We start from the raw sequence: 72,089 nt of genomic DNA on the forward strand, positions 1-72,089 counted from the left end.
ATTTTGTGTATATCAATATTTTTAACTTTATTTTTATAGAAAAAAGGAATAGTACTTAATACAAAACTTCCATACATTTACAACTTAAACAATAAATAATGTATTATAATAATAAGTATTCCTATGCTATTGCATGTTTATTTTAACATTATTTTATTTTAAACCTATAACCTTAAGCTGTGGTTAAAACCGCGAACAAAACCTTCTCATCGCTCTAATTTATTGCTATAATTCCCAGTGTTATGGTCAAGGATTCATTACCATCATGCTTTCAAGATGTTTATTTAGATAGCAAAAGGTTTCAATGTGACAATCAACGGATGAATGAAAGTTGGCGACCTCCGAGATGCCGTGGGCGGACCATTCACAAATTCAATACGTGGGTGTCCTGCGCTCATTATTTTACAAACTATGGTCTATGGTATGGTTAATAATAGATTTTTGGGTACACTTTGAAATTAGCCTAAGTCTAGTTTATCGTTTAGTTATGTAAAAATAAGGTATCTACACCATAAGTATTCCGGGACTAATTGCCGAATATTGACGTTCGAATAAAGATCGTTTTTTTATTATTTTTGTCGATCTTTTTTTTAAGGTAATTAATTATAAGAATGAAGATAAATGCCTTTTATATTACACTAGCTGTGCCACGCGGTTTCACCCGCATTGCTCCGCTCCTGTTGGTCTTAGCGTGATGATATATAGCCTATAGCCTTCCTCGATAAATGGGCTATCTAACACCGAACGAATTTTTGAAATCGGACCAGTAGTTCCTGAGATTAGCGCATTCAAACAAACAAACTCTTCAGCTTTATAATATTAGTATTAGATATATCATAGACATAGATCTAAGTACTTACGCATTTTATTTATACGACAAAGTTGTAACATTTTGAGCATTATTTAACCCCTAGCTTTAACCCCTAGAGACAATTCTTGGCAATAATAACCTAAGGCAATATTTCATACATAACGTCATATCAATTGATATATAAGTGTCAAGGGTCAGTCGATTTGTTAGTAAGAGCTCAATTACCACGCGCTCTGTAATTTGACTCCGCCAAAGGTTACGAGACTAGACAAAAGATTTATTGATAACATTTAACTGGACGGTAATTGTTACATTACTAATGATCACTTTTCAGTCCACGTGGTGAGATAAACAAGATTGTTAAACATTAAAGAGCAAAGGTTTTAAAGGGACAAACGCATAGGCTTCCGCGAAGGGCTTTTTGTCGGAGTCAGGCTATCTAGAAAACAGTTGACAGTCTCTTTCTGGATAAACTATGGACTATACTGCATTGTGTTCTATTTGTTATTCACTACAAAGAAATATAATGTATCGTATATTAAAATATGATGTGCTGTTTTCGTCTCTAGAACATAAGAAGATAAAACAATTTTGAACCAAAAACAACATCAACTAAGTAGAGATGCAGAAACGTTCTTTATATGTAACTCAAAAACTGCTGATCTGGATAAATTTATAAACGTGGAAGATAAATTCTACAATCATGGAATGCTAATTTGTTTAAATATTAATATCATCTTGTATTTACAATTTAACATAACGATACGACATTTGCAACACGACGATAATTATTTATTGATATGTAGAATCGTTGGATTGAAATTAACAAGATCTGTCGTGTGTAATAAATGGAACAGATATGAGATAGCTAACAATATATAGCAAAGTACGGTGCTTCAATATATTTACAGTTTACTGATAGCCATCCTAAAGGTTAGGGTTGCCACGTGAATTATTATTAATAAGATATGATTACTTTTAGGTATATGCTGTTAAGAAGTTGTCATTATAATCAATTATGTGGGAAGGAATTTCAGCCCTGAAATATTTGAATTCCGTATTTTTTAATATCATACATAATTTGCCAAACCAACATAACACTGAACAAGTAGGTACCTGGGTAATTTAAAACTGAATTTTTCAACAGAATTCAAGGAAGATGAAAGGTTATGAGCAGATATCACATAGATAAAAATTACGAATTAAATGAGAATAAATTGAGTCGTTGTAAATATGTAATTATAAAAACGGTATATAATAATTCAAATACAAAAAGTTATAGTAACTGATATAGTTAAGCATAATATGAAATAAAGTTTTTGTGTATTTTAAAGTTGTAATTTTATTTTATAACTAATCAATTTCTACAGCCCCTTAGGTACTAATATTTAGTATGTAAACAACTAGAGATTAGATTTAACAGCGGATAATCTAGATTTATTTATTAGTATTCCTAGATCTTATCTGCTGTATTCAATGAAATAACTTGTGTTTGCTCCATATTTCTTTATTAATATTACTTTTACTTCTATGGGTGTGGACGTTGGACTTACATAAATACGTCATATCTGTATGTATACATAATGATTATGTAATAAAACAAGCCATCATGAATATTAATGAAAATAAGAAATAAATAATATATTTTTAACATTATGATTGCAAAATAACCAAAACATTGAAGAAATAACTGCTTTCCACACAGGTGATAAATGGTTTATTTTTATGATTTTTCTGTATTTTGACGATTCAAAGGTGCTTCTAAACGAAGGTCCAGTTGAATTAATAAATGTTTAATTATGAGTTTTGTTATAGTCAAGTTATCGTTTACTTTTTTATGTATACCACACATTCTTAGTACTCCAGCCTCATCCATTTTCCAAACAAAAATTATCTATTAGCAACAATGTAACCGTACTTTGATCCTCATAAAGTGAGATTATATCCCGGATAGCATACGCTAGCCACACTTCAGGGACATAATCTCAAGTTAATGTATCCAATGGTTATTTTCAAACATATTTGGAGATATAAACTGGCCATATCCATTGATTGCCAAGTTGGTACACTGACGTTGAGGGCTTATGAATAATAAATAATAATTATTCAGTATCAGAGCCCTTTCTTTTCCTTGTAAAGTGAAGCTTGAAGTAAAGGTTATTATAGCCTGATTGCCTGGTTAACACGGATTGTGATCGCGTTGGTGTTACAATCAACGCTCTGTTCGGTGCTAGTAACATATTATATCTGTATGAAACTATGAACTACAAATTGAAAATCTCAACTAGAAAAGGTAGAAGAAGGCCTTTTAGATTTCTGAATCTTCTGGTCGATCACACGTGGACGCAGACACAGTTCAAACTTCGCTTCGTGAATGTTATTTGTTATTGTTTATTTATTTATAGAAAAGGAGAAGACGACATAATTTACTACCGTTATTGGAAAATTATAAAAAAAAAATCTGTTGTCAAGTCCAGTTACCTAAAATGTGTTTGATTTTATTATTTTTTCTTATTTGTTTTTATACACCATAACTATACCAATATACGTCATTAATAATTATTAAATTCAAAGCTCAAATTCATTCACAATCACCATGTTGTTAAGATGCGCAAGAGTGAATCAACCGCCCGCGCACGCGCACATTATTTGCCAATCGTATTGTTTCGTTGCCTTCGTTACCGCTCACTTCCTGCCTTTATATTATTATTTTAATGAATGAGAAGTTGTTTATTTTCAACTGCGCTATGTCTATTATAGTTATGTTTGGTTATAGGGAAGTTTGTACGATATTTATTGGAACGTGAAGTTTAAGGATAAATTGTATTGAATTTATAGGTATATTTCGACCACAAGTCGTAACCTAATGCACAAGATAACCTTCTAAATCTCTTATAGTACCTACTATAAGACTTTCTGTGCTTGAACTTCCATATTACATATTAGTTCAGGTAGAGTTAAAAGCTAAATATTGCAGCTATCATTAATTTAATAATTTAAAACAAGATGCTTACATTTGGCTCCGCCAACGTCCACCTTAGAGTTTATATCTTATTTCTCTTTCTACATCTTTTGACTTTTGATTCCAAATTAATAAAATGTATATTCTATTTCGAAGTTTATTGTGTATTATTAGGTTTTATAGTACCTCAAACATACATTACGTGCATGCCTACTCAGAAGAATTTAACGTCCATAATTATTTAATCATCTGGCTGCTAAAGGCCCATTAATATTTATTGGAACAAGAACAATAACATGAGCAATCGAATCGAAAATCTCATTACTTCAACGGTAGTATTTCGTAAAATGAGGGCTTACAGCAGTCGCTTAATTAAGTCATAAGTAAAGTTAACAAAGGTAATACGTAATTTGTGTTTATCGTGAAATTTTAAATGAAAGGCTTGCTACAATATCTAAGGATCGTTTCGCATGAGCGTCTGGCTACATTTAAATGTTCCAATGATTTGCAAAGTGACCTAGTGTTAAAAGGATCATAGATTAAAGTTGCTGCTTAATGTTACAAGTTAAAAAAATAATATAATGTCAATTCCATGTCAAATACAAAAATTAACATTTAACATTTATATCAAATCAATTCACGATGAGTCATGAGACATTTTTGACGATAACACTATTCTGACCATGGTAATTAGGTAAACATTAGCAAAGAATCAAAAGCAATTCTTCAATCAAATACACGTTACATCATATGTTAAGCGAAGAACAAAACCTCGCCTTGACATTTGTAAGTGAATAGTGACAAGATTGCATCGTCAATAAACAAACTGCTTTACGATAATGGACTAACCGAATTGTAATTTTCATTCAGTTTTTAATTATACATGTCCGCAGTAAAGTATACAGGCTAAAGGGAATGCATTTATATACACCTACATCTTGTTTATTCTTAACAATATTGTTCATTTCCTTATTCCATTCATTTTGTTCTTTTGTAAAACAGCTTCGTGTGTCACGTTGGTCACGTACGAGTTTAGAAAGAAAGAAAGAAACCATTTATTCCAAACACACAACGCACATGTAAAATAGCATTGTAAATTTTAAATAATAGATATGTAATAGAAAACATAAATATACAGGGTGTACCAAAAAGTAGTGATGAACGGAAGCTGAGAGGTAGAAGACCTAGAGGGCTATCCGAATCACCCCCATGTATGTTATGCGATTTTTCGTATTTTCGGAGTTATGACGATTTTTTCAATTTTTCACCTATCGCCGAGTACGATGATATTTTCACTCATGCTGACGTCAATGATTGCGAAAGATGCTTGATTTTTTTTTGTGTGCTAAGCTGAAAGATAGGCCAATTCAGTATGGTAACATTTACTATCGTTAGATCTTTGAATGGAATAAAAAAAAGAATTAAATGGCAAGAAAGATAAAATTACCCAGTATGTTCACCACTTCAAGGGCCCGTAAAAAAATAAAATCACATAAAAAAAGTTTTCCGTTTGACTTTTAAAAACTTGCTCTATCTGTCAGATAGCTACCCTGGAAATTTCATTTTATTATTCAGAAGGCTTCAATCGAAAAATTTAAATCTAAATGTGGTAAGTGCAAAAATTGAATTAACATGATGATCATTAAAACCAATAAATAGGTGTTTAATTACCAGAAATTTTTAAAATAACCCCGCTGTTGCTCAATGCAAGTGCGACATCACCGTAAAAACTTGTCTTTTAAATGTCTGAATGCCCTTTTATCATTTTTAATGGTTTCTTCTACTACTATGAATTTCCGGGTTATTTCGTCCAAATTGTGGCATTCTCTCAAGTAGCCGAGGTCTTTTTAATATTCCCATTGAAACAAATCAATGGGGTTTAGGTCGAGGGACCGTGGAGGCCAGGCTTTAAGGCAGGCTTCACCGGCGCATGCGCAGGCTGCAACGACCAATCCATCTTTCAGGGTATCTTTGCCCTTTAGCCTGGCCTGCACGGTCCCCGGACATAAACCCTATTGATTTTTATCCGTGGGGATACTATAAAGACGAGAGACTGCCACAATTTGGACGAAATAACCCGGAAATTCATAGTAGCAGAAGAAACCATTAAAAATGATAAAAGGGCATTCAGACATTTAAAAGACAACTTTTTACGGTGATGTCGCACTTGCATTGAGCAACAGCGGGGTTATTTTACAATTTCTGGTAATTAAACACCTATTTATTGGTTTTAATGATCCTCATGTTAATTCAATTTTTGCACTTACCACATTTAGATTTAAATTTTTCGATTGAAGCCTTCTGAATAATAAAATGAAATTTCCAGGGTAGCTATCTGACAGATAGAGCAAGTTTTTAAAAGTCAAACGGAAAACTTTTTTTATGTGATTTTATTTTTTTACGGGGCCTTGAAGTGGTGAACATACTGGGTAATTTTATCTTTCTTGCCATTTAATTCTTTTTTTTATTCCATTCAAAGATCTAACGATAGTAAATGTTACCATACTGAATTGGCCTATCTTTCAGCTTAGCACACAAAAAAAATCAAGCATCTTCCGCAATTATTGACGTCAGCATGAGTGAAAATATCATCGTACTCGGCGATAGGTGAAAAATTTAAAAAATCGTCATAACTCCGAAAATACGAAAAATCGCATAACATACATGGGGGTGATTCGGATAGCCCTCTAGGTCCTCTACCTCTCAGCTTCCGTTCATCACTACTTTTTGGTACACCCTGTATGTGTGGTTGCATGCGCTAAAAAAGGAAGCCACTCAGGATACCTGAGGCATAATGCCTCAGCACTGATTTTCAGTGACCCCTTATGACATCCAGAATGTCAGCTGCTTTTCTGGATAATAATTATAGATAAGGACAAAGTGATAAATAAATATAATTCGTGGAGTACACAAATAAGATACCATAATGCTTGAATACATACAAATACATAGTTTACATAGAGATAGCTCCATCTTTTCGATAAATATTAAACTTCATCAAATTATTTATCCTTATATCATTTGGCACACAATCCAATATCCATTAATGTCTGAAAAACAAAATTTGTAAGGTGAAAAGAGGAACAGAGACATTTGTCCATAAAAGGCCAGCAAAGCACCTGCAACACTTCTAGTGTTACAAGTGTTTATGGGCGGTGGTGACCACTTAACATCAGGCCCACCTGCCCCTTTGCTTGCTCTGACATAAAAAAAAGTTTCGTGTGCTCTATGTACCTATCTCTATCACATTTGAGTAAGCACCCTGCACCTATAGAATAAAAAGACTGAACTTACTTTTGGGGATCTAACTTTGCACGTTTCCTTTTTTTTTTTTTTTTTTTTTTTTTTTTAGTGGGGAAATCTTGCATAGATACCCACGGCCTCCGGGGAAGAGGCCGTGGGTTATGTCGGATTCCTACCGACCAAAACCCCACTGTAACTTTGCACGTTTCCTACATTATGGTTATCTCTGAGTTAATTTTAATTTAATATTTTGTAAGTACTCTCTATAATTCTAACAAATGTATTGGTTAAGTTCATTGATTGTTATTCTTATTCCCCTCTTGAATATTGTTTTAAGAGCTTCGTAATTTTGAACCCATCTTTCCTTAAAGCTATTTACGAATAAGATAAATTCTATGATGCGCGCAAATTTTCGCATTTATTACGCGCTATGAATATTTTATTACAACTTACGTGTTATTAAGTAAATCTAAAGCCATTTATAATAATGTTATAGTTTTAGCAATAACGAAAATGAGATAACGTTTTGAAAGTGGTTATCAATAAAAATAAAATATGATTAAATAATATTTAGCAATATTTCGCATTAGGCTTTCTAGAGCTGTATCTTAATAGCACTTAAACGTTTATGCATTTTGGTTTAGGGCGTTTATACACTTGCGTTTTTTGAATTCTAAAGTGCTTTATGTCTTTAAGTATCTATTGCTTGGCAAGTGAAGAATGTTACCATTAAACAATGTTCTTTTCCCTAATTACTTAGGTATTTACAGTAAGTACATTTCGAAGTCATCTATATAAGCACGACGGTCAATATAATTCATTATTTTACAATTCATATTTTACAATTCATATAAATGTTTTTTTAATAAATTTTACACATTTTTAATAAATTAACCCATAACACTTGTCTATAGAAATTAAATTAGTACCTAATGTATAATAGGTTTTAGCAAGAGAAAGACCAATGTTGAATGTACAACTAACGGAACTTTATAAAATTAGTATAATGGCATAATTTCTCAACTTCACTCTATTCGCTTGAAGCCCACGCTGGCTTGGAATAGGGAAATTTATTTGATTTTCGATACCAGTGTACTATAAATAATTAAAAACTATTTATTTATTTATAACACTTTATTGTAGTACAATTACTAAAAAAGGACAAATAAAATTAAACAATAATATGACAATGTCAAATTGACTACGTCAAGTGCCATTTATATGTCAATCTAATTGTAATTTGTAAATTGTAATAAAAAATATGATATTGTGAGGGGCCAGAAAAATGAAGCACAATTGGCGGCCTTATCATTAGTAGTCATGTCTGCCAGGCAACCACGGGGAGAAAGGTAATAAAAGTAGGATATTTACTCAGAAAACTATTCATCTATTGCAGTTACGACATGGTTTTTAATCCAGATAATAAGTACTTGCATGTAAACTGGTGTCGCCGGCTTTCGTCTCGGTTTTAACGATTTTTAATGAATTTAAATGTGTTCTTAATTATAAACTGGTTTCAGTCCGTTCACCCGACTTCGGCTAACCTATTTACGTTATTCGTTTGGAGACACTGATGTATTACAGGTCTTGATTGAAGGTTTTCTTTCGCAATTAATTATTATGAATAGAACCATTCAATATGCTTTGTATTGGGATTTATGAAACAGCTATTAATTTGACATGACCGCCTCCGTGGTATATTAATAGCAAAAGAGGTCCTTGCTTCGAATGTTGGTGGAAAATAATTAGGAATTAAAGTGACGTTGTTTCTTTTCTGTCGCTATCTGCTTTTACGAACAATCTACTGAAAAATAAAATATAATTTGGAAAATCCAAAAGTGCACGCCTCATAATTTTTTTTAATAAATATTTATTAATTATTATTTTTGTTTATTTAATAACAATTAAACCACATCGAATCAGACCCTGAAAAATGAAAGGGTTCTATTCCTGAGCATACTCAAGCGTAAGAGAAAAAAAAAGACTCGATTAGTAAAGTATTTCGGTCGCTATCGTGTTAACAAGAAAAAGGATCCGCACATACAGACACACGGACGTCCAAGACAGAACTTTTTTAAACTGTTTTTTAACTAGTTTAAATAACAAAAATGACATCAAAAATATCATGAACGTTAAAAATAGTGTTTTTTCTTAATATGTGTGTGTATGTATTATCTTACAAGTGCAATGTATGATACATAAAGACATTTTAAGTTTGAAAAATCAGATGTTTTGCGCGAAGTGACAGTAGTACCCACCTCAACGCTTCGCTTATGAGGCGTGCAATATAGAGCGACGTTAGGAGATCTCCAATTAATCATCTAGTCTAGACCATACATACTTCAGAAAAAACATTCACGGTAACATTTTGAACAATACCAATAAATATTGAGTACAAATAACTTCCCACAATCTCAAGTAAGTGTTCTAAGCCTTTGACCATTAAACCCAGTACTTACCATCTTATTACAGAGTAAGTAATAACAACGTTAGAACATCAACGATGTCCGTGTGTCATCATGAGCATTAACCTCTTTTCAAACTATTAATTTTTTTGCTTACTAATGTGAATAATGTGCCGGTAATAGTGCAACGGTTTATGTGTTTTATGGATATGCCATTAAACCTCTTAGGTCCACAGATTAAATAGGAAAACGAAATACCTTTCTACAAGATATTTCTTTAAAATTAGAATTTGAAAAATATTAGAAAGTTTACAACTTTTGATGCGACTGTTCAAAGCTCTATAATTTGTCTTTTCTACATATTTTACAATACCTAAATATAGGCTTAAATTTATCTAGTAATTCATAATTGTAATGCCTTATATACGCCGATACAGAAAATGTTAGTAAAAACTTATAATTTTTTACCTTTTTTTACATTAAATAAAGTTCAAGCCTTTTAAAAAACAATAACATAAGTCACGAATAATAAATTAAGCATCACTTATTTAAGAATTATAATTTGACCTCAGGTTCAGACTTCAGGCCTTGACATGTTTGCATTTTAAATATTTTGCACCTATTACCTTTTCGAGGAATTCATTAATTTAAATGCTAAAAAAGGACGCATCGATTTATATGGATTATTATTTATTACAATACTCATATAAATGATTTATTTCACGATAAATCCATAAACACATAACATGATAATTCATTTAAAAAGGTTTCTTTTCTCCACAGTAAAAAAATCAACAACAGCCTCGTAAAAAACATTTGTAATCAAAATTGAATTCATAGGCTCTACATAGAAACGCAATAAACTGTAAACAAATTTATACATTTAAAACTATTGAAACATTTTATAATTACCATAACAAATTACAAAATTAACTAGTCAAACACAATCTAGACACATAATATTTACAACAGATAAAACACATATAAAATAAGAATAATACATAACAATTTAAAGACAATAAAACTTTTGCCTTTTAGCACAGATAATATATTAATATTTTTAGCATTTATTTTAATCCCGTTTTTAGTACATGAAACGACGTGTAATCCGAGCAGAAGATGTATTTATTACAAATATTATTACCAGATGTTAATTGTGGCTATTTCATGGCACAATAAAATAGATTAAATTACGCATCAATTAATACTTCTCGCGATATTCCTGAACATAAAGTGATTGCGAATCTTATATCTATGTATTATATTTTAATACACATCGATAAAATGTTTATTGCTTTCCCTTAGTTTATAGTTTCGAGAAATTTTTGCTTTTGTTTGCTATATAAGAGATGTTTTTTTTTTGTGTTTATCAATTTTATTAGATAAGAATCTATTTTTTAATGGACAATATTTAAGTTTTCGTTCTCATAGTAACTGATTGTAAGGAAATTTAAAACAAAAACAGCTAGCTGTTACCTTTCGTGGCAATTAGTCAAGGCATGTTCAAATGTCTTCAAAGGTCACTTTCTGCAATAATCTTTGCGATCTTAATGTGTCTAATAAATGCATACCAAAAAGTATCCATAGTTCAAATTGCATAGTAACTAAGACGTGATAATGTCATGTGATGAAATGTCATTCACACTGATACTAAAATTGAATTTGGAAACAGAATTGCAATCAGAAGTTGGCACATAGTACTAATGTACAGCCAGCAACGAAAGCTTAGATCGAGATGTTACTTTTCATAGTTAAATTCCACCAGATATACGTAGACAAAATCTGTTCCTATTAATCAGTATTGTAATCAAAGTTACCTTCATTCACACCATAGGAAAAATAATAAATTGTACATCAAAATACAATCTACAAAACAGCCAAAACTAATCTGTTGTCTCTACATTACAAGCATTACCTAACAGTTTTATGAATGAAGTTTCACATTAGCCGTATAAGGCTTGGCCTAGAGGTGACAGATATTACGGAAGGTTTGAAGGCTTGAGCGGGGGGAGGAGGGGAGGGGGGAGGCTTGCGCAAGCACAGGTGAATGGAAACTGTGTGGGCGCATGTTTTTATCAATGAACGGTAGGTTTGTACGCAAGTGTCATGGCCGATGCGACGACGACGAAATCGGCACAGTGACATGATTTTCGGGAAGTTTCTATATGCATTAGTTGTATAGTAGTCTAATTTATATTCGTGGAACTTGTTTGCCTGTTGTAGCAGTAGATGAGTGCTGATTTGTGTTGAGATGGTTTGATTAGAAAATCAGTTAAAGGGCAAATGTTAGAAACTTTACAAATCGGACGTATTATAAAAGATACTTATTTTGATTCGACCTAATCAATTAGCGTATATAGCAGTAAAAAAAGCTTTATCTTTTAAAACAGTTATTGAATTGTTTGCAGTCTGCTTATACCTGTTAACCCTGGTCCCTTTTTCTTTAAAAATACTAAGAGAATGCTTAAAATTTATTCATTAAAATTTAAGGTGCGGGTGTATGTTAGTATAAAATTAAATAGAACACCCCCATATTCCCGAAAGGGTAGACAGTAGACACCCACGTTTCATTTATAAATACATATGTAGGCGAGACTTTGTCAAAATCTGGTCAAAAATTCAGGTTTTTTAGAAGTAATATAAATGCACATAATATTCAGTTATATGTGTATAGTCAAAAATATATTATTAACCAAACACTATCGGGGATTAATTAAAGATTTACTTAGACCTACGTATTATTTAAACCAACAATTGATAATATGAACATTTAATCTACAAATACCTTTGCGAATATCACTAGAAAATTAGAAATAAAACATATAATTAATTACCGACGTCGCGTTTTATAGCTTTGGAACTTATAAATAAAATCGAAAAATATTTTTATAAATACTTGTTTCCGTTAATAAAATAGTTTTATGGCCAAATATCAATATATCTATGGTGATAATACGATTAATCTAAAACGAAGATAAGGTTCTTTTAAAAACAATCTTTTTACGCAGTTACCTATTACCCTAGAATCTCATAAAATCATAGCACATAAACTTATTTGGTTGGAAAAGTTATTGTAATTTTGTTTTTCTAATTAGGTATACAATCTTTGTTAGATACCATTTGTTACAATCTTTGTTACAGATCGTTCCGACGAAAAGTACTCAACGGTGCATCAGGACGGCAAACATTTATGTAGAAATTACCTACAAAAATGATGCTATAAGATTACACGTAAACTGCTGCAGCATTTTATTGTCAAGCATTAATTATTGTTCCTACTGCAAGTAGCATACCTCAAACTATTAAAATGCCACCAACTTACATAAGTGAACTAAATATCAAATTCAACGCTTGTCAAACATGAATTAACTAAGCTAGTTGAAAGCTTGCAATATTATCAATCATGCCAAAATATCGAAAATCCGCAGACATTGTTTAGATCAAACTAATGCGACAATCTATAAATAGGTTTAGTTAATATTCAAGTGTATTTGAAAGGAAATCAATTTATTTAATTGCTACGGCTCTTAACGCCTCCAGTTAGCCTTCGTACGAATTTAACTGTGACGTTGTGATTGGGAAATAGCCCTGTATTTGGCGATGACTGCATTGTTTGTAATCGATATTACATTTATGAATTAAATATTCCTTCTTGGGCATTTCGGTATTGCTAATTGGGACGCGTGAACTTTCTCTCTTTATGGACAAGTGTCATTGAAACATGTCGACATTAAAATGATTGAGAAATTTGGATTATTGTATAACGTAATTTACATAAAAGACTAAAATAGAACGAGAATTCCTTTCAGCTTCTTACGAGAGCAAGTTTTACGACTCATATTATGATGATATACGAGTTAAAAGATATTACTTCTGAGATTAAATATAATGATAATTTTATAGACAACTAAACGGTTAATTTAATACATAACAAATTGAAAATCTCGTGCTTGATTTTACGCGCGTATCATAATCCATAAAATTGTCTATGCCATAAAATTGTTTCACCAATAACCAGTTTGTCTATAAACGTGTCGATTGTGGATAATGTCAGGAAGTTAATAAATTTGTAATAAATTCATTAATTATGTGGAAATAAATATAAAATAGTAATGGTAGTTTATAATTTATATTTGATTGTTTTAATTTTTTTTAGTTTACAATTTAGTTTTACAAAAAGCATTCAGTAAATCACATAAGTATGTAATAATTTTATCTCATAATTTTTACTTATAAAAAGCTCTATCTTTTACTAATGGTAGATAGGGACAAAATAACCTTTCTGTGTGTTTTTATTATTAATACAGGTGAATCAGCGTGATACAGCTAGTCAGGCATAGACACAAAATTGAAAATACACACATAGACACATTGGAATAGCTATAGAGTTCAGCTCAATATCTATGGTTAGGAACGTATCTAATATCTATAATCTATTAGGTATATTGTCTTGAAGAGCCTCGTTACCAATGAAGCGTGCGAGTGCATAAGCAGCTATTAGCAACCAGTATTTTACTGTCTTTTATTGTACAATATCTTAATATAGGTATCGATGTTTTTAATAAGTGTAAAATTTTATATTTATTATCTATATTTTACTGTAAAGTAAAATATGTGGTTCTATGTGATCTATACTACAATCCACTTTTTATACAAATGTTGTTGTTATCAATAGATAAGAAATCTATATACATGTATAAAACTCAAAGATATAGTGATCTATCAACGCACAGCCCAAACCACTGGACGTATATCGGGCTGAAATTTGGCATGCAGGTAGATGTTAGGACGTAGGCATCCGCTAAGAAAGGATTTCCCGAAATTCTTGCGGGAACGGGGAAAAACGGGGATGCACGTACAAAGTCGTGGGCGGAAGCTAGTATCTTATAAGATATTTTGAAACTCACCCACCCAATATTATTCCAGATATTTAAAATATTCACTAGTTTGCGAGAATTTGTGGGTAGGGGTATGTGGAATTATTAAAATCCTTTGGAATTTAGATACACCTACAACCGAAATGAAATAAATCTTCCTGGAGGGAATTGATGGATTAACATTCAAAACCTACGCTAGTTATAATATACATAAATAGCTTATTTAGTAATTTCTGATTATGTAAAATAATATAAATTACACTCGTACTCGTACAGAGTACAGTCAAACAGTCTAAATATTTGTTATTCAAGTTTACTTGAATAAAAAAATATGTTTAGTTTGAATTTGAGTTTATATTTTTTAAATATATTAATTATTAAGTACCTACCTACTTTAGTTGTCTTCTTCCTTAACTGAAAGAATGTTCATGATATATGTTGAGTAGTGCTTCTGTACCCCAAGGTTGCCCAAATAATAATGCCTTTCCTTTAATCACTTTATTACTCTTCACAATATATGTGTTGTTAGAACTAGCCGTTAAGCACTACTAAAAAATAATTCTAATAAAATGTAGAAAGCGTCGGGGAAACAATGTGGACGCACACATATACAAAAGCTCGGTCAGCGAATTGCATATGTGTGTCCCTACATTATTCCCCCCCTTTTTCAAAAAAAATTATACACTCCAAAAAATACAAAGACAAACACAGAAATTACCGTAAAATACAAATGAGATAACAATGCAATACTGAATACACATATGAAATCGTAATATTTCTTAATTCTACATCATTAAAAGATATAACATCTAAACGGCTTAGCCTAATTAAATTTGATCGGATTACGTAGATAGATTACGATATGGTCACACACTCACTATTCACTACACGAATTTATCCTTATGTTACAACTACGTTACGATATTATTTACTTTACGCGTATCCCGCAGTGGGCGGCGCTGGCTGGGTCACTTGTCCTAGCGTCGCGGACGCTCGTCCTTGGTTGGCCTTATCCACCTCGCGACGTAGCCAACTCCTGATCCGGCGATGGCAAAAACCACGCAGGCCCAATAGAACTATGACCGTAACGATCACAGCCAATATGATCATTACGATGACCATGGTGTTGACGTGATCGTCTATACTCCTGGATTCTATTTGCACGTTTGCAACTCCTCCAGTTTTCTCTTTTGTTGCGTAGTTACCCATGTTGTTACAAAAAAAATATTATATAAACTAATTGCTAAGATAGAACTGTCCCCACTGCGAGCTGATTAATAAATGAATGTGATTAAATACTTGCATAAATAAAGTTTAATAAAAATGTTAAATGAGTGACCATATTATTACCTATGTAATCCGATATAACTTACTAATCTAGTACAAAAACAGGAAATACTAAATAGGCATCTTCAATGCGCAAAAACAAAACTATCGCATTACTTCATTCTTTCGCAATAGACATACAAAAATGTAAAATATGCACAATGCAATGTAATGTTAATCATATTTACGTAAAACATAAAATGAAATGATTAACAATATGAAACGATAAAAACGAATTAAGTTACTTTAACGTTGTACAAATATTGAACAATTGTTAATATGTATAAAAATTTGTATAAAACGCAAAAGCTACATGTAAACGAATATAAACTTACATTCTAAAAAAAAGGTATATAACACACAAGTAATAAATTTAATTACAATACACATAATACTAAAGACAATAGCTAAAGTTGTGAAAGTTCTATATCGCGAATCGCACGGGTCGTCGTATTACGCGACCGCTCCTAGTTACGCTTATGGGTGGCGCATGCTGAACCGACTTCGATAAAGAAGTGTTATGTGGAACAATATTATTTTCCACATCAACATCATCTTTTATAATAAAGGCTGGCTTTAACCTGTCAATGGAAACGCGTGCGACTCTATCCGGAAATTGTATTTTAAAAACTTTAGAACTACGTTCTAACACTTGATATGGACCATCATAAGGCGGTTTTAGAGACCTGTGAACTGCATCGTCTCTAACAAAAACGTGACTACAACTTTGTAAATCGGAATAAACGAATATTTTCTTTGCGTTCGTCTTATCTCTCGTCGGGCGATACTGAGATATTGTTTCACGGATTTTTTCTACCAAACTATAAGGATCGTTTACGTCACAGTCATTTGTAGAACTATCGTAGAACTCGCCAGGCAAACGTAAAGTTTTACCGAAGGCCAATTCTGCGGCACTAACATTACTATCAGTTCGTATTGCTGCTCTCAACCCTAACATAACAGTGGGTAATTCGTCTATCCACGTTTTATTACTACTAAGCAGTCTCGCCATAAGGGCTGCCTTCAACGACCTATGCCACCTCTCCACCGCGCCATTACTTTGTGGATGGTAAGGCGTAGTACGAATTTTATGAATACCCAAAAATGACATTAATTTTAAAAATAGACTCGACTCAAACTGACGTCCTTGATCACTAGTAATACGGACGGGACAACCATATCTAACTATCCATCCTTCATAAATATGCTTAGCAACGACGTCTGCAGTAATTTCTTTAACGGGAAATGCTTCAGGCCAACGCGTACATCTATCTATAATTGTTAATAAATATCTAAATCCCTGTGGAGATGTCGGCAATGGACCAACTAAATCCACATGGATATGCTCGAATCGCGAAACTTCCGGGAATTTTCCTATATCTGAAACAACGTGACGCGAAATCTTCGACCTTTGACATGATACACACGCTTTGGTCCATTTCCCTATATCTTTATTCATACTAGGCCAAAAAAATTGTTTAGTGACCATCTTCCGAGTCGTACGTATACCGGGATGACTTAAATTGTGAACACTATCGAAAGCAATTTTTCTAAAATATTCTGTTAAATAAGGTCTAATAATATTATTTGAAACTTCGCAATATACTCCTTTTTTACAAGTCGGTAAATACATTTTCTTAAACTTTACATTATTATCGCTATGCCCACTTCGTGTCATATTAATCAAGTACTCGTCTTTCGCTTGCGAGTCAGCAAGTTCGTCGAAGTCGAGTACAGTCGGGCAAACAATTGTTTCTACGCGCGATAAAGTATCGGCTACAATATTATCTTTACCGCTAATATGCTGTATGTCGACCGTAAATTCACTTATAAAAAGTAATTGTCGCGTCCTTCTAGGCGTTTCTTTACTGTCATTACCTATTTTAGAAAATGCATGACATAAAGGCTTATGATCTGTATATATAGTTAAAGGACGACCTTCAAACAATTTCCTAAAATATTTTATAGCTTGAAAAATCGCTAGCAATTCCCTATCATAAGTAGAATACTTTTGTTCGGTAGGCGAAATTTTTTTGGAAAAATATCCTAGGGGTATCCACTTACCTTTTACTCGCTGTTGCAATACCGCACCCATACAGGTATTGGAAGCGTCGGTCATCAAGGCTAAGGGAACATCTAAAAGGGGATGTGACAATGTGACGGCATTCTGTAAACCTATCTTACATTGCACAAAAGCATTTTCACTAACATTGTTCCAAATAATTTTCGATTTATCATTTTTCTTAGAATTCACTAAATATTTATTAAGTTCGCATTGATGTGACGCTAAATGAGGTAAATGTGGTCTATAAAAATTGATCATTCCTAAAAATCGTCTTAAATCCGATACTGTAACGGGTTTAGGAAAATTAACTATGGCTTCGACTTTATCTTTGAGCGGTTTAATTCCATCTACGCTCACTTCGTGACCTAAGAATTCTATACGCGACTGTCCGAAGCTACACTTGCTTAAGTTTATAGATATGCCGTATGTATTGAAACGTTCGAATACTAACTTCAAATGTTCTTGATGTAAAGTCTCATTTTCGCTGACAATTATTACGTCATCTAAATAACAAAATAAAAAATCGAGACCTTGTAAAACGGTATTGTTCATAAAACGTTGAAACGTTTGTGCGGCGTTCCTTAGGCCAAAACTCATACGGGGAAATTCGAAAAGTCCGAAAGGAGTAATAATAGCAGTTTTTTCTATATCGCATGGGGCAACTTTTATGCAGTGATAGGCTCTATTTATGTCCACTTTTGAATATATTTTCTTATTAGCCAATATAAAAGTAAAGTCGTGTAATCGCGGAACTGGATATCTGTCGGGCTTAGTAATTGCGTTGAGCTGTCGATAATCTCCGCACGGCCTTAACTCGCCATTCTTTTTAACTACAATATGAAGCGGACTAGCCCAAGCACTTTTAGAAGGCCTACAGATACCTAATTCTTGCATAACCCTGAACTCTTCCTTCACCTTTTTGTATCTATCCGGGGGTAACGGTCTAGCTCTAGCATGAATAGGTGGGCCGCTCGTCTCTATATAATGCAAAACGTTATGCGATGTAGTTTCTTTAAACGACATCGGTTTAGTAATGTCAGGAAACATATTTAATAAATCGTAATACGGATGACTTTTGCACACAGAATTTAGCGATTGTTGCGTACACGAAACTAAGGAGGCTAATACATGTAAATCGGTAGTTTGATCAATTAACTTTTTTCGATACAAATCAACTAATAATTTATGATGTGTTAAAAAATCAGCTCCCAATATTGGCTGTTTGACGTCTGCTAAAATGAAATCCCAACGGTACGGTCTTCTTAAATTAAGGTTTAAAACAATTGATTTAATGCCATAAGTTGCAATTTCTGTACCGTTAGCAGCGTATAATTTAAGATCTGACCGACATAATTTATGATATTTAAATGGATTTTTAGATATGGGTAAAACGGAAACATTGGCACCGGTATCTACTAAAAATTTTAAATTAGTGTTTAAATCTATTACCATGAGACGGCTGCACGGCGTGATGGTACAGACCTCCGCCGTAGTCTGCACCTGCCTGTCTAGTTTTCCGGCTGGGCGGCTGCTGCGCTGGGGCTGTGGCTCCTCTTCCACGCGCACGGCTGGATGCACCTGTGAGCGCGCTGCCGGAACCTGAAGTGGTAGCTGCACAACCAGTCGGGTCCGCCGGGACGACGTCGCTTCGAAGATGACCTTGACGACTCTCGAAAATTGCGTGACGGTGTTCTGGGTCGCCGATCTATTGCTCGTGATCGCGAGCGCTCGATGTTAGCAAGGCGCACGTTTATTTTCGCCAATTCCGCTGAAAGGGTGGCTACTTCAACGTCTTCGTGACTGGAACTCCTGTGTCTCACTTCCGCCACCTGATTGGAACGTGTGGCTTCTGCGACGTTATCGGCGATCACTGCTAGGGTGTTAAGGTCTTTCGTTTCAGCGACCACTAGGACGGCCTTAATTGTAGGTGGCAGATGACCCTGCCACAAAACTCGAAGTGTATCATCTGGAATTTTGTCCCTGGCCAGGTCACGCATCCGGTGCAATAGTTGGGAGGGTTTCTGGTCTCCCAATTCCATTTCTCCAATTAGTTTTTCTATTTGACGGTTTTTGGAATCCTCGAATAATGTTAAAAGTTTATTTTTTAATTTTTGGAATTTGTCTGTGTCCGGCGGTTTTTCTAAAAAATCTGTGATTTGTACTATTACGTCTTTCGGTAACTTAGATATGACTAAGTCGAATTTGCTTTCGTCACCTAATTTCTGCGGGGCCAAAATTGCTTCCACACGATAAAACCACACACGCGGCTGGTCCACCCAAAAATCTGGAATCCGGGACGAAACTGTAACGGCGAAAACTTCCGACGACGGCATCGCTCCAAGGTTTGATGTAGGCATCGTCATATTTAAAATTTAAATTCTTCTAATAAATCTTCGTCTTCAAAATAATATTTAATTGTATTAGAATTTCTTGATGTTCTTTGTCGGGGGTCACCAATGTTGAGTAGTGCTTCTGTACCCCAAGGTTGCCCAAATAATAATGCCTTTCCTTTAATCACTTTATTACTCTTCACAATATATGTGTTGTTAGAACTAGCCGTTAAGCACTACTAAAAAATAATTCTAATAAAATGTAGAAAGCGTCGGGGAAACAATGTGGACGCACACATATACAAAAGCTCGGTCAGCGAATTGCATATGTGTGTCCCTACATCACGTCGGGGTCACCAATGTTGAGTAGTGCTTCTGTACCCCAAGGTTGCCCAAATAATAATGCCTTTCCTTTAATCACTTTATTACTCTTCACAATATATGTGTTGTTAGAACTAGCCGTTAAGCACTACTAAATAATAAATCTAATAAAATGTAGAAAGCGTCGGGGAAACAATGTGGACGCACACATATACAAAAGCTCGGTCAGCGAATTGCATATGTGTGTCCCTACACTTACATTCTAAAAAAAAGGTGTATAACACACAAGTATAATAAATTTAATTACAATACAAATAATACTAAAGACAATAGCTAAATACTGTGTGAAAGTTCTATATCGCGAATCGCACGGGTCGTCGTATTACGCGACCGCTCCTAGTTACGCTTATGGGTGGCGCATGCTGAACCGACTTCGATAAAGAAGTGTTATGTGGAACAATATTATTTTCCACATCAACATCATCTTTTATAATAAAGGCTGGCTTTAACCTGTCAATGGAAACGCGTGCGACTCTATCCGGAAATTGTATTTTAAAAACTTTAGAACTACGTTCTAACACTTGATAAGGACCATTATAAGGCGGTTTTAGAGACCTGTGAACTGCATCGTCTCTAACAAAAACGTGACTACAACTTTGTAAATCGGAATAAACGAATATTTTCTTTGCGTTCGTCTTATCTCTCGTCGGGCGATACTGAGATATTGTTTCACGGATTTTTTCTACCAAACTATAAGGATCGTTTACGTCACAGTCATTTGTAGAACTATCGTAGAACTCGCCAGGCAAACGTAAAGTTTTACCGAAGGCCAATTCTGCGGCACTAACATTACTATCAGTTCGTATTGCTGCTCTCAACCCTAACATAACAGTGGGTAATTCGTCTATCCACGTTTTATTACTACTAAGCAGTCTCGCCATAAGGGCTGCCTTCAACGACCTATGCCATCTTTCCACCGCGCCATTACTTTGTGGATGGTAAGGCGTAGTACGAATTTTATGAATACCCAAAAATGACATTAATTTTAAAAATAGACTCGACTCAAATTGACGTCCTTGATCACTAGTAATACGGATGGGACAACCATATCTAACTATCCATCCTTCATAAATATGCTTAGCAACGACGTCTGCAGTAATTTCTTTAACGGGAAATGCTTCAGGCCAACGCGTACATCTATCTATAATTGTTAATAAATATCTAAATCCCTGTGGAGATGTCGGCAATGGACCAACTAAATCCACATGGATATGCTCGAATCGCGAAACTTCCGGGAATTTTCCTATATCTGAAACAACGTGACGCGAAATCTTCGACCTTTGACATGATACACACGCTTTGGTCCATTTCCCTATATCTTTATTCATACTAGGCCAAAAAAATTGTTTAGTGACCATCTTCCGAGTCGTACGTATACCGGGATGACTTAAATTGTGAACACTATCGAAAACAATTTTTCTAAAATATTCTGTTAAATAAGGTCTAATAATATTATTTGAAACTTCGCAATATACTCCTTTTTTACAAGTCGGTAAATACATTTTCTTAAACTTTACATTATTATCGCTATGCCCACTTCGTGTCATATTAATCAAGTACTCGTCTTTCGCTTGCGAGTCAGCAAGTTCGTTGAAGTCGAGTACAGTCGGGCAAACAATTGTTTCTACGCGCGATAAAGTATCGGCTACAATATTATCTTTACCGCTAATATGCTGTATGTCGACCGTAAATTCACTTATAAAAAGTAATTGTCGCGTCCTTCTAGGCGTTTCTTTACTGTCATTACCTATTTTAGAAAATGCATGACATAAAGGCTTATGATCTGTATATATAGTTAAAGGACGACCTTCAAACAATTTCCTAAAATATTTTATAGCTTGAAAAATCGCTAGCAATTCCCTATCATAAGTAGAATACTTTTGTTCGGTAGGCGAAAATTTTTTGGAAAAATATCCTAGGGGTATCCACTTACCTTTTACTCGCTGTTGCAATACCGCACCCATACAGGTATTGGAAGCGTCGGTCATCAAGGCTAAGGGAACATCTAAAAGGGGATGTGACAATGTGACGGCATTCTGTAAACCTATCTTACATTGCACAAAAGCATTTTCACTAACATTGTTCCAAATAATTTTCGATTTATCATTTTTCTTAGAATTCACTAAATATTTATTAAGTTCGCATTGATGTGACGCTAAATGAGGTAAATGTGGTCTATAAAAATTGATCATTCCTAAAAATCGTCTTAAATCCGATACTGTAACGGGTTTAGGAAAATTAACTATGGCTTCGACTTTATCTTTGAGCGGTTTAATTCCATCTACGCTCACTTCGTGACCTAAGAATTCTATACGCGACTGTCCGAAGCTACACTTGCTTAAGTTTATAGATATGCCGTATGTATTGAAACGTTCGAATACTAACTTCAAATGTTCTTGATGTAAAGTCTCATTTTCGCTGGCAATTATTACGTCATCTAAATAACAAAATAAAAAATCGAGACCTTGTAAAACGGTATTGTTCATAAAACGTTGAAACGTTTGTGCGGCGTTCCTTAGGCCAAAACTCATACGGGGAAATTCGAAAAGTCCGAAAGGAGTAATAATAGCAGTTTTTTCTATATCACATGGGGCAACTTTTATGCAGTGATAGGCTCTATTTATGTCCACTTTTGAATATATTTTCTTATTAGCCAATATAAAAGTAAAGTCGTGTAATCGCGGAACTGGATATCTGTCGGGCTTTGTTATTGCGTTGAGCTGTCGATAATCTCCGCACGGCCTTAACTCGCCATTCTTTTTAACTACAATATGAAGCGGACTAGCCCAAGCACTTTTAGAAGGCCTACAGATACCTAATTCTTGCATAACCCTGAACTCTTCCTTCACCTTTTTGTATCTATCCGGGGGTAACGGTCTAGCTCTAGCATGAATAGGTGGGCCGCTCGTCTCTATATAATGTAAAACGTTATGCGATGTAGTTTCTTTAAACGACATCGGTTTAATAATGTCAGGAAACATATTTAATAAATCGTAATACGGATGACTTTTGCACACAGAATTCAGCGATTGTTGCGTACACGAAACTAAGGAGGCTAATACATGTAAATCGGTAGTTTGATCAATTAACTTTTTTCGATACAAATCAACTAATAATTTATGATGTGTTAAAAAATCAGCTCCCAATATTGGCTGTTTGACGTCTGCTAAAATGAAATCCCAACGGTACGGTCTTCTTAAATTAAGGTTTAAAACAATTGATTTAATGCCATAAGTTGCAATTTCTGTACCGTTAGCAGCGTATAATTTAAGATCTGATCGACATAATTTATGATATTTAAATGGATTTTTAGATACGGGCAAAACGGAAACATTGGCACCGGTATCTACTAAAAATTTTAAATTAGTGTTTAAATCTATTACCATGAGACGGCTGCACGGCGTGATGGTACAGACCTCCGCCGTAGTCTGCACCTGCCTGTCTAGTTTTCCGGCTGGGCGGCTGCTGCGCTGGGGCTGGGGCTCCTCTTCCACGCGCACGGCTGGATGCACCTGTGAGCGCGCTGCCGGAACCTGAAGTGGTAGCTGCACAACCAGTCGGGTCCGCCGGGACGACGTCGCTTCGAAGATGACCTTGACGACTCTCGAAGATTGCGTGACGGTGTTCTGGGTCGCCGATGTATTGCTCGTGATCGTGAGCGCTCGATGTTAGCAAGGCGCACGTTTATTTTCGCCAATTCCGCTGAAAGGGTGGCTACTTCAACGTCTTCGTGACTGGAACTCCTGTGTCTCACTTCCGCCACCTGATTGGAACGTGTGGCTTCTGCTACGTTATCGGCGATCACTGCTAGGCTGTTAAGGTCTTTCGTTTCAGCGACCACTAGGACGGCCTTAATTGTAGGTGGCAGATGACCCTGCCACAAAACTCGAAGTGTATCATCTGGAATTTTGTCCCTGGCCAGGTCACGCATCCGGTGCAATAGTTGGGAGGGTTTCTGGTCTCCCAATTCCATTTCTCCAATTAGTTTTTCTATTTGACGGTTTTTGGAATCCTCGAATAATGTTAAAAGTTTATTTTTTAATTTTTGGAATTTGTCTGTGTCCGGCGGTTTTTCTAAAAAATCTGTGATTTGTACTATTACGTCTTTCGGTAACTTAGATATGACTAAGTCGAATTTGCTTTCGTCACCTAATTTCTGCGGGGCCAAAATTGCTCCTATATTACCCCTATATTATATATATATAGAGCCTACAAGAGATATGTAAAATAGTGATTTAAGAACTTTTTCTTTGCTCAAAATGCACCTGTAATGCTCATATAGCCTATAATATTATATGCTAGGTATTCAGAAGATTTGTATTGTACTTTTAAAATTGAAGAATTCTAAACAACTTTAATTTTACTTTTTCAAGTTTTTTCATAATAAGTCAGTCTCCCAAAAAAACACACACACAGACACACACCACATACCTATACCACATATACTACTTCAAATACATGCTTTATACATACCATGGATATTATATTCGTTCATGATACATACTCTATATATATCATGAACCTACCTATACTATCATTACAACCTACCTATAATATAAAATTATAGTCTTTGTATTGAATCTCGCGGGTCACTTTATCAATTTCATTTCATCTAACTCCTTCATTTGCTCAGTATATGAGTGTCATTACGTGTACAATGTTATTGTGGTGCGCGGGCGGCGTAGGCGGGCGGAAGGAAACTCGGCGAAACGTAAATCACAGATTATCTATTATTTGGTCAGATTTAGATAAGAGATTTGGGGTTTAGTGGAAATAGAAATGAGAGAGTAGCTGTGTAAATAAATGATCGGTTTTCAGAACGTAATGAAATAAAAAAATGTTGTGTGGTTTTATGAAACCACGGTAAAAGTGAAACTTACGATAATTATCGTATTTGTACGATAATTTATCGTACGTCACGCGACATGCGCTACACAGACCAAAAAGTTTGAGACGATGTAATAAAAGTTTCACTTTAAAACGTGTCAAAAGTGAAACTTCTTTCAAAGATACAATTCTTGCAGAATTCAAAGATAACAAAATCGTCGCATTACTCCATGAAGCTTTCAGATTAATTAAAAAAAGAGTACGATTTATTTTTATCTCAATATCTATTTAAAGATCCAAAGTACCTATTGTTTGTAAAAAAGCACTAATGATCTGCGTACCTACGCGTTAAAAACATTGGATGGAAATAGAAAACGAATAAATAATTTGTACTAGAAACGTTTGAAAACAATAACACAAATAGAATTAGCAGAACTTATATTATAATGATGAAAACAATAACAAAATTCGCATTCTTCAAACTCATATTGAATTGATTGTGACGTAAAGCCATAATACGTAATATACTATTCTACGAGCTATAGGAAGACATAATATGTAAATTTCTATATTACACAATAGATTTTTCCATTCATCTCACTTAGGTGGGTGTGTTTTACGATTAAACCTCACACACAATCTAATAATTGATAACATTTTATTAAAGATCCATGAATACACAATTATTACATATACCTATCTATCAGTTAAAACAGCAGTTAATAAACCCATAAAAGATTTAATACATAGTTTACAAATAAGAGTCAATAGGTCTATCTGTTTTACCATTAATACCCTTGTCCCTGATATAGCCTATATCTGTTGATAACAATGTAATAGACCTCCCTGTTTATACTTGTACTATATGCCAAGTTTATTAAGAAACACTCCGATAGTGATATAAAAGATAATGCTTTAGAAATAAATATGTTTTTCGGACACAATAATAATTATTAGGCTGGTCTATACAGCCTATCCTGTTGATGTATCGTTACTGTTTCAAAATAAAGAGCATATGGGTAGGCAAAGTATATTATTATTTTATCTGTGGTAAGTACTATGATTATAACTATTCTTCTTATAATAAAATTTATATTTCTTAAGCTGATCATATTCGTTGCTTTGAGCAACTCAAGCAATTTTATTTTATTGTGGTACTTACCTATTTGTCGGTAAAATTCCTATAATTATCCATATCCAATACCATTTACTTTTAAAAGGGATCCTACGATACACTACCTACATCTGTTACTACCTACCTGTATCTTCTAGTAAAATTCCATTGGTAAAAATAACAGGACTATTTGAAAAATTACTAGCTTATAAACTCGTGAGTAGGTAGGTATTTTGTATATTTAAGGCGTTACCCGGCAATTTCGACTATGTTCAACCTCTATAAAGTCTGGTACAACATAAAGCACAATACCGAAAAAAATATATAAAATAGGATGGTCTTTGATCTTTAATTGCTCGCGAGGACTTTTTTCCAAAGTTAATAGATTTCTAGAAAAAAAATGTGCCGTGGTCGTCGATTTTTCCGCAAATACTCTATAAACTTCGTAACCTGCTGACTTAGAGCTCTGAAAATTTTATGTTTAATAAATTATCAGTTACACAACAGTCCCTGACGAGGATATTTTGTTTCACTGATTAGTATCTTTTTAAATACAAAATGCGAGGAAAAAAGAAGGTGCAGCGGGAGAGGTTTGAGATCCGTCAAGTATGCTCAAGGTTATTAGCGCATGTATAAGCCTTAAGAGCATGGTGATGTCTGAAAAAGGTCTTTGTCTATGAAATAAACATAATCTGATGTAAAATGCAGGCCCAATTACCAACACTACATTTTTTAAACTATTTTGACCCACCAAGAAAACCTCATATATCCAAGTTCATTCATGTCCATCGCCACGATATCACTACGCATTGAGCATCCAATTAACGTCATCACATCTACATTATTAAGCCTTAACGTTTCCAAATTCCAGTCTTGTCAATTGGAAACCAGATTTTTTATCACAGGAAGCTAGTGCGCGGTAAATTTATTCTTTTTTTGAGTGTCGGACTGGTTTGGCGCGCGGCGGATCTTGAGCGTGGTGATACAAGAGGAAATAGCAGGTGGAAGAATTTTGTGCACGCACGTGACTTGAGCATAGTATTTAATAAATATAGAACTGATTGGGTGTTTTTATTTTTTACCTATGATATTTTTGAACCTCTATTCAATATCAACCCTGAATCCTGAATTATGACAATTTATGTCGATTTTATTAAAAAATTAAGACAATTTATGTCGATTTTATGAAAAAATTGTTGGTAAACTTTTTGAAAAACCTCGGATGATGTATTTTTTTTAATTGTCGATTGTCGTGATACACAATGCATCGCACAGGTAATAATATTTTTGTGCATTTATGAAATAGGCAGACACCTCGCACTTGATACACTATTTTTTCATAAGATCTAACTTCAAGACAGACCTAGGTATACTAATACTGATACAGTATTTACTAATAAAAGTTCTCGCCTGCATTGTCAAGCAAACCCGCGGGCAAAGCTAGCTCTACCAAAACTAGACATAACGGAATATGCCCTTAACAAGACGGTTATGTTAATTTATAATTGATGGCCGATGTCACTTATCACTTACATCGTTATTAGAACATTCTCGAAACACACATGGTATTAATTGAAATTTGTTTTAAGGAGTACTTTTTTATTTTTTATATTTGACTCTCACTGTGCATAGAAGCAAGAGGCAGAGGCAGATGTCCTCTTATCGTCTTTGGATTCAATCTTTTGTATACAGAATGATTCGTAGTAAGAAATAATTATTATTAATAAATTTATTTGGGTTCAATTAAAGATTTTTATTTATTATTTTATACTTAACTGTGAAATTTGATACAATTTTACGCAAAATACAGTACATATTATAATTTATTGGGGGGCATATCATAAGAGATCGCTGCTAAGATATTATAAGATAACACTTAGCAGCGATCTCTTCCAGGACAAAGTGTCATGAGCTTATTTTTTATTGTTTTAAAAATATAAATGACACGTGATTTTTATGATAAAACCAATTAAAATTCAGATGATTAACGCCGAACTGCGGTTAACCGACTTATTCACAAGAGCACCTTCTCGGAACATTATTTACCATGTTATCAATATTACTCATATTTTGCATTTGTTTACTTCAACTTGGGTTAAATTTATTTTTAATTAAGCATGAGCCATGTTTTAATACAACTGTTAAATTATAAATAGTATATCAACTAATGATATTCCATACAATAACAACGCTGAGGAAGCAACTAGGTAAAGTTTAATATTTTTGCAAGAATTCATTACTAAATTATTAAGAATATATACCTACATTAACATGTGAATATAATATATGCATGTATTATAGTATTTATGGCAAATATTATCACATCAAAAATTAAAACGTAAGTACATAGCTAAAGTACATATATTTCGTATCATAAATATGCAAATTTCAAAAACCCACACCAAATCACAACCTTTGCCATAATCACATAATATCGAAGGGAAAACAAATTCGGTAGCCATATAAAATAAAAATGGATGAAACGTAAATATATTATAAAATTATAAATATAAATGAACGACGCGCGTGGGCGGCGGAGTGTCGCGTGCGCAGCCTACGCGCTTAAATAGGTATTATTTTTCAACTCGACTGTGTCGAAATTGATGCTCGAGCTTTGCTAACTAGCCATTTCTTGGAAATAAAATAATTTAGTGAACTAAGAAAGTTTTGTTTTATTTTGTACCAGCTTTCCGATCGCCACTTCGAAATAGCTCTACATATTTCCATGCAATATTTAACTAGTTTCTAGTTTTCTTTTATTGACAAAAAGCTGCTAATGTAATTTCCCAAAGTCTTTCTATTCCACCAAAATGGGTTCAATAATAATTTAGGTGTGGAAGCGTAACAAACAGGGTTTCGATTATATTATATTGTAGAGACTTTGCGATTATAGATAAGGAAGGAAAAAATTTTAACAGACAAATTTATAACAGAGATTTTTATAACAGAGTGGGAAACCGAGCTCGCAAGTGTATACTACTTTTAAAGAGTATTATTCATCACTTCACGCTAATCTTCTGTGAGGGTGTACCTACATACCTTCATCGCTACGAGCTGGACCAATACGTGGTAATTGGTAAAGCGTCGAAACATAGTGCCTGTTGACTACGTTGATGCGTTTCAGAAACAATAATTAAACAAAGAATATTTAAATGTTTTCATTAATTTATTGATTTCTAAAATGTATGAACTTCAACTTCTTGTATTATTCATTGTTTCCTTTTTATAGAATACAGGATTAGAGCCTTTATAACTTAGTTTTATGACAATAAAAAAATTGTTAATCCTAATTTGTAGGTAGGTACTAGCACAGAATATTTTAGTAGCTAACACTAGTACCGGTAAAACCTGCTAGCTTTGCCAACGGTTGCAGACTTTGCCATAGCCAACTTCTGAGGGAAAAAGTGTAGTCACATCTTAATATCAGTTTTTTGTCATGTATGCATGCCTTTATAGTAAAATTTATGAGTTAAATGGCAACACCGAATGAGATGTGGCAACCCAGCTTGTTTTTGAGATGTCATTTTCGGCGGTTACTTTTTTCGAATGTTGGCGGTATGAAACTTAGTGCTCCGGAACTTTTACAAAAACAAACGGGAAAAGCATTGCCTACGTAAGTATTTTTTTGATATTATGTTAATATAATGTTCTTTAGCTAAATAAAAGCTGATTTACTGTGCTACAAGCTACCTTCACTTCGCAATTGGTATTGGTAAATTCAACAACCCCAATCACAACGTCTGTGATGGTGACTTTGCCATGTTTTGTTGGAGGTTAGGGCTGCCACAAAATGTCTGATGAATATTTTATCAAGTTTAAAATAACAACAATTTTTATATTCAATCAAGATCATATAAATAAGAATTTGTCATTGTTTAAATCTTTTAGGAATGTTGTGTAATGTGTGATATTAAAAAAAAGTTAGTTAGTTTAATGAATACTATTTTTTTTTGTTTTATTATGTAAAACAATTCAAAGTTAAGAAACTAACTAGAAGTAATTAATTGTTTTTTTTTTTACTTTTACTAAATTGTTCCTACTACGAAAACATTTTTATTTGACAACCCTAACCCTAACTTCTTCTTATATAGGAAATATTTGGAAAGGTTGGTGAATTTGCCACCTTCTTAGAGAGTTAAATTACCAGTGCTAAATAATATAAAGTTTTTACTTTATTTTACGGGATATAGGAAGAGTGCAAATATATTACTTTTTAACCTCATAAACTCCAAAAATTTCATTTTTTCTTTCATATGGCAAATTTACCAGAAGTGACAGCTAACTTTGCCATAATTGTTTTTATGCTTAAAATATTATAATTTACAAAAATGAAATAGATATTTAGTAATAATGTAAATTTTCATGAAATTTACTACATCTAGGTGCAGGTTACTCATTACGTTTTCATACAATTATATTTTTTTAAAGCGAATCAAACTTTTTGACACATGAAAAAGTGGCAAAGTAAGCAGGTTTCACGGTACTAGTAAAATTTGATGAAAATGATTTAATATGGATTGATGGATTTACTAAAATAGTTCATAGTATACTTGAAATAAATGCAAATAAAAATATGACGCGTTGTACAGATATTAATACATAAATATGTAATGTATTCATCAAGTTTAGTATTCATAATCACATAATACCACAGGCTGAGGCCACAGATAACCACTTCGACAGAAACATGCTATTTATTACAGCGCCATCTAGTACTGCACTCGGAACTGCGTTGACGCCACAGGTCCGCACAGATTCTTTCCTCTCAACCAGTTTGCTAGTACGAAGCGACTGCGTGAAGATGGCACTGTTGGCAAAAAGTTATTGCCATCCGCTTGTTCGTATAACAGAGCGTTTTCAAAAAAAAGTGTACCCCTCACTTTCGGCCTGTCCCCTGTGTTTCAAGTCGAATAACAAGTAAAATTTATATGATGGCTAATTATATAATGCTTGAAAAGTATTAAATACATCATAATTTGATAAATGCAAACAATTAATGCACGGAAACATTGCGTACTATTTTTTAAATAATCATTTTTAAAACTAAAGCGTCAGTTTTTGGCGTGTCCCCATCCAAGTTCTTCCATGTTAGAGAAGCGATTCTAAAAAGTTTTATACCAAGGTACCATAAGTTTTAGTGTCATCTAAAAGTACATTTATTTGCGAATCGTCGCATGTAGTTCATAATTAAGGCCTTATAATCGTTTAAAAGCAATTTGATTTCCAAAAATATCTTAAAAAGTGGTACCGACCGGACATGTCGGGTTTATCACGGCTAATAATGCCACTTACAAATTTTAGATTACTATTTGAATTTTATAAATGGCAAAATTATCGTTTACTTTCACCGTCCGCTAATTTAAAAAAGCTTATTTTCAAATACAGTTCGAGTAAAACAGAAGTGTTTTGTGAGTGCAACGGCCGTTGCAATTTCTACTGTCTGGTTTGAGACATATTATTACTTGATACAGGGAAGTAAACATCGTTTAAATACTTTCAGAGGATGAGCAATATATTCATTAACCGTTATTTACATTTGATAATCAGTGTAGGCACATTTTTTCGTCAGAATATAATTTTGACTAAAAACTGAAAAGAAAACGTCACGTCAGTTTTGCAACATTTTGCTTCGTGACCTATAGGCTGACAAGAAAAGTCGCAAAACTGCAGCATAAAGCCAAGTCTAGATTGTCATTGTAATATTCTTCATAATTTTTATAATTTTTTTATATTTTTAGGTTTCACTGATCTCGGGACCAAAAAGGACATGTATAATTTGCAAAAAATGGTATTGCAATGAATGCGTTGGTCAGCAGGTATACCCTGAATACATAATATGTGATACATGTATGGAAAGTTAAAAGGTGTAGGTAGTGTAACTCTGAGTTTTACCCTAAAATTGATACTGTGTCAAACTATGTGTTGGTGTATTTTTTTTATGAGACTTAAATAAAATTTTTGTAAACATATTCTCGGTTTTATTTTAACCATGTTAATTGGATTCAATATAAACCTAGCCTTATGAAAAATGGTCTATCGGTTTTGCGACAGTCCCCCGTTTTGCGACAAGAAAAATTTTAGTTTTTACATTTTTTTATTATACGAGACACAAATAATTTGATTTTAATATTTAAAATGGTTTTACTGTTCCGAAATAAAATAACCACTTTGCCGATTTTAATCGAAATGTATTAAGTATCGTAAAAGTAACGGCTACTTTGGCATCAGCTGTGGCAAAACAGAACTTAAAGCTCGTTTAATAGGAATTTTATTAATTTGTCGACTTCAATTTTCTATTTTTTAAATAATGTATGTTATAATCTTCGTAACACAATCAAAATATTTTGCGTCTTTCTTCGTAGTTAATAGTTACATGAGCATTAATGACTGTCGCAAAACTGACACTTTTTTTCACAGTCCCAATTTATTTTGATGATTTCTCGTAAAACAAATTAATCTGCAAGAAATTAAATACAATTTCACTTACTATGATGTATATTTAAAATTTCTAAATCAAAATTTCATTAAAAATGCAACATTTAAAATTTATCCATAAATTCAGGCATGGTACACTTTTTTTTGAAAACGCTCAACAACGACATGTAGCGGTGCGGGCCTGTGCCGCGAGGTGGCGTTGGTGGTTTATAACCTGTAAAGAAAATAATTAATTCAGTTCAAAACTCAATTAACTTTTCGTATTAATTAGGTAATGAAATTATTCATTTGAATATATTAATTAAAGTACTTTAGAGTAATCATATGAATATTTTACCTCTGTAGTCTATTCCAACGGTTTTTATGCTTTCTTTCGCTTTCAAAGCTAGTCCCTGGAAAATAAAAAAAAATGTAACTGATAATAAAAATCAGCGGAAATTGAAGTACCTACATAATTAACTAATTTATTCTTACTTATTATGTTCTTTTACAACAACGAAAAATGTACTGAAATTTTAATTAAAACTATAACTAATAGTTACTTAATTAAAATTTCAATACAAGTTACATGTTTCGTTTAAGTACTAGGTACCTACCCCTAGTTACTTTTCTTCGAATAAGTAAATTTTTTTCTTACTTTTGATACCAACTGAAACTTACCGGAATGTTCGACTTTATCATGTGTAAATAAAATTCACCATCTAACTGTGGTGGCGCATCAGGGTCTACCATTAAAATTGTGTAAAACTTTTTCTGTAAAATAATCATATAAATTCTTTTCATTATAGCGTAAACTGTATTGTGCGATATAAAATCGAATAGATTTCTAGTGGTGTTGAATAAAAGGCCAGTATACCTACATACAATAATTTATGGAATGCATTATGCAACGCTTACCGAGTCCGCCAAAGGGTACTGAAACAAAGGTTCTTCCATAAACACTTGTTTTGGCAGCAGGACATCGCAATTATGATCATTGACGATAGTACCCCCTACACTGGTCACATTCAAGCCAGTCAGTCTCTCACATCCTTCAAGAAGGCTCTTAACATCTACAAGAGTGCATTGCTGCTGTTGCGCTCCGAAAATGGGTTTTATTGTAAAAGCAATAAGGAGCAGAATCATTGTTATAACACCAAGTTCTAATCGCGACTAATTCTAAACCAAAACTAATTGGTTTGGCTTGTTACGTTCCTACATTTTTCCATTATTTCAGTTGTTTGTTATTGGTACACGTTAGTTCAAGTCGTAAACGTAGCATATACTTAACTAGTTACGTAACAAAACAATTTTAAATAGTACATGTTACTTTTTTTGGCTCTGACAAAAAATACCGAACAAGTAAGTGTCGGACTCTCGGACGAGGGGTTCAGTAGTTATCTACCACAAGCTTTTCCCCGCGGTTTCACCCGCATTGCTCCGATCCTGTTGGTCTTAGCGTGATGGTATATAGCTTATAGCCTTCCTCGATAAATGGGCTATCTAACACCGAAATAATTTTTCAAATCGGACCAGTAGTTCCAAATAAACAAACTCTTCAGCTTTATAATATTGGTATAGATTATCAGCTGTTGTATGAATAAAATAAACATAAAAACTTATTGTTCTGTGATTTGACTTTCCTCTAGACTTTGGACTACCTATACCTTATACATTGACTTTGACGTAAATCTAAATAATTGTGCTAGAGTTATCAAAGCTTTACAATCTATCAAAATTCATAAATGATTTGAGTAGGTATTTCAATTCGCTATAAACAAGCAGAAACAACCATACTAAAATGAAATCAGGAAGCAGACATTCACGTGGTATGTACCGCCTAAAAGGGAAACCCATGAAATTGGAAATAGCAAGACGAATTCATTGTGCAAGTGTCTGGTGCCAAGACCACAGAAGTCTCTTGTGCGATCCAAACTTACGAGCTCGTATCAAGTTTGCCATTTATAAAATGTTTATAAGACCTATCATGACATACGGTTGCGAAGTCTGGTCACTATCAAGTAACTGTGCTAGAAAACTATTGCATTTTGAGATTTTCACGTTGCTCAAATTATATAAATCTAGGTGTTGGTATACCGTGAAACAGTCGCAGCGTATCGATTATATTTATCATCAATACAAGGATGTGAATATTGTTGATCATATTCGCAATGAACGCCTGCGATGGAGACAATTATTGAAGTGTGAGGAGACGGTACAGAAGCGTTTGAAAATACGAAAACGTCGAAAAATTCGTTGGTGCGACCAATGTTAGAAAAAGTACTAAATCTTTCAATCAATAAATTATACGACTTATCAGTTATCGCTATTATTTGTTTTTCTTAACGTAAGTATTTAAAATTAAAATATAATATATAGTTACCTATCGTAAAGAAATACAGGAAAATGATACGTGTCAGGTTAGTCATAGCTCATAGGGTACCTAACTACCTAGATGCAATACCTATTATGAAATAGGTACCTAAGTGGTAAATAAATATCTCTTTGGAAATGAATATCCTCCACACGCATTTACTTGATACTGCAAGTCTATATTACTTGCTATGTGCTGCAACTTGCAAGTGAATGGGGTGAAGCAAGATTATGGATTGGCTCGGAGCAATTAACAAGCCTGGAGAAGTAACAATTAATTGAACGTTTCTTATATAGTGGCTCTCTTTTATTCAATACCCTAATTAATGCGATAGAAAGAGATAACACACTGTTATCGGCTTGGCATTCAAATCCACATGTAGCCACTTTTTGTTCTAAAAAGGTAGTGCTTGCCACTTTATCGAATACTAAAATATCGATAAATAAAAAAAATTAAGTTATAAAATTGCTTGAAGATAATTTAAGATTCTTTTAATTTTGAATTATGGATAGGTAATTCCAAATTTTAAGATTCGTTTAATGATCATTTACGATGCGTATTGACTGCCTTGCATTGTATGGTAGTGGTATTTATAAAAAAATATTATTAGGTATTTCGGTTTAGGTTGTTTTTTATGGTTTCGTAAAAAGGTACGTATCTTTTCCTGTTTTCATAGATTCATTCATAGAATTATACGGAACCCTTCGTGCGCGAATCTGACTTCCACCTGGTTGATCTTTTTACAAATCAATAATCGTATCCTACTTATATTATAAAAGCAAAAATATACAAGAATGGACATTTGATATTCTTTCACGAAAAAACTACTGAATGAGTTTATATGGAACTTTATGGTTTTAGTAATTAGTTTGTAAGTACATAGATTGTTAATTTTTAATGTACCTGGCCTGCTTGCTAATAAAGATTTTTATTTATTATTATTTTTTTACAATTATACATATTATAGATTAAACATCAGAATATATATATAGGCTACAATTTACCGCGGGAAATTAACTCATTCCCACAGGAAAAAATGGTAAAAGTTTAAAATAAATTGCTTCAAATAAAACAAATGAAATTTAAAATTTTTTTTTACAACATTTTATTTCGATACTTAATTAACAAATTACAATATTTATTATTTAAAATAGATGCCACCTTAAACTTGTGGCACAGCATCTCTGCAAATCATCACTTTACTTTTCTTCCCGTCTGATTCGAAATGATTTGAATAAGGCTGAGAATGTTTTGAAGCCTTCCAATTTTCCCTGTGCTATAGCTTTAACCCAAACATCTTTTAATTTTTCTCAAGCCAGAAACCTGCAAATAACAATAAAATCCATACTTAAATACCTTTTTTTTTCTCCTAACCTAAAGCAGTCATTATCAATGAAGTACTTCGTAACTACTCAAGTATCGATAATTGCACAACACTATGGAAGTTATATTTTGCATTTTTTCTAAAAACTAAGCTGATTATGATTTCATTTCAATGATTACGGTTAGATAAAACATAGATGATTATGAAAATAACGTATATTAACTTATTTATAATACAATTAACAAAAAAATTGATCAAAACACTAACCTGTGAAAAGACAAATTCCAATCTTCATCCGATTTCCCAGTACTACGGCTTTTACAGCCGTGAACAACACAAGCCATGTAATCTTTAGTAAATTATCTTTTCAGAAAATAACATAAGAAACTGGAAAACACGTTTTTCACTTCAAAAACAATAATTAAAATCACCATGCGTTAGTGACCAGACTGGTCACTAAAACAAATTGTAATGGCTACATGTCATTTCAAACTGTCGAACTGACATATAACTGTCCTCTTTTTTCACATGACATTTTGCCATAAGCCAAAAAGGCCAAACAAGTGCTTTATTGTTCAATTAATTGTTACTTCTCCAGGCTTGATAATTGCTCCGAGTGGATTGGTCTCTCTCACCAATCCTTAATCTAAGGGGTGAAGAATATACCGAAGAGACATATTAATTTTTAATAAGTAAGTAGTTAGGTACGTAACTCTGAACTTACATTACCTATTATGCATGCAATTAAAGCATCAAATAATACTCGTAGTTTTAATAATTAATATATTAAACATATTTTATTTCGCTGATTGTAAGTACGGTCTAAAATAAAAACTGCTGTCTTTACGTGCTTTATTGCTTTTATGAATGATATTACGTAAAAAGCAAGTTGGTGTTCCAGTGGCTCGTTTCCATCTTATTTGCTCTATTCTTGTATATTTACTAATAGTGACATCAGCAAGATTTTCATACCAAAGTTTTCTGTTTCCATTTCCGAATATTCCTTTCAAAGCATAAAGTTCTAGCTTTTCCATATCTCGCGGATTATATTCAAACCAATTAAAAAGTAAAATTGGTCTTAGAAATATTTTGTAAGACAAAATTTTGGCAGCTACTGATTTTTTTGATGATGACAGATTTTTAACTTTCTCACGCCAATATTTTCGAAGATCTCTAGATATCATTTAATTAAAATTTAAAACATTAATTATTATTATAAGATATAAGGTCAGATTGTCAATAATAATTGTAAAAATATACCCGATCTTTCTGTATATTATAAACCTCACGCCAAAATTTTCCTGTCATTCATTTCTCTCATTTCTTGATACTTTGATAGCAAATGTTTGGCGGGTGGCGAAATTCGGAAATAACGCCAGCATCTTGTAAAAACCTTAAAAGACTAGGGTCGATTTGTCGAAACGTGGCCGACCCATTCAAATATGAAAAAAAAATTACTACTGAAATTGAAACTTTAGCATCAGCTTTTATTTATAGAACTTTGTCTCATTCATTTTAATGATGAGACTGCAATAGCAACATTCTGTAGCTCAAGTTATAGGAAATCAAAAGAAGGAAAAGAAATAAATAAGGACGCCCACTTTTATTCTTCAATCTCGTACTCTCTGCGGTGGGATAGCAACGCGAACGGTCGCAGTGCGCAGTGCGTAGTAGGTGGTGCGCACAGCGCACTGCGCAGTGTAACGGAACGTATCGACTCCACAGGTGGTCGATATTTCTGTCAAATTGACAATGTAAATATTTTTGTCTAGTCAAACAGCCACTGCAGTATTTACATCTCTCGCAGAGAGAAAATATTTATTGTAAATTCAGACGTATTATGATAATACACATATAATCATGTCATTCTTACAGTGCATTAAACCAAAAATAGATGGAGAAATGGAAAACCATCCATTAAATTTGGTGAGCACTCTTTTTCCTCATACTACCTACCTACGCATTAACTGAGTATTGATTTTCATAAGGGTTGTCTTTTTTTCAGGCTCATCAGCAGCAAAGGCGAGCTGAAGCCCACTTGAAACATAATAGATACGAGGAAGCATTGCAATGCCATCACAATGCCGCCGAACTTCTGTTGGACGCTATGAAATCTACGTCATCAACTGTTGCTTTAGAATCGATCTCACTCCAGCACAGCTATCACCTCAAACAGAAGGACTTGATTGAAAGCAAGAAGGAACAATATGTTCGTGTTAAGAAGGCAATGGATGCAATAAAAAATATGAGCAAGGATCCAAATATCGACATCACGGATGCTGCGAAGATTCAAGTCGCGATTTATAAAAACATCAACGAATCAGATAATTTGCTCAGCAAATTGTCACTGAACCAAGAGATAGCTGTTGGTGAAACCAGTGATCCCAAAGAGGTTAAAGAGGCTAAGAAAAAAGAGAAATCGCAACAAGTTGTCATTGAAGAATTACAGATTCTCAGTCAGAATCTGCACGCTCTGGTTGAGCAGCTGGTATTGCAAGTGGAAGTTTTAAAGGATGAAAATGCAACTTTCAAGGAAAGGGTCAATTATTTGGAAAAAGAGAGGATCAGATATTTGAACATAATAACTGAAGAGGATCATCATCCTTCGCTGACAATAAAGAACAAATATTTCATCGAGTATCCAAGCAAGGAACCTGGCGCGCACAAGCATATGGATTTCAACGCTTCCGAGGGAAACGAATGAGTCATTATAGTTCATAATATATTGTTGTTGTCTTATGAATGAATGTTGAATGTTGATAAATGTTATTTAATTTAATAAATGTATTTGATGTTGTGACTATGTCTTATTATTGACCCAGATTCAAAACTTGTAGATAATAATTATAATAATTATTAGCCTATATCTGCTTGTTTTTAATATTATTGTAAGTTTTTATTTGTAACTAAGTTGCCATGCGATTGCTAATTTCTTATTTTAAATTTAATAAATTGAATAGCTACTGATATTATAAATGCGAAAGTAATTATGTATGTCTTTACGCCTAATACACTGAGCGGATTTGGATAAAATTTGGTATGAAGATAGTATGAGACCTGAGAAATATGAAAGTTACTATCTCTAAAATCCCACGGGAACAGAAAGTGCTTGATTTATTTAATCATTTATGGTACCACACCATTTTACATTGCAATGTACAGTATATATAGTTGTATAGATGCGAATATAATTAGGCCTCTGTTGATAATAATCTATACTAATATTATAAAGCTGAAGAATTTTTTTTGTTTGTTTGAACACGCTAATCTCAGGGACTACTGGTCTGATTTGAAAAATTCTTTCGGTGTTAGATAGCCCATTTATCAAGGAAGGTTAAAGGCTATAATATCATCACGTTAGGACCAACAAGAGCAATGCGGGTATAACTGCGGGGCACAGCTAGTGGGTAAATTATATTAGTTTCTAGTAGTATAAGAATTTTTAGAATTGGTAGAAGTAGTTTTTCTGTTATTTAGTAAGTAGGTACATGTGTGTAATTTTGAAAAAGGGTATTAAAATAAAAGACAATAATAATTTTTAAATGTATTACATACTGGTTTTACATAAAAATAAAATCTTACTCTTATATGAAATGTAAAAATAATTTTCCAATTGGCTAACTAGTAATAACTAGGTATACTTATTCTAAACAATGTACACATTAACAAATAATGCTATAGTAATGATAACAAGATTATATTTTTGGTAACACAACATATACACCAGAAATTACGACAACATACTTCTATTAAATTTATTTTTAATTTTGAGTTTCAATTTCAGATCACTTTATGAACACTTATTGGATATTTCGCTTATCACTTGAGATTTTTCTTCAGAGAGAACTAACAAATAATTTATTATTTAGAATAACATTAGTTAATTACAGATGAAATTGTTTGAAAATGAAAATCTAATAGAAAATACACGACTAAAATTCGAGTTGAAAATGAAGAGAATTTTGAACCAAACTTTTTATACGATGTTAAAAACCGAAGGCTAAAAAACCCATAGAGTTATACTTAATAAAGTATATGACCCTAAAAAAGTAATTATTTACCAATCCAAGTAACTCAATATACAACAAAATATATACTGCACTGTTATATCGCTTATAACTTAAAAATAATTAAATATAAATTATAATATAATTAGAAACAAACTTGGCAAACTAAGGACTATGTTCAAATGTTTATACCAACTATAGAAGAAATACTTTGAAGGAGATTAAATATTCGGAACTATAATATTATGCTGAATAAAAGCCATAATATTATGTGTAAAACAATATAAATAACCGTAAGGTCATGTACATTACATTTCACTGCCACTTTATTTTTAAAAACCTCTTTAATAAAACATTATTGCAACAGATATGTTATAATAGAGCTGTTGATAAGAGCTGCAAATCTCGTTAAAATTGTGATATTTAAACGAGTTGCTAATAATACTTATCAATTATCAACCCTCAGATTTTTTAAGCAAATACGATTTCAAACGTTACAATTATGTTTTTAGTTTATCTGTGTTCAAATGGCACAAGCTCAAGAAATTTTATAACGCCAATGTAAAATTTTAAACGAGTAATTTCACAACCTTACATAAAAATATTATTACTTTCATAAATATATCTTTAGTATTAATTTAAAACCATACCAGTCGGATATGAGATAGGCAATTGATATGCTTCCGAAGTACATATTAACAAACGAATTTATACAATATTGTAATGTACTGCAATTATAACACATATACATAAGTAAAAAGCAAAAGTTTCATCTTACAGAAGATGCTAGTATCTAGGATTATATCACATATTCTTTGATATACTATATCTATGCTAAAAGGCTTTTTATTGCTTCTCGTTGTAAGTTTAATTAATGTTCTTTAGCAAAAGAAAACATTATATTTTTATATATTTTTTATTAGGCGTTTACCATATAAGCTGATGGTATGGACATTTCTTTATTCAACTGTGAAAGGATATATTCATACCGCTATTCATTGAAAATTTTTCTTTTTATTATTTATTATTTTGTAAATCTCATACTTTCAAACAAATACAGTAAACGCCTTACAATCTAATTATTTTCTGTAAACATAAGTGGAAGATATGTTTGGACTTTATAATTTATAATTACCATAAAATACATTCTTAAACCAAATCAATAGAACATTTTAAGCAAACAACTTTGAAATATTGTAAAAACAATATTTAAATACGAAAATAGAAATTCAAAACCGTACAAATCGTACAGTCACAATTAAAAATTACTAGCATATCTTCCACTCTGTATTAAAGTACGAAATGAACAAAAAACCGCATAGACAAATAGCTTATTGTCGGACCATTATGGGCCCTCTTCACAATGGGCAGTGTTGGCCCAACAAATAATTGTCGATGTTTGCCGCCACGAAAATTGTGATTAGGAAAAAACATCTACAATAGCCCATCATGGATATTTAGATCTACACTATCGTGATTGCCTCTACTGTCCATTGTGAAGAGGGTCCATTATATAATAACTTCTTACGGGGTATAGGGCGGTGGAGGGGGTAAGGCAGAAAGGTCATCGAATGGAAAATACTGTTGAGACCCCAAAACTGGTGGGGCAAAGGGGGGGTGGGAGAAATTGGGACTGGGGTAGTTAGCACTTGGGGTGTAAGGGGGTAGTGTTGGGACTGAGGGTGTGGGCCCAACACTATGGGCTTCATAACCATCCCAATCGTCGATTAAGTTACGTCTTTGTAAATCCTCGTCATTTGAAAGTGGCGCCCCCCATAAGTTAGCGGCTGACGCGAGAAGCGCCATACAACCTAGAATAAAGAAACTTATAAATAAAACATATAGTATAAGCAAATGTCTATTGAATATCACATGACTTGAAATTAGAAAGTAAGTCAGTCAATTTTATTTACATTGTTGTGGTTAGACTTAACTGATTGTGATCAAACGTATTATGAAGGTAGTTTGAAAGTTGTTTTGATTTTATTTACCAAATTTAATATTAAGTAACTTTTTACCCGACTGCCAAAGAAGGAGGGTAATGTTTTTCGAGTGTATGTAAGTATGTATGTATGTCTTTTCGTTTGTGACCACCTGTAGCCTAAACGGCTTGATGGATTTTGATGTATGAGGTATCGTTAGATTTGTCTTGATTACGGGAGTGTCATAGGATACATTTTATCCTAAAAGTCCCACGGGATAAAGACATAATAATATTTTTTCTAAATTTCCCTTTAAAAAAATATGTATGCGGTATCATTAGATTCATTTCAATCACTCTTTTTTTAGTGTGCAGTCGGGTATTTTGTTTTTTTAATAATTTACTTGTTTGTTATTGTGCTTGTAACCACTGCAAGGAATGCCTTTTGAAAGGCTCAATGCATTATATTTATTTCAATACTAGCGGTCCGCCCCGGCTTCGCCCGTGGTACATGCTTACGTTTTCTCTATATAAGAACGATCCTTGTACTTCAAGGAATATAATAAAAAAAGAATTATCGAAATCGGTTCAGCCGTTCTCGAGTTATGCGCTTACCAACACATTTTGCGATTCATTTTTATATATAAGAAAAGATAGTATAAGTACTATTTTGATTTCAAAGCAATAAACAACATAATGTGTCCTCTTTTATATCTACAGCATGAAATATTTTTCACAAGGTAAAGAATAAAATATTACAATTAATGTAAATTCAAATTTTGCAATATTAAATATCCAGATTTGTGGGGGTAATATACATGGAAGTATTACACACATCCCAATTTAGTAGTTCAAGTTAATTTTCCTCATTAGATTCTTAGTATATGATATTTATAAAGCAATACACAACCCATAATTACTATTAAATAATATTTATTATAAAATTAATCATCACGAATTAATATTGCTTGAGAGGATAAAACAAAGTTGCTTTCTTTGTCCCTATATCCCTATGTATGCTTTAATCTTTAAATTACGCAACGGATTTTAATGCGGTTTTTTTAATAGTAGTTATTGAGGAAGGTTTCAGTATAATTTATAGGGTTTTAAACAGAGCGTGCAAAGACGCGGGAGGAAAGCAAGTTAATTAATAATTTACAAAATAAAACAACTCACCAGCCCCAGTAATAGTATAAAATCCGTATTCATAATCCACTTGTATTGTATTCGGATCACTGCTATTAGCATTCCCGAGTACCACAGTGGTATAATAACACACACCAACTATAGCGATCACCCAGAAGACACATATAATACTCGGCACTGCATTCCTTCTTAACATTTTAATGGCCTTGCTGTTTAAACTTGTTATGTTTATTAAGACTCCAATACAGGAACATAATAACACCATGAAGCATAGCAGAATTAGAATTCGCATTAGCGTGATTATCTCCGGCGTCGTACATGGTGGTAGACCTGAAATGAATAAACAGTGTCGTGTTATAAAAATAACTAGCTGTGCCCCGCGATTTCACCCGCATTGCTCCGCTCCTATTATAGCCTTCCTCGATAAATGGGCTATCTAACACCGAAAGAATTTTTCAAATCGGACCAGAAGTTCTCGAGATAAGCACGTTCAAACAAACAAAAAACAAACAAACTCTTCAGCTTGATAATATTAGTATAGAAGTATAGATTAGTATTATCAACTAGCCGTCCGCCTTGGCTTCCCCGTGGTACATGTTTCATGTCTTCATAAGAACCATTCTCATCAATACTTCAAGGAAAATTATAAAAAAAACTAACAATATTGGTTCAGCTGTTCTCGAGATTTACTTGAAGCATCATATTAAGCATTTAATTTATATATTATACATGCGAAAGTGAGTTTGTTTGTTTATCTTTCTTTTACATTTCAACAGATCAACTTTGGGACATGATTTTTATGTCTGAAGATAGTTAGAAGGCGGATAGTTAGAAGGGTGATATTGGCTATGTTTTAACAAGGTAAAATATTTAATTCACATGGGAATTTCCTATAAACATGTGGGCAAAGCCGCACGCCAAAAGTTAGTTATTACAAGAATTTATTTACAATTTATTGTGCAGTAAAGATAAACAACTATAAATTATACAAGAAACATTGTACAGATGGTGCCTTATCACTTCCAAGCAATCATTTTTATACTTATGCACTACTTTGTAAAATTATTAATAAGGTAAGGTGGGGTAAGACTAACATAGTTTGTTGTTAGAAATGAAAGATCGCTTCATACACTGAAATTTCACATCTTACTGTTAAATGAAAAATAACACTAAATTAAGATTTCTTTACACTTTTATACAAATCTTTTAATTTTCACGCAAGTATACTGGAATCCGATTTATTAAATGAAATCTATAGACTATTTGAACTGCTAGTCTTGCCCCACTAAACGGGGTAAGACTAACACTGTTTTTATTCTTTGATTTATAACATACTTTCTTAACTTCTGTCAAAAAACCGTTACATAACAGTTGTCATTTAGATTTGGAACTTTATGTGTTACAGAATAACGTTTAGTTTTGCACTTATTCAGTTTTTTCTTTATTTGGGGGAAGACTAACATATGACAAAAATTAGGGGTGTAGAACCTTTTTTTCTTTCTTTGGGGGAAGACTAACTTATGACAAAATTCAGTGTAGAACCCGGGAAATCCTGTAATAAAATTATCAAAAAAAGTCAGAATTTTTAAATATCAGACAGAACATAAGTTGACCTCATTAAAAGATTAGATAATAAAGAAATAAAATCAACGTTTTATTACGTCTTTGAATATATTTTTCAAAAAAAATCAATTAAGTACTCAAACTTACACAAAGAAATTAAAGAATAATAACATAAATAATTTTTAAAAACATTCATTAAAAACTTAGAAGTTATTTGCTTCTAATGTAATAAATATTTATGAGGATATTTTTTTAAATTAATTGTATATAATATGCAGAGAGAGCAATATTAGCAACCATCCAAACGTCAAACCAATTTGTTAAAATAAGTCATCATCATCATCAGCCTGTGTCAGTCCACTGCTGGACATAGGCCTAAATAAGTACCTGTACCTACCATAGATAAAAATGTTTACAACATCTGACTTGGGGCAAGACTGCCATATGTTAGTCTAGCCCCAGGTCGAATGATAGTCTTACCCCACCTCGCGATTTAGAGGTCATGTATTCGTTTTGATCAATTTCTCTTTAAATAAATTGGTTTTACGTGGGACCAATACCATTACTTAAAAGCTAGTGTTATTGCAATTATATTCACGTATGTAACGTTCCAAATTCACCACTTTTTCCCTCGAAAATTTTATTCTAATCACTACACGCTGACCTCGTGTTTTGCCTCCTCAAATGTCAACTTAGAAATGTCTCATGTTCACATTTTTTACGTTAAGTAGCGACATCTGTGTTTTGAGCCGAGAACTTCCTGAGTATTTCCTACTTTACCAGCGTATCAAACTAGAGAAAGAAGCTGTGCTTATCGAGTTAATACACTGTGATAGTCTTCCCCCTATGATTGTCTTACCCCACCTTACCTTACTAAAATAATAAATAATTTTACAAGAAGACACAATAGATTTCAATTCCTTGAAAATGATACAATATTTGTTTCATCTATAATAAATCATAGATATATATATATCATATATGCAGCATGCAGCCATGACAAAATAAATTATTATATTTTTAACCTACATTATTCTTATAAGAGCTATAAAACCCATTGGTAAGTAACTGACCTAACTACACAGACAATTATATGGAAACAATCCATGTGTGAGATTCATTATTTTCCCAAAGTATGTCTTACAAGTACATTATACTCATAACATAGACAATGAATATTCATGCAATGTTTAAACAATTACAAATGAATAGTGTAAGCAGGTATGTTCAGTTTCATTACTTAATCAATTGCTTTTCTAATGTATAGTATCAATTCATTCCGTGCATGATCCCTTATTGTGAATAATATTTTTGTCATATTGTTAACGGTTGACTGCAATCTTTGCTATAATGCCAAAAAATATTGTGATAAATTTTCTTTTGGGATTTGACCTGACATACCTATAACTAGACTAAATAAGCCCTAAATCTATAGCAAGTAGATGAGTCATACTTTATATGTAAACCATCCACATACATTAGCGACAATTATTTACAAATTACAATGATAAACCATAAACTTTATTACCCCATATATATATTTAAAACACAACTCACCATTAAAATCTGAGCCGCTCATAACATCAAACTCATTATTCTGATGTATCGCTATCTGTGATTCTTCACCATCATCATCAAAGGTGAAGAACTGTGTAAGTGACAGGCTCTGCGTACAATGCAGTCCCTTAATTCTAAACCAACTCGGCTGCACCAACGCAGCGCACGTCAGCAGGAATGTACAGGTGTTAAAAAATGCAGCAATTTTGTTCAATTCCTTGTCCTTGAAAGGAAACGCAATTTTGAGGCCTGGAATTAGAATAAAATATTGTAGTTTTGGCATGTTTATTTATTTTTTTACTCTTTAAGGTTAAAAGTTGTTTAATTATTGAAAAAAATAATAGTAATAGGAATGTTGTTTTGTGTTTTCAATCTACAAGTAAAGCTATATTTTTTACTTTAGGCTTTAATCACACAAATAGTAGAACATACATAAAGTGAAGATAGAATCACTATCACTACATAGTATAAAACAAAGTCGCTTTCTCTGTCCCTATGTCCCTATTGTATGCTTAAATCTTTAAAACTTCGCAACGGATTTTGATGTGGTTTTTAATAGAATGAGTGATTCAAGAGGAAGGTTTTAGTATATAATTTATTAGGTTTTAGACAAAGCGGGGGAAGCCGCGGGTGGTATGCTAGTAAATAAATAATTGTAAAGTTAATTTATGAGCATTGAACGTTGTGAAATTTCTTCTGATATAATAGCTGTTATGCTGCAAAAGTACATAATAAATAAATTGTTTTCTAAAAACATGGAAGGTATCGTCATACCTCGAATCCAAGTTAAACAACCCATGACGAAAAAACCATGAGAACTGAATCAAGGTAACACTTTTAAATAATGATGAGAAGCATTTACGAACATCGAGAAACAATTCACTGGCTTTAGAAAATATTCTATGAGTTTAATAAAATTATTAAAATTCACAAAATGTCTCAGTTTTACTTTTTGTCACTGTCTTAAAAGTTATAAACAGTCAGTCTCAGAGCAGTCAGTAGACAGATGTCATGTGACAACATTCAACAACATACAAGCGTAGATAATATAAAATATTCAAAAAATGACATTATTATGTGTTATTATAATCAAGGTGTTAATGTTATAAACGCGAAAGTGTGTTTATTTGTTAATTTTTCTTTTTACATTCTCACGGGGAGATGAATTGCGCTTTTGAAGCACTCCGAAATTTATAAATTGCGATAGCCGATAGATGGCGCTATATAAAATATGTGACAACGTGACAAAAACAATACCAATAATTATTATGTATTTTCATAAACCACGCGAGTACGCGAGTAAAGTCCCAGGCGGAAAGCTAGTTGCTTTTTCTGATCACCTATTAAACTCGAACTCAAACATAATAATAATATGTTTTAAACTATGAGTGAAAATTCTTGGTTGTACATATCCACAGAATAATAGGTAACTAGGTACTAGTTGTATACGTAGTATATTATTATTAGTCTGTACTCTGAGGTAAGGCGCTTTTTTAGCGCTCGTCTGAATAATAGTAAGAAGTTTCCTATGCTATGGTCTATTTTATTTAACGCCGAGCGTTGAAAATACAACACTGCGCGATAAAAAAGCGTCGCGCTTTAAAAGCGCTGACGTGTGAACATATACTTGGGAATGCATTTGTTCTATTTGGACGCTTTTTTAACGGACGTTAAAAAAGCTCTCGTGTGAATTAGACCTAATGTTAGCATTTCCGGAATGCTAAGCGCATTATCACGCTGCGTGTTCTATCTCATAAACCAATTGGAATTGTTTGGTTTGCGAACATTTGCTCTTGTGTTTGTTGCAGTTGAGTGAATTAAAAAATTAAAATACATTTAAATGAAAGATGAGATGTAAAATAAAATACATAACTACGAATAGATTTAAACCTAGGAATAAAAATGTTTCAACAAAATGTGTCGGAAAATCAGGTAAAATTTGCATTTTATGTTCTATGCACGTGGATAGCACAGATAATAATATAAAACTATACTAGTGGATAGTATAAAAATATTTTAGGCGTTTTAGAAAGTTATAAATACACAAATGTTCCCGTCTTACCTACATTATAAAGTACCTACAACACAGATATTTAAAACTGAAAATTTTAGACAAAGTGGCGGCTGGTCAACCTCCTAAGTCCTAACCTAGGTATATCTAGCAAAGTTTAATATTAGTCTACAGCACTAACAGCACTTTGCTTTTATAATATCAAACTTTCAAGTTTGTTAGCTAACGTAACATCATAACTATGGCCACTTTAACGCTCACACTGCGTACAACTTTGTGAAATATTACCTACTTGGAAATATCGTAAATAAAGTTGACCATCCACGAGTTACGGTACATTTATGTTGCAATTTGTAAAGCATAGAATTGCAAAATATTCTGTTTAGCTAGTACAAACTTTATGAGAAAATAGCACACCGTGAATAGTCGCTTACCTTCTATACGAACATTGTTATAGGGATTGAAACACAATATTGTAAAAATAGGGTAAAAAATTGGCAACCGGACGGAAAACCTTTTATGAAGAAAATGTACACTTGGGTGTAAGTTATGGCTATAGGTAGGCCTTATTTCAATAGTTAAAGGAGAAATGGACCAAAGCCTAAAATATAAGCATTTTCTGTGGTAGGTATATTATTGTGTTCAAGGATTTTTAGTCTGATACATGTTTACAAATTTAATTGCATTTTCGAACTTTTTAATATCACTATCGTTTGTAAGGAATAATACAAAAATATAAACCTGGAGGAAGGATATCTATAACTTATGAAATGTGTGGAGAGGACAGGCTTTCAAAAGGGTTCTTTTTAACATAATCCATACAAAAGAAGCTCATACGCAACATTTTTTATATAGGTAATATCAATAATACTGCCCGTGAATGGAGTAAAATTTAATTTGAAGTTTGATTTAAAAATAACGGAGAAGAAAAACGAAATAAATAACAACAATTTTAAGTTAAACTTGTTAACTTATAACAAAAAAAATATTTGGTTTATATTATTAAGATACTGAATACAATTTTAAATTTTGTTGTACCTAGGTTGTATCTATCCTAGAAATTTGTTCTGAAATCTGATTTTGTTTATGCAAAGCTTGTTGGTTTTTAGATGTTATTAAATTCTTCTGTAATATTTAAGCAGATGCTCGCTTAGTCGAGAGCGTAAATATATTAAGAGCGCATATTCTATTTAACGCAAGTCAAAAACTCCGCGATCTATTACGATAGATCGCGGCTTGCGCTATCCTTTTACTATGAACAGCATAGGTCCGCAGGAGAGCGCCGAGCAACATGTCCTCTCTCTGGAAAGGCTCGCTGCCGACTGATTTTAATCGGGTCGCGCGCAGTGTTTTATAGTACTTTAAAAAAAATTGTAGAAAAATAATAGAGGTACCTTAGTTGATTTTTTAAATTTAGTAAGACATTCTTTTATTGCAATATGTATAAATTATATTCAATAAAGTCAAATATCTTGGTGAAAATAATAATTTTGTCGACTATAATTTCTAAAAAAATTCACATTTTTCGGATTTTAATTTCGTAAGTTAGGAGTCCAAAATAAAAAAAATCTTTTAACTAACTATTTTAATAAGGATTTTTGCAGTTAGTTAAAAATAATTGTGTGTTAGATCTGTCAGCAATTTCAGATATTTTTAGCTTCGAAATTGACACTAAAAGTGAAATCAAGTAATCATCGGATCAGTTATCTTGATGGTATTCAGAAATACTGTATTAATTGAAAAAAAACTCTTAACTAACTACATAGACAATAAAATTTCCTAAAATTATTAGTAATTCATATGTTTGTAAGATAAGTGGTTGATGGACAATCTGGTTTGAAAAATCACATATTTGAGCCAAACAGCGCACGGACCGCGTACACTAGTCCGTTTTCTTATGGGCATGCTTGTATGGAAAGGTATACATTTTTGAGTAAAGCAATGAAATTTGGTTCGAATGTTGTACTCGTCCACCTAAGCCCAAATCGCCTGGTAGCCAGTGTCTACTCCCCGGCAGAATGGAGGGAGGGGGGGTTATAGAACAGAGCGCCCGGCGCTCGGAAAAAAAATTCTGGCGGATTCATTTGGCCCTTTGAGTCGAGTTTAGTGTCGTTATCAGGTAACTAGATGATGCCCGATTCATTCCCCATACCAGTTTTTTAGGCTTCCGTAGCAAAATATGTCACAATCTTTAAAATAATAAACTTTTGGCAGTGGCAAAATCCAAACAAACCGGTATTTTTTTTTTTATATTTTTGTATGAAACTTGGTTTATAAAAAATACTGTCTGAAAGGCCATTTCATGCAGATTATAAAAACATTAACATGTAACATGTATCTTACCATTTTCAATGTGAAATAAATTATAGAAAGTACAGGAACGTTCGTCAGCGCAGCGTAGGGGACGGCTAATAGACCCGAAAAATAAGCAATAACATATAACAAAAAACAGTCAAGTGCGAGTCTGACTCGCCCATCGAGTGTTTCGTACTTATTAGTGTGATTTTTGATCATCTTTAAATTATAAATGAAGTCAGGTAACATTGTTAAAAATAAAGATATATAATAATAGAACGTTTTTGTATTAATAATAATAACAACCACCTCCACAATTACATAATTCGGTACATTTGAGCTGGCGTATAAAACACTTCAATCTGGAATTGCAAGATTTCATGCAGCGATATCTTATCAATTCAAAGCTTCTCTTTTCTTTTTATTTCAGATGGGCAAGGAATATTTTGATTTTTTTAGGTCCCTAAATATATTATACAGCCTGTAAAACTGCCCTTAAGGTATGTTGTTTAAGGGCAGCTTCTGTGGGAGGTAAATTTTCGATTTGCCTGTCCGTTTTTGTTAAAAATTTGTTTGCGACCCTCATTTACTGTCATAGCGGGGTACAATGTGAAAAATAAACATGTACTTATAATAATTATAAAAAAATATAAGTTCTGGATGAGAGTATCCTTAAAATATCGTGACCGTCCTTACCTATCATGCATTGTAATCACAAACTTTTCAATTTCACTGTCTGCATATTTGCCACTGTAAAGTGCTTCAAATCCTCGTGTGACATTCGGATATGCCTTCCATACCTCAAATGCAGGTGTACCTATAGTTCTTTTAGACCTTCTAGCTTTGGAACACACGATATAGTAGTAGTAGCCAAAATAATGTTAAGAACAGTCGACAGATATGGCTAGTACAGAATATCATGTATTCCAAGCTAGAAGGTCTAAAAGAACTATAGGTACACCTGCATTTGAGGTAAGGAAGGCATATCCGAATGTTACACGAGGATTTGAAGCACTTTACAGTGGCAAATATGCAGACAGTGAAATTGAAAAGTTTGTGATTACAATGCATGATAGGTAAGGACGGTCACGATATTTTAAGGATACTCTCATCCAGAACTTATATTTTTTTATAATTATTATAAGTACATGTTTATTTTTCACATTGTACCCCACTGTGACAGTAAATGAGGGTCGCAAACAAATTTTCAACAAAAACGGACAGGCAAATCGAAAATTTGCCTCCCACAGAAGCTGCCCTTAAACAACATACCTTAAGGGCAGTTTTACAGGCTGTATAATATATTTAGGGACTTAAAAAAATCAAAATATTCCTTGCCCATCTGAAATAAAAAGAAAAGAGAAGCTTTGAATTGATAAGATATCGCTGCATGAAATCTTGCAATTCCAGATTGAAGTGTTTTATACGCCAGCTCAAATGTACCGAATTATGTAATTGTGGAGGTGGTTGTCATTATTATTAATACAAAAACGTTCTATTATTATATATCTTTATTTTTAACAATGTTACCTGACTTCATTTATAATTTAAAGATGATCAAAAATCACACTAATATTATAAAGACGAAAGTGTGTGTGTATCAGTTAACCAGGTAATACCAGACAAGATAACATGGTATAGGACAAATAAGTACGAAACACTCGATGGGCGAGTCAGACTCGCACTTGACTGGTTTTTGTTTTATGTTATTGCTTATTTTTCGGGTCTATCAGCTGTCCCCTACGCTGCGCTGACGAACGTTCCTGTACTTTCTATAATTTATTTCACATTGAAAATGGTAAGATACATGTTACATGTTAATGTTTTTATAATCTGCATGAAATGGCCTTTCAGACAGTATTTTTTTATAAACCAAGTTTCATACAAAAATATAAAAATATACCGGTTTGTTTGGATTTTGCCACTGCCAAAAGTTTATTATTTTAAAGATTGTGACATATTTTGCTACGGAAGCCTAAAAAACTGGTATGGGGAATGAATCGGGCATCATCTAGTTACCTGATAACGACACCAAACTCGACTCAAAGGGCCAAATGAATCCGCCAGAATTTTTTTTCCGAGCGCCGGGCGCTCTGTTCTATAACCCCCCCTCCCTCCATTCTGCCGGGGAGTAGACACTGGCTACCAGGCGATTTGGGCTTAGGTGGAGGAGTACAACATTCGTACCAAATAGCATTGCTTTACTCAAAAATGTATACCTTTTCCCATAAGAAAACGGACTACACAGCCTTAACACATTTTGAAGCTTCCAAGTTTCAACCCATGCAAATTTGTAACAACATAGGTACATGCAAAAAATAATGTACTAGCTGCGCCCTGCGGTTTTACCTGCATTGCTCCGGCCTCCGCTCATCCATACTATTATTATAAATAGTCTACTTGATAAGTTGAAAATGGCGTAAACTAGAGATAAGGCTCTTAAAAATACGTGCGATAGCTCATTTGATTCGGAATGACGTCTAGAAAAATGTATCGGAAATGTTTATTAGCACACAAATATTGCAAAAGTTATAGGCAAATTAAGTTTAAAAAAAATAGGTATTTCGTTTATTGTTAATAACTCCGAAATTATTAACTTTTCAGAAATTTTGAAAAAAGATTCTTAAAGAGGAGGAAATTTCCAACGAAAATGTCTCGACTCCCGGAATTCTATCTCCATTATTTAAAAATAGCCCTCCGCGCGGCATTTTTAGTTAGCGCGCGCGGCTTCAAAACCGAGCACGTCACACTAATTATTTTTTTTAAGGTATTAAATATTAATTTAAAAATTTAAAAAAATTATGGTGTATTCCGAATACTTCAAAGAATTTGCTCCCGTTGGAAATTTTACTTAAAGTTAATTAGACAAATGTTAACTAACTTATTGCACATTAAAAAAAATGTTTAAATAATTGTCGTTAAAATTTTTCACTTCGTGGAGCCCTTCATATAAATATACTTAACAAGATCGCGCCATAAAAGTTTAAAAATTTTTATTACTTTGTTTATAATAATTTTTTCAAGTTAAGTAACTTGAACAAAAAACTAGAAATTTCTAGTTTTTTGTTAAATTGATAAAATTATTATAAACAAAGTACCTATTAACATTTTTTAAACTTTTATGGCGCGATCTTGTTTTCTTGTTCGATCTTGTTTGTTGTCGTTTATTATTAAAACGAAATACCTATTTTTTTGAAACTTAATTTGCCTATAACTTTTGCAATTTTTTGTGTGCTAATAAACATTTCCGATACATTTTTCTAGACGTCATTCCGAATCAAATGAGCTATCGCACGTATTTTTAAGAGCCTTATCTCTAGTTTACGCCATTTTCAACTTATCACTCAGACTAAAATGCGAAAGTAACTCTGTCTCTCTGTCTGTTACTCAATCACGCCTTAACTACTGAACCAATTTGCATGAAATTTGGTATAGAGATATTTTGATATCCGAGAAAGGACATAGGCTACTTTTTATCCCGGGAAATAGGATAGGTTTTATCCCGGAAATCCCACGGGAACGGGAACTATGCGGGTTTTTCTTTGACTGCGCGGGCGAAGCTGCGGGTGGAAAGCCAGTATTGATATATGCATGATGATTATAGCCTATATCCTTCCTCGATAAATGGATTATAGACTATATATACCTATTCTAGAGATTTTTTTAATAATTCGCTGTAGATACTACTGAAATCTGTGATCCGAATAGAAATATATTTCCTTAAACTTGCATTTAAAAGAACAGCTACATTGAAACGTGAATGAAAAGCTTTTAAACTAAAAAGCAACGACTTCCGCGCTTTTTGTTGAAACTGCGTTGTGGATACCCACATAAAGAAAGTTATTTCTCGTTTGAAATATATTTTAAAAGTTTTATTTCGTTTAAGACCACTATTCTTATGTCAGGCGTGTAAACAATTTTGAGTTCACTCGCAAGCTAGGTCTTCAACAATATACCTACACGAGCTGTTCCCCGCGGTTTCACTCCCGTGGCTCCAGTCCTGTTGGTCTTAGCGTGATATATTATAGCCTATATCCTTCCTCGATAAATGAGCTATCTAACACCGAAAAAATTTTTCAAATCGGACCAGTAGTTCCCGAGATTAACGCGTTCAAACAAACAAACAAACAAACAAACTCTTCAGCTTTATAATATTAGTATAGATTTATAATATTAGTATAGATTAAATTGCATCCACTTTCCACGTTAACTGTAGATAGTTATATGGAAAGCGATAAACAGACATTGATAATATTAGAACTTAGAAGTATTATAGGTACCTATGTACCAATTGGTTATGTCTATTATAAAAGTAAATGTTATACAAAGCATGTTAGGTATCTCGTAATTTATTCACAAATAAAGATTTTCTCTTCGCCTCCGTCTTCAATTATAAAACCTGTTTTGTTAATAAGAAGGGAATTGTTTTTATAATTTTATTTATTGTAAAAAAACATTTTAATTTTACACCTAATGTTACGTAAAAATACTTACATCGATAAACTTGATCCGAAGCGAACAAAATTGAATATCGCAATATCTGGATTCCTCTTAAAATGTTACAGGCAATTTCATGTTTATGTCTTGGGTTTATACCCAGGAGCAAGTTCTTTGTCTAAATAAAATGGTCTTGATTGAAATTTCACGACACAGAAGAATTTATACAATAAAATAGTTTGGAAAATCCAAAAGTGCACGCCTCATAATTTTTTTTTAATGATTATTTATTAATTATTATTTTTGTTTATTTAATAACAATTAAACCACATCGAATCAGACCCTGAAAAATGAAAGGGTTCTATTCCTGAGCATACTCAAGCGTAAGAGAAAAAAGATGTAAAATTTTCGTCGGCGCCATATTGAATTTTAGTTTTGACCTCATATTGGTTAATAGATACCCCAATAACCATGAAAATGACACCCATGACGAAAATATGTAAAATTTTCGTCGGCGCCATCTTGGATTTTAGTTTTGACCTCATATTGGTTAATAGCTACCCCAATAACCATGAAAATGACACCCATGACGAAAATGTGTAAAATTTTCGTCGGCGCCATCTTGAATTTTAATTTTGACCTCATATTGTTTAATAGCTACCCCAAAAACCATGAAAATGACACCCATGACGAAAAGATGTAAATTTTTTGTCGGCGCCATCTTGGATTTTAGTTTTGACCTCATATTCGTTAATAGCTACCCCAAAAACCATGAAAATGACACCCATCACGAAAAAAAGTCAAATTTTCATCAGCGCCATCTTGGATTATAGTTTTGACCTCATATTCGTTAATAGCTACCCCAAAAACCATGAAAATGACACCCATGACGAAAAGATTTCAAATTTTCGTCGGCGCCATCTTGGATTTTAGTTTTGACCTCATATTGGTTAATAGCTACCCCAAAAACCACCCACATTTGCAAATGTGTTTGCTACTTAGGAAAAGTTCAGATTTAAAGATATAAGTAGGTAATGTGACGAATTTAATTTATTTCATTCCGACTGTTTCTCGGAATAACATACATTTACTAAGAATTGCATACAATGCCGGTTTTAATATATTGCCGGTAACATAATATTATGTATGATAATAATTCTTAAAAAAGTATTTTATACATTTCTTAAAAAGCTTCGATATTGTATACAATAATACAATTCATATTCAAATTGTTGTAAAATAGTCACACTTTTTTAAGTTGGTTGAATACACTAAAATACTTATAAGGATCGTACCTACTAATAAAAGTAACAAAATGAATTTTTAAAGTTCCCAGTAATCTTCTGGAATCAATTTCAATAAAAATATAAAAATTCACTTCAAAAAAAAAAAAAAAAAACAGCCGAGTTTTTTTTTGTTTATTTAATAACAATTAAACCACATCGAATCAGACCCTGAAAAATGAAAGGGTTCTATTCCTGAGCATACTCAAGCGTAAGAGAAAAAAAAAGATTCGATTAGTAAAGTTATTTCGGTCGCTATCGTGTTAACAAGAAAAAGGATCCGCACATACAGACACACGGACGTCCAAGACAGAACTTTTTTAAACTGTTTTTTAACTAGTTTAAATAACAAAAATGACATCAAAAATATCATGAACGTTAAAAATAGTGTTTTTTCTTAATATGTGTGTGTATGTATTATCTTACAAGTGCAATGTATGATACATAAAGACATTTTAAGTTTGAAAAATCAGATGTTTTGCGCGAAGCGACAGTAGTACCCACCTCAACGCTTCGCTTATGAGGCGTGCAATATATTGGCTATTGGTCGTGAGTCCCTATAATACCAAAGTGACGAAATTTTCCTTCTAATATTATAATTGCGAAATTTTCTTTCACGAAAAAAGTACTGGGCGGATTTGGGTGAAACTTTACAGTTATATAGATAAAAACATGTGCTAAAATACAAATAGGCTTAGTTTTACTCGAATTTCGTCTGCGGGTGAAGCTGCACGGCACAGCTTGTCAAATATAATTAAGAAGGGTCTACCTTCTTTTTCTAAGAAGTCAAATAGTAATTAGTATAATTACCCACATGGTACTTCCATAACTTTCCAGACAGACTTATTTATCTTACACCACGGTCACATTATAGTTTTAAACTTTTACACAAGCAATTTAATAACAGTATCCAAACATTTATAGCTGAAGTTTGAGCACTACCCACATCAAAAGGGATCATAATGTCATAATGTATGCCCTCTTGATGTGACCTATAGATCTCTTGGGATCAAACGAAAGTGCTGACTGATCGCCTCAAATGGATCGCCATACTTCCCAAGAGTTAACATGATTTGATCATTATTTTAATCAATTACCTCCCGTGGTTCCGTCTTTGTGTATTAACATCTATTTTAATTTAAGTCAATAATTGCGCTTATGTTTGATGAGTAGTTGAGTTAGATATTCTAAAATAAATTGGTTTTTATCAAAATAATAAGCTAATGCCCGGACCATTTTGCTCATACTGGAACTTTAGATAGGGCATTGCTTAAAATCAATATTAATCCATTTTCCGTATAATCCCATGAGTTAGAGAATCGAATTACTTTTATATTTCAACTAGCAACCGCCCACGACTTTGTACGTGCATCCCCGTTTTTCCCCGTTCCCGCAAGAATTTCGGGAAATCCTTTCTTAGCGGATGCCTACGTCCTAACATCTACCTGCATGCCAAATTTCAGCCCGATACGTCCAGTGGTTTGGGCTGTGCGTTGATAAATGATAGATCACTATATCAGTCACATTTGGAGTTTTATATATAAAAAAGATGAAAACAAATATTCTTGTTACCACTTTTGATTTCCTAACAATTTAATTTTAAGTAGGTATTTTATTTACATCGACTCCTAATGAAACCCTTTGATGACCGTAATATGTATGTGTTTAGGCCGGAAGACTGACCCTCTGAGGGCAGGACGGAAGCTAAATTACACACGTGTATGTCTATACGTAATTAAATCTATCAAAATTGATGTATTACCCATCTATGTGAGTTGCTTCATAAATTATTTAGTAATTGGTGTATATTCTATACACTATGTTGTTGGAATTAGGGCAAGGTATACCAAATGAAAGCATTCGTCGGAAATAATTGTCAATGAGTGATATCCTTTTTGGCCGGATAATCCTGTTCAGATCCAGCAACACATTTCTATGTCAGATTGGTAGAAAAAAAATGTTATTTGCTATCTACAAGAGATTAATAATGCCTATATCTTTTACGATTTATATTATGAAATATTATTATATCTATTAAAATACCAAATTGGTCACTACTAATTTACCTACAGTTGACAAATGACAACGAATTCTGCTTTCTATTTTACAATAGGTAGGTACTTAAATATATTTTTTAGTATATTAGCATATAACTTTATATATAATATTAACTGCAGAACATCCTTCAGGAAAGAACTTTTACAGTGGACATAACATGTCCACTTTGTCATCTGGCCTTCATTGTGTACTCTAAAATACTATGTAAATAAATATATGTAATACTGTATTTATAAGAATATTATTATGTGAAATACATCCTTGTGAATGTATGTCCACTTTACACAGTTTTAGCCGTAATCTGGCTGGCCATTATGTTCAGACACGCCGCGATTCCACAACTCTGGGGTCGATAACTCATTCTCTCACCACATTTGATGCACGCCCACAAAACTGGCTTACTTCCGATAGCATCGAGATTCAATCGAGTTTGTTCCGATTTGGTTTTATAATTTACTAGCTGTGCTCCCCGGTTTTACCCGCATTGCTCCACTCCTGTTGGTCTTAGCGTTATGATAATAAAAACCTATAGCCTTCCTCGGTAAATGGGCTATCTAACACTGAAAGAATTTTTCAAATCGGACCAGTAGTTCCTGAGATTAGTGCGTTCAAACAAACAAACTCTACAGCTCTAAATAATACATATATTAGTACTAGGTTTCCGCCCACGGCTTCGCCCGCGCAGTCAAAGAAAAACCCGCATAGTTCCCGTTCCCGTGGGATTTCCGGGATTGCGTCATTTTCCCGGGATAAAAAGTAGCCTATGTCCTTTTTCGGGTATCAAAATATCTCCATAGATTGAACAAGAATTATTATTATTGTGAGAATAGACTGCTAATTTTGTGTAGCTTGTCACCACAATTCTGAATAATTACAAACTGTATTGACAACGACACCTGATACTTTAATTTCTCCAGCGGCTTCGGCTGTAGGGCGAACCAAAGAAATATACGTACCTACAACTCGATAAACACAGCCCTCCTTATTTTTCTAGTAAGGTAACACTAACAATAAGTGCTGTGGTTCAAAATTAAATTAAATAAGGAAAATTTCGATATATTCGATCTGGATAAAAACTCGAACTGGTTTCAGGGTAAGAGGTTGAGGTCGAATCAAAACCGTAATCGAATTGAAGACTAAATCAAGATCGAATTGATTTCAGTGGTAGCTTTGACCTCTTAATATTACTACTACATTTTAAGTTTTTTTTTCAATTAATGGGTACCAAGCTATGGATAAATTAAATATTTGTTCGAACTAATATTGTTCAGAGAATTACCTACGCGTTAGAAGTTATTAGTTATCCTTTGTTCTATTTTAGATCCAATAATGTTCAATAGACAGCCAAGTTTTTAAAGAAGAAGTAATTTATTTATATGTATATACGTTTTTCACAATTTCTTGATGTTTATAATTCTCCAGGCCAAAATTTCACATTACTTTGTGAGTTTCTTATATCTAGACCATTATAAAATTTACCTAATTAAAAGTGATTGTTTATAAATTGCAAACCTGTACCACTCTTTGCTTACCCCTCATTATGTTCACCAAAAACTGCTAGTTATTTTAAATTAATAATAATAATATGTTTACATCGTACTTTTAAATGATGGCTATAGAAAAGTTTCATTTAGACTTAGCTTTTTGAGTAGCTGAACAATAATTATACCATCTTAAAGCCGTACTTTAATCGTTATAAAATAACGGGTAAGCGGCGATGGTTTTATCCTCTCTGTAAAGTCGTAAACGGGTTCATTACTGTTTAACATCTCTTGTGACGGAAGGGATTTGCAGATACCACAGCTACACCATTATGTGTCCTAAATACGAAGCATTTAGAGCGCTAATCTATTTGTCAATTACCACGATATTAGGCCGTACCAGGAATATTCTTGTTGCAAAAAAAACGCGTAATTCTGGTATAAAAACCTGCTTCTTCTTACAAAGCATTGTTGTTAATTTATTCTGGTATTCTTTAAGAAACTGATATTTTGTATACAAAATATGACACTGGTCCTAACTTTTTAACTTGTTAAAGTCATCCGATTGTTAGACTAAATACCCTTTAACCTATTCCATTAATGGTCACTGATTAACTATAATGTGTGTTCTAATTAATGCTTTAATGAGCAGGTTCTATTGAAATACAGAAATATTAATTTGAATACGAATCATTATACAGTGCCAGATAGTTAATTAATATGTTCTCAGGCGATCTTAATAATTATTATCATAATGAACAGCTTATAGTAATTAAAATGTCCTAGAATCCTAGATCTATCAAAATTAATTAATATGTCCTATAGCAGGTAACGACAACGTGAAGCCTTTATTATTCATTATTTTTAAACGGATAATCTCCTTTTGTGATTGGTGAGTATAGTATAAAATTATTTATTTTGTATAAATAAATGATAATAATTAACTATCGAGATTATTATTATAGATTAACTATAACTTATATATTAAGAGTAGATTTAAGTATTACGCATATAAACCCGTTGCTTTAGAAGAGGAAGGATCCTTTGGAAGAATCTAGGTATTTATATCTAATTAATTCAAGTTACAAATACAAATACTTTTGAATGAAAAATACGGATTATGTGTAATAACTAATAATCATACAGATACGAATATTTGTTTATTAATATCCTTTTAATTTACGTGCACTGTGTGGTGTGGTGGACCAGAACTTACGATTTGATCCAAACTTTCCAATATGGCAAGTTTTAAATAAATAAATATCTAATAATAAAATAAAAGAATTATTAATTCCAATATTGGAAGTTGGAACATTTCCGTAAAATTCTAATTTATCATTAATAGTATTGTGTTTTTTAATTTTTTATGTTCGTGATTATAATGTTAATGAATAAAAATATATTTTATATGTAATGAAAATTAATATAATTCATAATTAAGTTGACATATTGACTAGAATAAAATTTATGTATTGTTACTAACATAGTTATAAGAATATTGTTACTAACAAGTGGACCAATGATGTTACAATAAATAAATGAATTATTAATTATTAAAAGAACATAACATGAACTACAGTCAGATTTTCCTGATTCTAATCAACTCAATTGCTCTAAGAAAATCCATTAAGAATCTAGGGCATCTATTAAAACATGCATTTAGAAACTAATGCCTCATTTATCGATACTAATGTTATAAAGAGGAAACCTTTGTATTTATGTATGTTTGTATTGAATAGGCTCAAAAACTACTGGACCGATTTCTATATTTCTTTTACCATTACTTAGAGGGATTCTTCCGAATCCGTATAGGCTATATTTTATCCCGGAAAACGAAAATATGTACCACGGGCGAAGCCGGGGCGGACCGCTAGTACGTTTATAATCCCCTAAGTATATTCTAAGATCATGCAGCTTCTCTGAACGGATTACTCTTGCAACTTTGGGCTTTCATATAATACGGTAACTGCTTTATGCAAGGAATTGAGTGTGTGTACATTCACTGTGTTACTTTCAAAACTAACATGGAGTTTACCGAAATCTAGTTTAATATTAACCGGGATTTACTAAATATGTACGTACATATATTCGTAGTAGAGCGTGTTACTTTGTATATTATGATATAAATTTATATTACCGAGGCGATTATGTTATGATTATAATAATGAATGGGTAACTAAATAATAAATTTGCTGAAATTTATTTCACTGACCTATCAGATTTAGATTTGTAAGTATTTGTTTTTTCTTTTTTATCATGTAACTAAAAATAATACCATTAACTTTTTTATTTAAATCAAATCGTACCTAATTCTTACAAAAACACTAAGTCATTGCATGATTTCGTATACAACATTTATCTTATCTAACAGCAAACACTCAAAACGATTATTTCATAACGTGGCGTCGCTCACTGCTCATATCATACGAGATTCAATTTCAGGCTTTAATCGGACTACGAATGTTTGAGCGGTTTAAAATTAACACCAATCAACATTGTCCATGTCACGTTTCTCTTGTTTAGTCAAATGGAAACTATTTACCTTACCTTGTTCAGAATATGCTGAAGAGTTTGTTTGTTTCAAAGCGCTAACGTCCGGATTCAGGAAGTACTGGACCAATTTGAAAATTCTTTTAGTGTTAGATAGCCAAGTTATTGAGAAAGGCTATCTATATATATATAAAACTCAAAGGTGACTGATATAGTGATCTATCAACGCACAGCCCAGTAACCACAGCACAGTAATTAATATTAATACTTCTTAACGCGAGCGAAGCCGCGGGTAAAAGCTAGTATGCTATATATTATCACGATAAGACTTATAGGAGTAAACTAATGAGGGTAAAACCGCGGGGCACAGCTAGTGTTTGTTATTCTGAGTGGTGGAACTTGATCATGAATTCAGAGATAGTTCCTTGTTATTGGAAAGATGTCATCTGACGTTTAAATAATGAATTTTCTCGTTATTTATGAATGAAAATTGTTATTTTAGAATAGATATTTCTAAAATATAATAGGAATTTCGAAAAGACTTAAAATTTAAATTATTCGGAACGGATATTGACGGGAAATTGTTACAGAAAATACAATATTGTGGATAACTATAGACTTATAGAGTAATATTTTTAATCTTAGAGTATGGTCTGAACTACATAATAATATTATTGTGGTAGTGTATGAGTAAATTTTTACAGTCATAGGTGTCCAGCTATGATTGTAAAAATTTACTAGTACATAGTTGGGATGAATCATAATAAATTTAGGTCGAAGAAAATACAAAATGTTATTTTTAATAACATTATGTAGATAAGAAATTTCGTTAGGACATTTCGTCGATCATAAAGTTGACATAAGAAATAGGGCCCTCTTCGTCTATTTTTCAACAAAATGCTAATAATTGAAGAATAACAGTAAGTATAATTTGCAAATGTGTTCTCTGATAGATTTGTATGTATTTGTATGATGTACCTATCGCTTAAATTTATAAAATTTAACACGCATTGCAGAATGGATGTATCTAGGTTATGAATCGATGTTGAGAAAGTAAAAATAATAAATAATTGTTTAATTTCTTACAAATCCGCACATTAGGTACTTCTTCGCAATGAAGTTTCTTTTTTTTTCTAATTTTATAATATCATTGGATAATCCACATCAATCATATCTTTGAAATACAAACAAATGGAGGTTTGAGAATAAACAGGGATTATTTAAGCCGCATGATGGACCTTGAGAAGTTATTGACAAGCGATTTATCTAAATAAAGGGATTTCCGAACTCCTATTTATTGAACTGTATATATTTGTTAAACTGTTTTGTAAGTCAATAGGGAGTTATGTTCAAATAATTGCAAACGATTTATACTAAAAGAAATTGGTTGGAATATTTTAAAGTATTTATTTATCTTAGCTAGTATCACAGCTAGTATTTATTAAAGTCTCTCTCATTTCTATATCAGTATGTTTCAAAACAGATTTCTATACTTAGATGAGAGTATTAACTTTTTTTTACTCTAATATTTTAGTCTCACATATATTGTTCTATTATGGATGGCGTTCTGATCATAATATACATACATATAATGGTGTCCCTTCGTCCAGCATACTCACCACAACTCACCATGGAATCCTGATATTTCATGAATGTCAAAAAACTGTTCTGAAATAGTGCTAAATAGTGCCCAAAGGAAAAAAATAGTGCTCTTGTACTTGCGAAGTTATAGCCATAGTTCGATGAGTATGCTGGACGAAGGTTTCGCCCAGCATACTCACCGCCGTCCGGAGAATCTGTATACGCTTCAAACATAATTCATACTTCAAAAAATAGTTCCCAAATAGTGCCAAACGGTGCCCAAAAAGAAAAAACAGTGCTCGAATAACTTCGGAGTTACAGGCTTCGTTCAGTGAGTATGCTGGGCGTAGGTTCTACGCCCAGCATACTCACCTCAGTGCGCGAATATCGAACGAGCTATAGGAACAATTTACGTCTCAAAAAATTGTGCTTGAAATAGTGCCCAATATCAATCCAATTTTTGCTTGACTTTTGACCTAGAAAACCATTAAATTTGATTGTAAACTTCTACATACATTACATTGAGTACAGTCGAATACAATATTATTAACTTTCTTTCTAACAATTTTTGTCTTGTGTAAATTATTTGTTTTGTTATATTGTCTATGTAAGGGAGTATTTACTTTAGAATCGCAATATTATTAATTACACATTATTTTAATAATACTTTATAATAATATGATTAAGCCTTCGCGCGTCGCATGGGACCCCGGTAGCTAGGAACAATGACTTTATATATTTGTCTAGATCACGGCGCTTGAAGGATTAAGATATCAAATGAAGTAAATCATGCATGAAAAATGAAGTTGCTGTTATTAATGCTTACATTACAACTGACAAAATTATTCAAAATAATCATTTTCCGGATCAAGGACGGTACCACAACGTTTACGGAATTGACCTGTATTCCTCATGTGATAAAGTTCAATATAGTGTGGCAGTAATGGATGCACGTACGGTCAATAGGTATGGGGCTTACGACGCGCGGCGCCCGCGACGCTAAACATTTTTTTATATGTATATTATATACAATATTAAAACTACAATTTTTTCTATTTACATTGATTATATTATGAATGTTAACAAAAGCTGTGAACTAGTTAACTAGAATTCTGATTACTTTGGCCCTTTAAATAGTAATAAATAACGTAAGTGATTAAAAATGTTTTTTATTGCTAAACCTTTCATTGATGAAACTATTGGAAAGAGTTTTAAAAATTTGTATAACTATGTCACAGTACTAGTTTTGACTGGTTATAAGTTTTGCCTGCAACATATATACAAAAAGAAACTGTATAATTTCCTTTTTACAATTTTTCAAGATATTAATTTTATTGGCTGCAAATGACTGTTTTTATTCAGACAAACACACAATGCAATGAAGTAATAGACTTCATTTACGCTTAAAGTTTCATTCATTTATTATTATTTATAAAATATATAATAATGCATTTAATCGAAAGTTTTTGACATGTGAGAAAATACCATAATTATTTCCAATAACATGAAGTCTACAATTAGAAAGTTTAATATTTTTGTCCAAAAACATGTGTCGACGACTGTACCCCATTTTACGTTAGTATGTAGAAGTTTACATTAAAATTTAATGGTTTTCTAAGTCAAAAGTCAAGCAAAAATTGGACTGATATTGGGCACTATTTCAAGTACAATTTTTTGAGACGTAAATTATACCTATAGCTCGTTCGATATTCGCGCACTGAGGTGAGTATGCTGGGCGTAGAACCTACGCCCAGCATACTCACTGAACGAAGCCTATAACTCCGAAGTTATTCGAGCACTGTTTTTTCTTTTTGGGCACCGTTTGGCACTATTTGGGAACTATTTTTTGAAGTATGAATTATGTTTGAAGCGTATACAGATTCTCCGGACGGAGGTGAGTATGCTGGGCGAAACCTTCGTCCAGCATACTCATCGAACTATGGCTATAACTTCGCAAGTACAAGAGCACTATTTTTTTCCTTTGGGCACTATTTAGCACTATTTCAGAACAGTTTTTTGACATTCATGAAATATCAGGATTCCATGGTGAGTTGTGGTGAGTATGCTGGACGAAGGGACACATATAATGTATAGATACAAAATATACTACCGCTTTGTTTGTTTTAGTGAATACGTTGGTTCAGATACCGTTTATGCTTTGAGATAACTCCACATTTTAGTGTATCCCATTAGATGGTAACCCAGATAAAAGGTACAGCTACTTAGCTTAAACGATTAGCTTCATAGCGTATTCATCCAGCTTGATGTAAGCGCTTTGAATCATCATAATTATTATGACGCAACTTTCCGATCCAGACTGTTAAATGCAGTCATTTTAACAGTTCTTACTTCTTACCAAATTTTCACTGTTTAAAGAACAGCCATTACGACTGTAGGAAGCGAAACCACCAAATCACGATTTATAACTGCAGTCTCGTAGAAATTTTAAACACTTTAAAACGTTGTTTATAGCGAAAACGCCAAACTATACAAATATATTTTCACTTACAAACTTAAACCACCTTCAACGTTGTTTGCAACATATTTTACTCAGAAAACTTTAAAACTCGGTGACAAAGAAACCGCGTTTAACAAATAGTACTAAGTTTGTAATATGTGAATATTCGAGACAGTGTAATATATTATTATCTAGCTTACCGCCCGCGGCTTCGCCCGCTTTGTCTAAAACCTCATAAATTGTTTACTAAAACTTCCTCTTGAATTAGGTACTCTATTAAAAAAAACTGCATGAAAATCCGTTGCGTAGTTTTAAAGATTTAAGCACACAGGACATAGGGACAGAGAAAGCGACTTTGTTTTATACTAGGTAGTGATAGTAACTATGATTTACTTTGAAACGCTTTGTTCTAAAACTGCTAGGATTATAGTGAAATAGTAGATTTCCGCACGCGTGAACTTGCCCACGTTAACACTATTGCAAGTCTTGATACGGATTTGCATCGCTTCCTTAGTAATTTAATCACTGCATAACATGTGAATGATCCAAGACAGATCCAAGACGGTTTGATTGTGATAGAGAATAATAAAACATTGTCTTACCACTTAGTTCAGCGTGGTATTGTTGCTTTTCTTTTAGGTTATGCACCTAACTATCTATTTTAGACTTTAAATATATCGGATCCGCACCCTATAACGAAAATATATATGTAATATAAAATTTAATGTTTAATTTTTTGAATAATCTAATTAGATAGGTACCTAGCGTTACCATCTCTGCTCGTTCTATTGTCTTCTTTTTTATCATGTAAAAATTCCTTTAGGACTTACCAATGTTACATTACAACTTGTGGAAATAATTAAACAGACATAAAATTAACTATCCATAATGACTTACTGGACATTTATAAATTTCCTAAAACTCCAAAAGACGTCTGAGAAAGTATATAAATAGCGCAATAAATTTACAAAACATTGTTAACAACATAGCCATAGCTTATACATTTTTATAAAGAAAATGTACGAAGGAGACTCCACAATATTATCAAGACCTAGAAAGCCCTAGATTGGCTATTTCACGGTGATGTTATCTCACGCCACTCTATTCATATTTCATCACACGATAATGCGTGAAGGCTTTTACGTTATACCTTTCTTGTGTCTTACAAGAAATGTATTTTTTAGTTATTGCCCCCAGAGGTTATTCTATTTATTTTAAATTTATGTAGTCTTGTGCTGTATATAATAATGTTATGTACAATTAAAAACCAAAACCGCTTTATGTGCTGTCTGCACATAAAGCGGCCTTATTACTATATAAGCAATCTCGTCCAGTCAACCAACAGAATTAAAAAGTTTACGCAGTTAAATAGATTATATTATTTAAGCAATCTCGTCCATTCAACCAACAGAATTAAAAAGTTTACGCAGTTAAATAGATTATATTATTTAATTGATTTTATTTAATTTGTCTCTGATTTTTTTCGTGTCATGTAACTGTAAATGGAAGACACAGGCTCCTGAAAAACAGTTCTTACTATCTTAGGAGCCTGGGTCGCTCTTATTTGTAAAATGTTTTAAGTGGAATAAATGATTTATTTATTTATTTAATTAGTAAAAGCTATACAATCTAATTTATTTATTCTTTATACATAGGTACATCAGAATAAACAAAAAAGTTTTGTTTAGGTTTGGTAGAAAGCAAAAAGACTTGACGTACAAAAAGTTTCTAAAACACAGTTTTCAGCGAGAAATTGGAAGTAAACAACATATTCTGCGTAATTCCATGATATAAAGCTATCCTAACGTCACACCCCGGACACTCCATACAAAATGATCGTTTTGACAGTCACACTGTAGAGACTGCAAATGTGTGTGTTAACGCTTTATGGTTGGCACATTTGTGACTAGCGTAAAAAAAAATTCGCGTTTTTCTGATGAAATACATCCGTAAACAGCACAATATCTAACCATTTTCTACGAAAAACGATAATCACAAATCCAAAATAATAAAATTACTTTAAGTCAATTTGATTAATGTTGTCAATCTTCGTTGCGTATCGTCCTTGCACCCTTGCAGAAAAATATGGCCCAATTTATGTCTGATTGCGCGGGGGTGAGGTAAGTTTAATTTTGGCGGGAGGCGGAGAGTGTCCGTTCTGTAGCGTTTAGCTACTATTATGTATTCTGTGCTAACGTTGACTGACACAAGCAATCCAATGTAGGATTCAGGTACGGTATCACTTAGAAATTGACGTAGAGACAGCTTTCACTCTGTACTAGATACAATACCATTCTGTTATGTTAGGAAAAGCTCACTAATTTTCATAGAACTGAAAGCTCTGACCTCTATTATATGACCTCTAGTTTCTACTATACAGGCTATTTTATCAAAGAGAATATACTATTATAAAAATATCAGTATGATTATATTCTGTAAAATTGTGTAAAGTTATTTTATAAGCTTTTAAAACTTTAAAGCTCTGCATCGAATGAGTTCGAACTTTTACAAGATATAGAACACGCTTTGAAGATTATTTTCATCTATTTTTCCTTATATTTCATCTATGTAATACGTCACACTAAAAAAATCAATGTACAAGTTAAAAGGGTGTTGATTTTAATAGAAAACCTCCATAAATAATCCTATTAATATTATAAATGTGAGTTTGTATGGATGTTTGTTACTCTTTCACGCAAAAACTACTGAACCGATTACAATGAATATATAGAGAATATATAGCACACATATAGAGGGTAACTTGGATTAACACATAAGATAGGTTTTATCCCGGAAATCCCATGGGAACGGGAACTATGCGGGTTTATCTTTGAAAATGCGGGCGAAGCCGCGGGCGGAAAGCTAGTTATTTTATATAAACATCGAAACAAGGGATGCTATTTTTAAATTTATTTACTTTCATCGAAGAATTTTAAGAGCTATTAATAACAAAATTTCATGAGAGCTAATTTAGCACTAGCTTTCACGCATAATTTTATAATTTATCAAGTTACTAGATTTCCGCCCGCGGCTTCGCCCGCGTTTGCAAAGGAAAACCATAGTTCCCGTTCCCGTGGAATTTCCGGAATAAAAACTATCCTATGTGTTAATCCAAGTTACCCTCTATATGTGTGCTAAATTTCATTGTAATCGGTTCAGTAGTTTTTACGTGAAAGAGTAACAAACATCCATACATCCACACATCCTTACAAACTTTCGCCTTTATAATATATATATTAGATATAAGATATATTACGAATTTTACTATATCTTAACTTATTATCACTAAGAAGATTAGAAACCACAATAACGTAAGGATTTTAATTAAATTTCATGTATGACGAGCGAACAGAATCAAATTATGTGGCAAGATTGATTGAAGATTAATGTTACATTAGGTAATGTTGGCTTAATTGAAAAAGCGGATAAATTATTAATTTTGTTACATGGTAAACAAATAATTTTCTAATCGTATCCTTTCCCTGTATTTTTTTAATTAAATGATTTTTTTTACGAATACATATGAGAGATATTTATAATTTATAGTTAGTTATAATTAGATATTATATCCTACATTAACTTTAGACACAATTAATAAGCTTTTTTTAAAGAACTTTCTTTAAATGTAAATTTACCTCCATTCGAGTGTGCTTATAATAAAAATAATATAATATAGGTACCTATTCATCGCCAGTTCACAAATCCTATTTCTAAAAAAATTACAAGCGTCGTTTCACAAATCCTACTTCTAAAAAGTTTGTAGAACTTATAAAAAAATGGAGTAAATTAACGAGGGAAAAACTCAAATTACGCGAAACATTGAACATCGTTTCCGCCACATTCGAGAACAATTTCATTACTTTATGTTATTCTGTTTTCATATCACTGACTTTTATTATGGCAATATTATGGATTTTTTATGTTATATCGCTTTTATGTAATAAATAAGAGTTAATTATTTAAGCTACGAAACCTACGTACCTACTAAATAAAATAATTTATGCCATATAAAGTTCATTATTTAAGCCAGAAAATATGACTGTGTACTAAATAAAATAAACTAAACAAAGGTGGGTTATGCAAAGTTTACATTTTAGAAAAAAACCTGCGATTAGGTTACAGATAAAATAAGACGTAGTCATTTTATACGAATTAATACTATTTAATTAATTTATGCTATAATATTATGTATGTTGAATATTGTATTTATTATCTAAGTATATCTAAAAACATCAATAAAAAGTACCTAGGTACGAAATTTATAAAATTGATAACAGACAAACATGCACTCTACATAGTAAATAAATGTTTTGTAAACATTTTGGCTTGCAATATAATATTTAAAATTAAATATTATTATACCACCAGGAAAATATGATACGAATAATTTGATTTCAGTGACATGACATAATTGAGGCATGAAAATTTAAATTCGACGAAAATGGTCAATAAATAAAAACATATTTTGCTTCCAAGAAATAAAATGAATTTGCTGAATGTTCATTTCAAATGTAATATATTTTCAACTTTTCTAAGCTTTGGCATTTTTTTACATACATTATGTAGGTAATTGGCCATTCTCTACGTCCCTCGCCATAAACTTTTCACCCGTTTTGGGTTATGAATACCTAAATAATTTTTCACGTTGTCAGCTTTTTCAATATTCACATGTTTGTACTGATTTATCCTGTGCTTGAAGCAAAGTCAACACCTACAATCTTTAAAAAAGCTCGCTCGCTCTTCATCGCTTTGGCTTCTCTATAAAAATCGAATAGTTTTTTTCTTTCGTAAAGAAGGCTCATATTTCATCGTATATTTAGAAAAACTTTTGCACTTGTACGCAAAATAATTGTATAACCGCAAAATAATTGTGTATATATTATTCATACTTATGTACCTGCTTAGTGTATCTTAAATCTTTATAAGTTTTATGTATAAATTAGGTATGTACCTAAATAATGACGTCACAGATAAAATAATGCTATCCTGGAACTAATACTATGACCTATGTTTAATAATTAATAGATAATTTGTTCGATTTTAATGTTTAGTTATCTTATATAGGACTGGTTATCATATTGTATCCCATTTATTACCTACTAGAGGTCCGCCCCGGCTTCGCCCGTGGTACATATTTCGCAATAAAAGGTAGCCTATGTCCTTTCTCGGGTATCAAAATATCTCCATACCAAATTTCATGCAAATTGGTTCAGTAGTTTAGGCGTGATTGAGTAACAGACAGACAGACAGAGTTACTATCGCATTTATAATATTGGTATAGATTCCAATCATCGGTTGATTTATATAATATAGCTAATGAATAAATCCTTAAATTAAAAATCTTTAAT

The 72,089-nt window shown here is 32.7% G+C and overlaps 5 protein-coding genes across 5 annotated transcripts; 1 reads left to right on the forward strand and 4 right to left on the reverse strand.

Moving 5' to 3' along the window:
- Positions 1-18,177: 18,177 nt before the first annotated feature.
- LOC149903076 (uncharacterized) lies at positions 18,178-20,345 on the reverse strand. The gene has a single exon (XM_090109423.1). It carries the CDS (start codon positions 20,050-20,052, stop codon positions 19,198-19,200), a length of 855 nt encoding a protein of 284 aa, XP_089965549.1. The 5' UTR covers positions 20,053-20,345; the 3' UTR covers positions 18,178-19,197.
- Positions 20,346-22,983: 2,638 nt separating this feature from the next.
- LOC149903077 (uncharacterized) lies at positions 22,984-24,895 on the reverse strand. Its single transcript, XM_090109680.1, has 2 exons — positions 24,874-24,895; positions 22,984-24,576 (listed from the first exon to the last, which is right to left on the reverse strand). Exons 1-2 carry the CDS (start codon positions 24,893-24,895, stop codon positions 23,843-23,845), a joined length of 756 nt encoding a protein of 251 aa, XP_089965806.1. The 3' UTR covers positions 22,984-23,842.
- A 6,106-nt stretch (positions 24,896-31,001) lies between these two features.
- Positions 31,002-33,976, reverse strand: LOC149903078 (phosphatidylethanolamine-binding protein 4-like). Its single transcript, XM_090109405.1, has 5 exons — positions 33,674-33,976; positions 33,437-33,529; positions 33,114-33,168; positions 32,939-32,990; positions 31,002-31,216 (listed from the first exon to the last, which is right to left on the reverse strand). Exons 1-5 carry the CDS (start codon positions 33,899-33,901, stop codon positions 31,051-31,053), a joined length of 594 nt encoding a protein of 197 aa, XP_089965531.1. The 5' UTR covers positions 33,902-33,976; the 3' UTR covers positions 31,002-31,050.
- A 4,214-nt stretch (positions 33,977-38,190) lies between these two features.
- Positions 38,191-39,253, forward strand: LOC149903079 (uncharacterized). The gene is made up of 2 exons (XM_090109406.1): positions 38,191-38,379; positions 38,459-39,253. The coding sequence occupies exons 1-2, from the start codon at positions 38,314-38,316 to the stop codon at positions 39,155-39,157; spliced, it is 765 nt and encodes a 254-aa protein (XP_089965532.1). The 5' UTR covers positions 38,191-38,313; the 3' UTR covers positions 39,158-39,253.
- Positions 39,254-40,262: 1,009 nt separating this feature from the next.
- LOC149903080 (transmembrane protein 127-like) lies at positions 40,263-47,624 on the reverse strand. Its single transcript, XM_090109421.1, has 4 exons — positions 47,422-47,624; positions 46,648-46,896; positions 43,558-43,857; positions 40,263-42,271 (listed from the first exon to the last, which is right to left on the reverse strand). The coding sequence occupies exons 1-4, from the start codon at positions 47,444-47,446 to the stop codon at positions 41,985-41,987; spliced, it is 861 nt and encodes a 286-aa protein (XP_089965547.1). The 5' UTR covers positions 47,447-47,624; the 3' UTR covers positions 40,263-41,984.
- Positions 47,625-72,089: the final 24,465 nt, after the last annotated feature.

Source organism: Colias eurytheme, chromosome 14 (assembly GCF_061535395.1).
Source record: "Colias eurytheme isolate Ceu_HAF_F1 chromosome 14, ilColEury1 Martin Lab GWU primary, whole genome shotgun sequence".
Taxonomy (NCBI): Eukaryota; Metazoa; Arthropoda; class Insecta; order Lepidoptera; family Pieridae; genus Colias; species Colias eurytheme.

Coding starts and splice junctions, on each gene's coding strand:
- LOC149903076 (XM_090109423.1), bottom strand. CDS start 20,052: ATGACGATGCCTACATCAAACCTTGGAGCGATGCCGTCGTCGGAAGTT.
- LOC149903077 (XM_090109680.1), bottom strand. CDS start 24,895: ATGAACGAATATAATATCCATG. Junction 24,577..24,873: donor GAACGAATATAATATCCATG/GTATGTATAAAG, acceptor GGGGTAATATAG/GAGCAATTTTGGCCCCGCAG.
- LOC149903078 (XM_090109405.1), bottom strand. CDS start 33,901: ATGATTCTGCTCCTTATTGCTTTTACAATAAAACCCATTTTCGGAGCG. Junction 33,530..33,673: donor AGTACCCTTTGGCGGACTCG/GTAAGCGTTGCA, acceptor ATTATTTTACAG/AAAAAGTTTTACACAATTTT. Junction 31,217..32,938: donor GGCCCGCACCGCTACATGTC/GTTGTTGAGCGT, acceptor GCCGAAAGTGAG/GGGTACACTTTTTTTTGAAA.
- LOC149903079 (XM_090109406.1), top strand. CDS start 38,314: ATGTCATTCTTACAGTGCATTAAACCAAAAATAGATGGAGAAATGGAA. Junction 38,380..38,458: donor AAAACCATCCATTAAATTTG/GTGAGCACTCTT, acceptor TCTTTTTTTCAG/GCTCATCAGCAGCAAAGGCG.
- LOC149903080 (XM_090109421.1), bottom strand. CDS start 47,446: ATGGGTTGTTTAACTTGGATTCGAG. Junction 46,897..47,421: donor TTGTTTAACTTGGATTCGAG/GTATGACGATAC, acceptor TTCTAATTCCAG/GCCTCAAAATTGCGTTTCCT. Junction 42,272..43,557: donor TTATACTATTACTGGGGCTG/GTGAGTTGTTTT, acceptor TCTTTATTCTAG/GTTGTATGGCGCTTCTCGCG.